The 72,089-nt window shown below is 38.6% G+C and overlaps 1 long non-coding RNA gene and 1 pseudogene across 3 annotated transcripts; both read right to left on the minus strand.

Annotated features, from left to right (window-relative positions):
• Positions 1-4,593: 4,593 nt before the first annotated feature.
• LOC115519406 lies at positions 4,594-53,227 on the minus strand. 3 transcript variants are annotated; one of them, XR_004343893.1, is made up of 4 exons: positions 53,078-53,227; positions 52,674-52,890; positions 15,421-15,525; positions 4,594-4,862 (listed from the first exon to the last, which is right to left on the minus strand). It is a non-coding gene; the product is annotated as an uncharacterized LOC115519406 (long non-coding RNA). The 3 variants fall into 3 exon arrangements; XR_004343894.1 differs by lacking the exons at positions 52,674-52,890; positions 53,078-53,227 and adding exons at positions 20,607-20,648; positions 21,166-21,210; XR_003970491.1 differs by lacking the exons at positions 52,674-52,890; positions 53,078-53,227 and adding an exon at positions 38,037-38,108.
• Positions 46,133-46,636, minus strand: LOC115519404 (annotated as a pseudogene).
• Positions 53,228-72,089: the final 18,862 nt, after the last annotated feature.

Raw genomic sequence — 72,089 nt, forward strand, 5'->3', positions numbered from 1 at the left:
TGAGAGAATGAAAGAACAATTGGCTCCAAGTATTCAAATTCATAATCCATTAACAAAAAGTTGCAAGTAAAAAGAAAAGTGTTTTATGTTCTATTATTTGCTTGCACCAAAATCTGAAGGCTTTATGAATACTGCCCTGAAAGAGCCAAATTTGTGTTGGGGGGGTGGGGGGGCAGGCAACATATGTCAACAATCACCAATAAGCATTTATTTCCTGGCACTCTGTACAACTCCTTGCCACTTAACAAATTCACAAGTCATGGCCCTCGTATCTAAGGCCCTCACAATCCAAGTTTGTTTTCCAATTGAAGAGGAAGAAAAAGTGCTTTATTTTTTGGCTACTTGAAGTTCCAACAGGAAATATCAAAGGAGAAATCTGTTCTTGCAAGATTCTCAGCCAGAAACAGAAACATTTCCATCAAAACTATAGCAAATAGGACTGTTCTCCTGAGATTTCTAACCTAATTAGTCAGATGAAAACACCTTTCAGATATTCCTTTGCTAATGTGTTTAGAGATGATAAAAAATCGTGCAGTGTATTTTCTCCTTTGCTATCTATGGAACACAGGCTGTGTCACTTGAGGTAAAAGGAGGCTGACGAAAATGAATTTGTGGGTCATTTGGAAAGAAAGCAGGACTGGAATGAAAATAAAGGAGCCCAGACTAATTCTCAGAGATTCCCAACCAATTCTCATCTAACTTCTACTAATGCTGGATGGTTTGTACCTCTAAACCAAATGGCAAGATTGAGTGGGTAGTTCTGAGTTAGTTGAGTGAGGTTAATCGAATCAAGCCGGATTTTACCACAGGATCTTTTGTGTGATAACAACCCCAACCTGAGCCACAGTCAGCCAATGAGAGCATGAGCAGGGGAGGGGCAGAGACAGAGGGAGACACAGAACTCAAAGCAGGCTCCAGGCTCTGCGCTGTCGGTACAACTCGTGTCTCGAACTCACAGACCACGAGACCATGGCCTGAGCTGAAGTCAGACCCTTAACCAACTGAGGCACCCTGGTGCCCCGACAATTACTTAAACAAGCAGTCCAGTCCAGGTTAAGAAATACGATATATCAGCTCCGGAGAAGCCCCTATGTGTACCTCTCCCCCAGAGATTACCACTATCTTTACTTGTGTTAATCATTTTCTTGTTTTTCTTATAGTCTATACTACTTTTTTAAGCATTTCTAAACAATATAGTTTGGTTTTGTCTGGCTTTGAATTTTATAGGAAGAGAATCATAATGGAGGTGTTTTCTATGCCATGGTTCCTTTGTTTAACCTTATAATTGTGACAAGTTCCATGATATTGCCTGTAACTATTGTTTGTTCATTTACATTACTGTTTAGCATTCCTTGTATTTATCCATTATCCTGGGGCCCATAGGCAAATTCTCTAGGGTATATTCTGGAATTGCTGGGCCATATGGTATGTATATCTTCAGCTTTCCTCTATAATTCTAAGCTTTCTTTCAGTGTGGATTTTACATCTTAATTTTAGCCCATCTGGTCAGTATATCATTACCATTTCAATTTTCATCTTTCTAATTGCTAATGAGGTTGAGCACCTTTTTCTAGGTCTACTGGCCTCCTTCATTTTTAATTTAATCGTCAACATCTCACATTCATACACAACCAGTAACGTGACTATTTTCCAATCATTTTGGAATGATTTCTTCACTATGATTTTAAAACTATCATATCAAATTTGCTTCAGTTTTAACCAGGCATTGAAACAGCCTGCAAAAGATAAAATATTTTTTCGTTACATCTGCAGCCTAATGTAATAAAGAAATGTTTTTAAGTCCCAGACTGTATCTAGTCCTTAAACTAATCATGGTGAAGTTGTACAAAGATAAATAATGAAACTTGAACTGTTCTGCCACAAAAAGAAGCCTGTTTAGCACAGAAACTGAGGACTGAAGATCCATCAATGCAGGGCATTATGAAAGTAGCTTATTGAATTGGTTTCTATTTTCTGAGTGCAACTGCAGACTTTGATATTTAGGGTAACACTAGTATTCTCTTCTTCTAACTGAAAGAGGCCTACAATTTCAGAGTAAGAAAGATGTAATGTGCTATTCTGTTTCTTATACAGGCAACCATTAACTATTTACCTCACATGCCCCAAATGGTCAAGGGCAAGCTACGCTCTCACTGATCAAGAGCATTTTCTGAAAGAGTCTCTATTTTGCAGGAATGTGGCCTGCTCTGTATCTGTATAACCTTGAGCACACAGAGCAGAGCCTCCCTGTGCCTGGCATTAATCTTTTAATCCTCTTAGATCATTTGGTTTATTGTCCTAATCTGCATGTTTTCATTGTCTTTCTATTACAAATCAAAAAGAATCTAGCAAGTACTAGAAAATATTTTTATAAAAGGAATTCGAGACTGCTAATTTGGTGGATATAAACTTAAACAAAACTGTTTCAGTTTCTTTCTCAAATTCCATGCATGTATATCCATCTTCTAGGGGGGTTTCTCTCTTTTATGAAAAAAACAAATTTTTCTAAGACCTATCCACAAAGTAAGTATGCTGTTAAAGTACATAACTATAGGGAATACGCTTGAAAGTCAGACGATTCAAACTGCGTAATTGCACACACAGCAAAGAACTTGTTCAAAGACCTGCGTCTTCCGGGGAATTTTGTTTATTTTGCTTTTTTCTGTCTTTTTCAGAGTGAATACCAGACTTACCAAGGAGCACTAAATTCAGTATATAAAGGAAAAATAACTTGTATGTGAGATGTGATGTAAACGCAACTAGCCAACTGTCACTTAGATGAAAATAAAACCGATTGCTGAGCCCGAATTGAATAATACATTTATTCAACAGTTGCTTCAGGAAGCCTGAACGTTTAACGTTCCGTTAAACGTCCAACTCTTGATTTCGGCTCAGGCCATGAGCTCATGGTTTCGTGAGTTCAAGCCCCACATGAGGCTCTGCGCTGACAGCACAGAGCCTGCTTGGGAATCTGTCTCCCTCTTTCTCTCCAACCCTCTCTCATTTGCTCTCTCAAAATAAATAAAAACAAACTTGAAAAGAACAGATAGGGGCGGTGGGGGCGAGAAAAAAAAGAACAGTTGCTTCATCTGGCCGTTGGCTTACTGTCTTCAAGAAGCACATCAGAGAAGTAGAATTGCCTCAAGTATGTTAACAATATACTCTTTATCAGTAGTGTGTACATGAGGCAATTTTCCTAAATGGGCAACTGCTTTTAGATTTCTAGCAAACGTTTCTGACAAGGAGAGTTTTACTTCATTTTATATCACAATATGTTGAACTATTCTTTTGAAACCCATTTCATGTTTGAGACATGATATCAAATACAATATTCCTAGTACCTAGCACAGTGATAAGTACTTAGTACACATTTAAATTTTTTAAAATAAATAAGTGAATTTTGTAGCCTACAACTTACTTCATTTTAAAGGTTTAACTTGAAAAGTACGGTATACTCATTGTTTTTAAATCACAGCATATACAATTTTTGGTTTAGTCCCGTTAAGGCTTTATAACCAGAGCAGAGCAAGAGAATCTTTCATGAACTTTCTCTCCAACAGCCAGCATAAGCTTCAATAATCCAGTCAGGAGATTTTAAATTATAAAAATAATGAGTGAAGCCTTGTCTGTCTCATTGGAGGGGAAAAAATCTCTAATAACATTACAGGAAGGATAATTTAGCCCCTTTATCCAAATGCCTCACGGTATATTGGAAAGAACATGGACACTAGCTCCACTCACATTTATTCAGCAAATATCTGTTGAAAACCTATGTCAGGTATTGTGTCAAAAGTGAGCAAAGTAGACAAAAAGTAAAGGAAAGACAAACAAGCAGGTCTGGCCAATCTTACCTTTGTTTGGCGTGTTCCATTCAGCCTTGTGTTCAAAATTCATTTTTACCACTTAAATGACTTTAGACAAACTGAGATCCCAAAGTCTCAACCCAACCTGTCATTTGCCTACTTTCGAAAGAGAAACTGATGTTTAAAATATTGTACTTATACCTTAACTTTACTGTATGACAAACAACCGTCCAACCTGGACCCGAAGTGGCAATTCAGTCCCAATGTCAAGGAGACATTGGAGAGTGGAGGGAGCTGTGTCAGATACAGCACATGGCCCTTGGAAGTGGCGTGGGAAGCTCATTCCTCAACTCCAGTCACAGATAATACAGGTCCAGCACGACCAATCCTCTCCATTTCTCAATTTCTCAGAAAGTTAGATTTATGCTTTAGCATTGGAGAAAAAAAAATTTTTTTTCCCAATTATAAGCACTCTGAAAAGTCCAACAAAACACATCTGATGGTCAGACATGCCTTGTGTACTCTTGCTTGGGCCTCCACTAAACATCTACCCTAAAATAATTTTGTGTGTCTGTATGTGTGTGTTGGTTGGAGGTGGTGGTGGTGAGGAAATCAAGGGCATCATGTCCTACAGAGTGGAGAAGTGGAAAAGAAAAGAATGTGAAAGTTTAGGTCTACTAGAAGTTGAGTTCACATGTTGCCTTGCTTCTTTTCATTAGTTGAAATAATTTATAACCTCTAATTATAAATTAATTGAGATCATTCAGAGCTCTTATAGTAACTTCCCCTCTTCATGAAATCGACCGTGATAGATTTTATTAATTTATGGCATCATATCTAACAAAGTTTTGGTGGCTTGAAACTTCTCAAAACCACCAGAAGAACTTGGCAAAATTACTTCCATGTGCTCCAATTCTGGTGTCCAGCTTAATTGCTTGACTTGATAGAAGATGATAGAAGGGGTCCTATGCCAGTTAGTTTTCTGTCAACTTGACTGGGCTAAGGGATGTCCAGATAGCTGGTAAAATGTTGCTTCCTGGCATGTCTGTGACGGTGTCTCTGGAAGAGATTACATTTGTATTAGTAGACTGAGTAAAGAAAGAACCTCACCAATATAAGTGGGAAAACCATGAGCCAATTTCTGAAATAAATAAATACATAAATCCATCCTAATTATATTTCTCTGGAGAACCCTGTCTAATACAGATATTTTGGTATTTTGGTGAGATTAGTATTTGAAATGATGGGATCAATGAAGTGGGTGACCCTCCCCCCCAATATGGGTGGGCATCATCCAATGCATTTAGCATCTGAATAGAACAAAAGACAAAGGAAGGAGGAGTCCATCCCCCTTTTTTTTCCTGTCTCACTGATGAAGCTGGGATGTCTCATCTCATCTTCTTCCTTTGAACATCCACTACCCAGGTTCTCAGGCCTTCAAACTGGGACTGAATTACATCACCAGTTTTCCTGGGTCTCCAGCTTCTAGAGGGCAGATCATGGAACTTGTCAGCCTCCATAATGACATGAACCAACTTCTCGTGAGAAACATATCCTATTAGCTTTGTTTCTCTGGAGGACCCTGACTAATACAGGTTCTTTTCTGAACCAGAGTAAAAATGTTGCAGACCAGACTGACTCTGGCCAACCCAGGGAGTTTGCTGATTTCCTGCGTCTCAGCTTTCATTGCCTCATACGGTGACTATCAAAATCTCATCTTCACCATATTTCACTCCCAACATTCTACATTTTTAAATCCTTAATTAATTTTTGGCTTAAATGGAGCATGTTCATAATTCTTCTTTATAAAAATATATTTTAGTAAAAGCTGGTACTTAACTGAACCTTTTTTCAATTTCAGTTGGTCCAAAACTTACCTACACTTAACTACCGAAAGAACAACTCTAGCAAGGACAGCCATTCCTAATCAGTGCCAACTGTTCTTTAAAAAAAAATGTCAAAGCATTTCATATCAATGACCTGAAATGACAATAACCTGGATTTCTGACAGCCTACAAGAATAAAAAGGTTTCTTTTCTTGATAATTACACCACATCTGGATAGTGGTGAAATGGGAAGAGTTTCAATGACTCAGTATTGTACAACACCAAAGGGGTAGGGGAAAGACAAGCAAGCACAAGGAAACTAAGAGCTACCAACTTCCTTATTTCAAAGAAACAGAAGTACTGAGAAATGGAAGCTAACTCTATATTATCCAGAAACGGCTTTCAGCTCTCTGATCTTCCCAATCAGTGTTAGTTTTCTGATACTGGTGAAATAATTTATTAATCTCCAGCAAACTCTCAGTTGCACACTCTGAAATGGAAAGATGGAGGTGATACAGAAACATCACATGGGAAAGAATCAGTGGAATATTTTTTTTCAAGTACCGTACATGTTTGGCTTTGGCAGGAACCTCATGCTTTCGTGTAGTAACATTATATTTCCTTTCCTAATCAAGTTTGGATTAGTTGAAATGAAAATTAGTTTCTGTTTCCTAAGCCACTGAAAACAAGGGAGGATGGCTTAGAGCATTCTTCTGGCTAAAGCGATTGCTGTTTAACCAAGGATGTGCCACAAAGCAGAATCCCACACTCCGATAATCTGGAGCTCAATTTAACACAATTCTGCATAAAAGAAATCCAACATTCATGACTAAGAGAACCCAACTCAAAAGCAATAGCATCACCTTCCTTCACTCCCACCAAGTGAAAATAAACTGGAGAATGGCTAGGCTCCAAAACAGTGAGTTGCTAATCATCATGGTTTTCGCCTCTTTCAGAGGAAATGAGATGTAATCCAACGCCTGCATGTGCCTTTTCAGGAAATTGCTCATCTGTCTAATTAAGCTCTTCTTTCTTCACAGGTCTGCAGATACACTGAACAGACATATGGTTTCCAGAAAACCTTCTTGCCCTCTTTCTGTTGGTCACTGGAAATTTCTGAGGTGATGGAATCTCCTTAAAATGGAGATTTTTTTTTTAATCTCCATTTTAAGGAGATTCCATCACCTTGTATTAATCACTGGCTACACTTCACTGACACTTCATTAGAAAGTGTCATTTCCTATCGGGAAGCACTTTTGAAAGAGCATAAATTAAAAGGCCTTAGAGACAATGCAGATGGCTTCATAAACCTTGTCACTAGAACTACCATAGAGCATCTAGCTGCTCATAGACTCCAAGTTTATATGTACTCAGGCAAGAATGTTCCAGCTTGTTTATTTGCTTTTCCAGTGGAATAAGTATTGTACTTTGCCCTCTCCTCCTTTCATAGCAGACCACAGAGAACCTGCCCTCTGTCCTACCTTCCACCAATTACCTTTGCTTTATTTCCTGTCCTTGCAAAGTTAGTATAACCTACTTCACTTCTACCACCATCATTTACCATTTCCTTCCTTCTGAGTCAGCTTCTCTATTTCTACTGCAATTAAAGAACAATGTAACAGACATTTTTGGAGTCCAATGTCAGATCCTGGGGACATGAAACAAAATAAGATGAATATTTTGTCCTCAAGAAACTTGCAGTCCACTGGGAAGAAAAATACCGAATTAACCCCAACCCCCTCATCCCATTACAACACGTGTTAAAAAAGAAAAAGCAAAAAAAGAAATGTCTTATAAAGAGCATGTTAAAGAAGCCAAGAGGAAGATGCAAGACGGACTTATCCTCTCTACTTATGGAAAAAAAACTATTATTACTTTGAAATGCTTTGATACGTTGCCAATAATACTGCTTAAATATATGGTCATTCGTACATAATTAGAGAAGGGTGGCTACCAAGCGTCCTCTGCCACTGGCCTATTGAATCTAAAATACTTACAAGAAAGAAAGCTGATTCTTATTTATGAAGTTACATGCACACAGAATATAATAAGTGAAGTTAAAAGAAACGAAGATCATAGCACTGAAGTCTGTTGAAGCCAATAACCTCCACCACCATCTCAAAAAGCATAATACAGGGATAATAGTACAGGCCTAGAACCTACGTCTCATTCAGCTTTACCCTCTGCGTAACCTACCTTGAATCAAAACTGCACAACTTCTTAGATCTGTTGAAAGGCATCACAATAGAGATAATTATGGGCCTTCAAGCAAATCTCTGAATTTGAGATTTAACATTCCAGTAGTTCTGGAATGCTTTCAGCTCTATTCATGCACACCAAAATGGTTGGGAAAGGATTTAGTTCATCTCAGTGCAACCCAAGCCTGTAGGCTCCTAACATCTGCTACATTTATAGGGTCAGAGCAGATCCAGGCCGAGTCAGTTCCATTTCATTCAACAATTATTTGAGCCGAGGGAGTCCTTATTATTTGAACCTACATTATGCCCCATCTCACAGTTACCTGGTCGCTTGGGGAAGCACAGAGGCACCATCCCACAAAAATATTCACAAAGGGGCAGACTGATCTCTTGTAATACTCAGTCGCCACTTACCCTTCACTTGGCCCTAGCTTATATCTCCACCCATCACATCAATACCAACTGTGACTTACAGTTTAGATGTTGTAGACATTTAATCAAACAATGCAAATGCAATGCACTAGATTGCCAAGGAAAATGACAAACATTGCAAAAGTAGTATTTCATAAGATTGGTGAAAGTGATTTTGGAAAACTCCTTGGATCACACACAGAAAAAATGAATTGGCAGAGGTGAATCTATTAAAAATTAATGAATAGGAGGGGCACCTGGGTGGCTCAGTCAAGTCAACATCTGATTCTTGATTTTGGCTGAGGTCATGATCTCACAGTTCATGAGATCCAGCCCCACGTGGGGCTCTACGCTGACAGAGCAGAGCCTGCTTGGGATTCTCTCTCTTCCTCTCTCTCTGCCCCTTTGCCACTCAAGTGCAGTCTCCTCTGAATCTGTCTGTCTCAAAATAAATAAACTTAAAAAAAATTATGAACAGGAAATCAAAAAAGATATGAGTGTGATAAGCATGGCAAAAAAAATAATTACTTGATAAAAGAGATTAACAGAGTCCATTAGGATAATTGAGAAAGCCCTCACTTAAGGCAAAAAAATAACCTTGATTGTAATACAAAATGTATACATCCATTAAGTGAAGATTTCAATATTGCTGTAGTATCATTTTGTTAGAAAATGAGGCTGAAAAAGAATGATCAGTATTTGACTCCTTTCTGTTTTCTTAAAATACTAAATATAGTTTTTTTTCAGTAACGGATACAATTTTCTCTTTCTTCAACTGGCCATGTTAAACTTAATGAAAATGATAAGCATTAACAAGGTTCTGGGGAAGATGGACAGTGTACTTAGGAGAATAGTTTGACAATATCTATCAAGATTTTTTTTTTTAATGTAGTTGACTCACAATGTTACATTAGTCTCAGGTGTACAACATAGTGATTCAACAAGTCTGTATATTACGTTCTGCTCACCACAAGGGTAACTACCATCAATCACCCTACAAGGCTCTTACAATACCATTGACTACCTTTCCTATGCTGTACCTTTTCTCCCTGTGACTTACTCGTGCCATAAAACTGGAAGCCTGTACCTCTGCTCCCCTTCATCCATTCTGCCCGTCTCTCCATCCCCCACTCCTTTGGCGATCATCAGTTTGTTCTCCGTACTTCTGGGTCTGATCCTGCTTTTTGTTTGTTTAGTCATTGTTCTGTTCTCAGAGTCCACGTATAAGTGAAATCATATGTCGTTTTCTTTCTCTGACTTATTTCTAAAGTGCTAAATACAATTTGACTTAAATTGATTTAAATATAAGCAAGAACAAACAAATGATCACCAGGAGATCTAGTTTCCCTTTGAAGGCGCAGAACCAATCATACTTCTTTTTCATTATTCTTATAAAAAAATATTTTAGGTCGATTCATTTTCAAAAGACTTAAAGATATATATTTAAATATGCATATGTATATATTTAGTAATTTTCCTCGGATAATGAAGACCCATTCGCTATTGCAGCCATGGTCCTTGTCCTGAAGAAGCCTCTGAAATCCTGCCAGGCTGCATCACCCATCAAGTCACAGGTGAGGGCTATGGCTGCAGCTAGTGCAGAGGAGTCGTCCGAATGTTGCTCCCACATATCCGTGGTCAATTAACTTGGTGCTGATGAGAGGGTTTTGCTACTTATTGTAACCTAGGCTTTTCCTCTGATTACAAGGAAGGACCTACACACTAACTTCATTTTCCCAGGACTCATGAAAGAACATCCATCAAAGAAAAAAGTCTCTATTGAATTCCAGGTGCCTCAGGTGGCTAAGGATGCTTAGTTGGAAAGGTCAGGTGCAATACTACAAGGCACACGTAAGCACAAGAGGATCCTGCCCTAAATCAGCCTTTGGGTAAAGCAAACAGCCTCCTCCACCCCAAACACCCTGGCCCTCTGGTCACGGAAAGTTTTCTGGAACTCTGTTGGGAAAACTCTGGTCTCTCTACCATAGGCTACAAAGCCCTCCATGGGAATCAATTTTATATCAGCCCTTTTCTTCTGAAGAGGTAACCTTGTACAACATAAAAGAGCCCAGATGTTTGGAGTCAGACAGGGGAGTGTCAAATTCCACCTCTGTGTTTACAAACTGTGTAACTGGGACACATTTCCTACCCTTTCAAAGCCTCAGTTTCCACCTCTGTGATATAAAAGTAATAAAAGCTACCTCACGGAGCGGCCAAAAGACTGCAAATGAAGCAATGGCTCTGAATGCCCAACAATGTGCAGGCTCCACAGTAGGCACACTTTTAAAAAGAAGTTAGTTCCCACCACTTCCCCCAGGGCTAGAGAGATTATGGGGAAGCAGAACCCCTCTGGCACCTGGTGGGAAAGGAGGAAGTGAAAGGCGAGTAAGGGAGTGAGGAGGAAATGGAGAGGGTGAGACCCACTAGCCTTGCCAGCCCCCCCTCTCCCCCACCCTGTCCCGTTTCACCCACGACTGCTTCTCATTTCACAGGGATGAGGGTGATGTGTCAGAAAGTACAAACTCAGTGCATCTGACTCAGAAACCGGGCCAAGTTGTCCAGTTTAATACATAATCATAAATAAATACAATCACCCTGATCTAATGCCGAGGCATGGCCACTCCCAGCCGAGCGGTTCTCCTATCACTGGAAGGAAACCCGCTCCGGCCGGCCGGCATGTGACGGTTGCTAATGGTTTTCTAATCTCAGTGTCAAACCTTTCATGAATGAGGCTCGATGTGTTTGTGTGTGTGTGTGTGTGTGTGTGTGTTTTAAAATGGTATATAAAAGAAGGTCTTTTTCAGAACTTGGAAAAACATAGATTCAACAAAAAACTGGCCAATGTTTATGTTAGTCTTTATCTTCAAGGTCTGAGTACTTTCATCTGTAATCAGTCAACAAATATTTATTAAACCCTAAGAATATTTGCTGTGCCAGGCACTGTGAGTAATACAGAAGAGGCAGAAGGTGTGGACTCCACTCTCAAGAAAACTGCAACCAGCTGGGGTGCACAAGACCAACCCCAGTATGAAATAACTGGCCAATGGGACAAGACAAAACCTCTATGCTCTAGTGATGGTGTGCAAGAACATCTCCTGCCTCAGAAAGTTGTCCTGAAGCTCACCTACCATGATACAGAGAAAGCTCCTAGCAGGAGCAAGTGTGTTTAACAAATTCATTTTCCCTTCCCCCTGGGAGAGAATCTAGGGCAGAGCAATGTCAAGGCCACAGCAGCAGGCAGTTACAAGGAGGAGGTTATCAACAACTAATGCTGCTGAGAGATTTTGACAAAAAGGAAGTTACAACTGACCATTTAGAGAACTCTTTCTGATGTGTGATGATCAAAGTCAGTTAATAGCAAAGAGTTAGGAAACGAAGGCATATCTAGAAAGTGAAGGCAAACAGGCATAAACTGTACCTTTGAGAGGCTCAGAAGGGAAAAGGAAGAGAGCCATAGGATCTACTGATGGTCATTCTGTTTCTTCTTTACAACATGGATCTCTGTTTAAAAGATTTTTCTACAAAGGGGGAAAGCATTAAAATATTCTAGAACCTTCTACAGCTCGAATCTGAAGCCGACAAGGCGACCACAAGGCATCATGTCTCCAAGGAACCCAAAAATAGATGGAACCAATTCCTTTTTTAATTTTTAATTTAAAACATTCTAAAATAAAAATAAAATCACTTCCCTGGGATTAAAAAAAAATGAACAGCCTTGTTTATTTTATCAGAATGTGATATAACAAGGCAGGCAAAAATAGTGGTTAATTAGTTTTGTCTACAGTATAAAGTTAAGGGACTTTTGCCTAGGATCTTGCTAATCTTTGTTCAAATTATTAAGAGTTAGTCTATCCTTTAAGCCAAGAAACATTGACTTATTTTATTGGCTTTTTATATCCTCCTATCACTGAGTAATATTATAGAAAATATAGGGATGTTCATGGTAAACCCTTTGCCCTCTTCAACTCAATATAGACGACAGAAAATGTATAAACAACTTGTGTATAAAGGACAGCGTGACCAATTTAATAAAAGGCTAAAGATATTAGGAGGAGAAAAGAGAAAGAAGTTAATTCTGGGCTGGGAGAATGGAGTTTTCCAAAAAAAAAAGGATTTAAGTTGTGTTTTGAAGAAAACAGGAGTTTCTACGGCAGATAGATACGGCAAAGCCAAAGAAAGGGTGAGGGGAGGTGCATTTCTGCTGGAATCCAGGCAGGAAGAAGGAACGAACAAAACCAAGGGTCAGGGCGCCTGGGTGGCTCAGTCAGGTAAGCATACAGCTTCAGCTCGGGTCATGATCTCGCGGTTTGTGAGTTTGAGCCCTGCATCAGGCTCTGTGCTGACAGCTCGGAGCCTGCTTCAAATTCTGTCTCGTCTCTCTCTGCACTTCCCCCACTCAGGCTCTCTCAGTCTCTCTCAGAAATAAATAAATGTTAAAAAATTAAAAAACAACAACAACAAGGGTAACGAGGGCAGTCGTCACCAAGACACCAGTGCGACAGCATAAGACATTTGAAACATCCACTGCACCAAAACAGACCTGACCAAATGCAAGTCCTCTAGATGGAATATCCACACCTCTGGGCCTTTCTGTCTCATTCATTATTGCATTATTACTCATGCCTCTGTTTCCTAACTTCACATTTCAGCTCTAGGATCTGTTTTTTTTTCCCCCCATTGTACTCATACAGCAGAAAGAGGAAATAACTCATCCAGCAGTGGGGATTTCTTCGTCGGGTGTTGAAGAGAGATGCTGGGGGTGGCTGACTCGGCCAAAATGTTTCCTTTTTCTCTTGCTGTTTGTCAGATATTGCTGTTGAGCAACCCTGGTCAGTGTCATCAACATGCAATCTCATCTGATTTATCTTCCTTTACTCACTCAAACTCAGCCCTTTGCCCCCTTTTCTTTTCTGGCTCATTTAGAGTTTCACAACCTCTTACCTTTAATTGCTGAGTAAGTGTAACATGTTGTGTGTCTGGCATCAGATATTATAATCACCAAGGAAAAGGACTCATGGTCACAGGAATCACTGTGGCTATCCGTTGCACCTTAATCTTTTCTTTGCTAGTATTTCGTTTTAAAATTACATTTCTATTTTTCTCACAGATTCAGACTCAAAACAATACATTTTTGTGGCTATCTTTTCCTCCAAGTCCCTCCCTTTTGAAATGTGGATGACTGCAATAAACATTCTCACGAGCTCCAGAGAGCCCCTAGCGTCAGGCTCTCTAGAGACCCATAAAAAAAATTCCACACCAATAACCCATTGATACAAGTACAGGCAATGGAATATTTGTGTCTAATGGAATCCTAAAACTGGCCTTCAGTGACACACATAGAAGAAATTAACCTCATTTGTAGGTCAAAAGCTTTTACAGTGTCCTAGAGGCAGGGCCACCACGGTTACCTCCTTCACCCTGCAAGCACAGATATGGGACCTTTATACTTTATCCCCAAGTGAACCCGACTTCCTATGGATCAGCCAAGAACACTCTCCCTGCTCCCCCAATTTCTCCTGTGTACATCCATCTCAATAGGAAGAAAAATGACTTGGGTTTTGATAGAGGCTTCTTGAGCACAATTCCAGATCTGATTGTTAAATACACATATGCAGTTTGAGCCTAGTGAGAGATATGGATGTACTAAAAATGGCTAAATAAAGCAGGAAAGAAAAAAAAAAAGGCCGCAAGTTGATATTTTCAACAGTCTGTAGCTTTTATAGACCCTGTCACTCCATCATGACGGTGTCTGGACTCACAGACTCAGGGGCGACAAGCATTTTTAAAGCATTCAAACCAGGAAGGACTGTAAATACATTACAACGTTTCCAGGATCTCCCTTCACGTCCCTGGATGCAAGCGGGCCACTCTACCTATTATCTTTTTATATAAATATCTTCTCTTGCCCATAAATCCTGAAAGGGTCAAATTCTGGGAAGTCACTTGTTGTCTCTGTCAACACACAGAGGAAGCACGTGCTGTAAGATGTTTCCTGCCTGAGGCCATCTTTGCTTCCAAGTTGCTGCTGTATCCACAAAGCCTTCAACGGCACCTGGAGCTTAGTAGGAGTTCAGCGAATATTTGTTGAATACTGAATAAATTAACAAAGAAAAGAGGCTTATTGTTGGTGAAGTGTCCTCTTAAGTGCCTACCTGGCCAAAAGTCAGCCTGACTGAATCAACCAATCTCGATGCTCTCTAAATCCTTGCCATTTTCTTTTTTATTAGGCTTCCAAGTGTTTCTAACCTTTTGAGTTTAGCCTGGGTATGGCCCACCAGCTCCAAGCAGACTAGCAACTTTTAAGGCTGTCTTGGAATGAGATGGCTTATTGAAATGGCTTCAGCACCACTACCTGGCTTATCTTGGTTCTCACAGTCCTCAGTCCTAAATTCCAGAGCTACGTGGATAGAAATCCATATGCATCATGCTAACATAAAAAAGTGAAAATGAGGGGGGAGGTGGTTATGAAATGTGATAAACAGGCTCTAAGATGTCTTCCAATGATCTCTGCCTCCTAGTCTCCGTGTCCTCATATGGTCCCCCCTTCTTGAGGATGGTCTGGACTTAGTGCTGGCTTCTAACAAATTCAATACTGTAGAAGTTATAGTGTATCAATTCCAAGACTTGACTATAAAAGAGTGCTGATTCCATTTCATCCTCTCTCTCTCTCTCTTTCATCACCTACTCCTGGGAAAGCCAGCTGTCATGTGGAGCAGCCCCATGGAGAACCTTCTGTGGCAAGGAACCGAGGTCTCCACGCCAACAGCCAGTGAGGAACTGAGGTCTGCTGACGACCTCCTGGTATGAGCTTGGAAGTGGATTCTTCACCCCCAGGAAAGGCTTCAGATGACTGCAGTCCTGGCCAACAGCTTGACTGCAACCTCAGGAGACACCCTGAGCAGGAATTCCCCACAAGGCAGCCCAGATCTCTGACCCACAGAAACATCAGAAAATAAATGTTTGTTGTTTTAAGCTGCCAGATTTGGGGGTTGTTACATATTTATAGAGAATGAATACATCAAACTGGAGGTCAACAGACACTTTTCTTAAAGGGCCAGTTAGTAAATATTTGGGGATTTGCCGTGTGTCTACTGCATTCGTCCGTTTCTGCCATTGTAGCCCAAAAGCAGTCAGAGACAATTTGTAAATGGTTACACATAGTTGTATTCCTACTTAACTTACAAAAACAGTCAGCCAGTTTGTGGGCTATAATGTGCCGATCCATGCATTAAACCGGTGTATTTTCAGTCTTTATGGTTTCTTCTGTATCCTTGTCCTGAAGCTACCCTATCAAGAAACAAACGTGGTCAATTCAGATGATAGTTTCTCCTATAATGTGAAGGGGATATCCTTCTCTATTAGTACTCTTAAAATTACTGTTAAAAAGGGAGGTTGGGCTACTCTGGGTAAGTCAAGTAAGATGCAGGGAAAGTACCTTCCAGAGTTGGAAAAGAAATAAAAATCCAGACCTTTTTAAACCCAGGAGAATTTAGAAGGAGAATAAAGACAGGCGGTCTGAGGAGATAAGGTGTCCAGCTTCTACAAATCCTTGGCAAACACTATGCACAGTATGAGGGAAATGCTTTAGATACATCTGGATAAGCACAAGAATCCTAAGAATGTCAGAACTGGTCCCCCGTTTGCCTGGATATAGTGGAACGCTCAAAGCTGTGAGAAGAAACGCTGAGCCATTTAGACCAAAGAAGCCCAAGACTGGTAGCACAGCTTCGGTGAAAGGAGACCTAAAATAAGGTTTATAGCCTCCCATGCGCTTGGCACAGAATAGAGAAGATGCAGAAGTGCTCACGTGGCCACCCAGAAGTTGCAGAAATGCTAAGACCACTTGGTCAGCAGAGTCCAGGGCTGGTTAGGGATGGAACCTCATTGACAGAGGCAATAGCAGTGTCTACTGTAGGTAGCAAGGGAAGAGACCAGATTTTTACTTCTTCCTCCTCTCTGGAAAGAATTCTTTCTGCATCTTACTTTTCTTTTCCCCAAAGGACCATTCTCCTAGTGCATACTCAAAGGTCAGAAGGACCAGCTATAACAGCAGCACATTTAGCAGACACCAACAAGGAAAGATTAGTGGAAACAGATCCACAACCAGAGACTTATGGATAAGCCCCCTCTCCCTCATTCCCAAGAAGATATACGGCCCCCTTCCACACCACTGGCCTATGTGTCCCCTTGGCAAAAAGAGAGAATGGGAAAATAACTCTGGGAGAGCAAACATTTACCCAAAAAGGAACAAGTGACCCCAACACACAACAGGTTAAAGCAGAAGGGGTTGAAATACTTTTACTTGATGAGTTCACATTGTTTTTCCTGCTAGCCAGTGGAATGGGGCCTCATGAGAAAGTTTATCTCAGCTATTATATTAGTTTTCTATTGCTGCCACAACAAATTGCCATAATCAAGGTGGCTTAAAAGAGCATGAATTTCTTGATCTTACAGTTCTGTGAGTCAGAAATCCCACATGAGTCTCACTGAGCTAAAATCAAGGTCTCAGAGGCTATTTCCTTTCTGGAGGATCTATCCTTTCATTTCTCAGCTCCTAGAAATGGCATGTATCCCTTGGTTCCTGGATCCCTTCTCCCATCTTCAAAGGCAGCAATATGGTATCTCCCTGACCATGTATCCATCATCACATCTCTTCCTCTCACCCAGCTTGTAAGAGATCTCCATTTTTAAGGCTTCGTGTGATTAAACTGGACCCACCTAGGTAAGGTGACAGATGCACAGGTTCCATCTGAACATCTTTGGGGAGGGAGGTGACATTCTGTCTACTGCAGCTTTGGGGAGGTACATTCCACTTCAATGTGTGCCATCAATAAATTTGGGAGCCTGAGGATAATAATACCCAATATTTCACTATAATTTTACTCAGCACATATTGTAATGTAAAAACTTCCCAAATATAACACATTCTACACAAGGAGCTAATTCCTTTACTCTTCAACTAACATTGAATTAAAAATTTAGGGGAAAAATCACAAACTATGCCTATTGGAGGTAGCCGTCTCACTCAAAAAAAAAAAAAAAATCCAACAGCTCTTACAAACATTCACCTAACCAAAAGCGCATTTCCTTGTAGAATTCTCCAAACAGAAATGTATGAGCTAGTAACCAGTAAGAAATAGACAAGACTCTTCAGGGAAAGGGTCTTAAAACCACCCCCTGAAGTCCTGTTTTGCTTCGATTAAAGCCTAACAAGCCAGTATGATCTGTCATTAAATTAGGCAGCCTAATTAATTATAGAATGGCACCAAACATGTAAATCATATAAGAGACTCCTACCAGAATAACACTTAATGTTTGAGGATAACACTATAAATTATGTGCACTCCAAATAAACTAATATTGCCATTATTATAAACATTGATACATGCATATTGCTTGAGAATTTTGTGTTAGTTTTAGTTGTTTGGAGTTCATGTCTTTGTTTTGGGGGCTCTTTTTAGTTTTCAGACTATTATCCAAGTTGAAGCTATATTATGAGAATTATTATTGTTATTCCTTTTAGCCATCTCTTATTACTAGAATTTTAATTTTTTTAATAGTTATTTATTTTTAAGAGAGAGACAGTGAGAGCCTGGGAGGAGCAGAGAGAGAGACAGAGGGAGACACAGAATCTGAAACAGGCTCCAGGCTCCAAGCTGTCAACACACAGCCCTACACAGGGCTCGAACCCACAAACCAGGAGATCATGACCTGAACCAAAGTCAGATGCCCAACCGACAACCACCCAGGTGCCCCTTATTGCTAGAATTTTTTTAAAAATGTTTAATAATCAATTATTGATTCAAATAAAACACATCCATGTTGTATATGATGGCCTTATCTCAAATGAGTTTTTAAGCATTGGGTTTGCCATAAGTTAGACCACTTCCACAAAAGGATGTTTCAAATATAGAGAAGGAAACAGTGAATGAAATTCCTTTGGAGAAATTAAATGTTTTGGGTTCATATTGGTTGCGGTCATCATTGGTGTCATATGCATTGATAGACTTGTACTTTTCTGAGGTCTTACAGCCACTAAAAAGAGCACATTTTTTAAATTATAAAATATTCAGCTTAATGAAATTGCATAAAGGCCAGTTTTCATTATTTTATTCTTGTTGTTGTTCTGTTTTCTTTAGTTTTTTAGAAGTAGCTGGATTACAGTAGCACCAAAAACCATAAAATACTTAGGAATAAATCTAACCAAAGAGGTGAAAAATCTATACACTGAAAACTATAGAAAACTTATGCAAGAAATTAAAGAAGACACAAAAAAATGGAAAAATATTCCATGCTCCTGAATAGGAAAAAAAATTGTTAAAATGTCAATACTACCCAAAGCAATCTACATATTCAATGCAATACCTATCAAAATAACACCAGCATTCTTCACAGAGCTAGAACAAACAATCCTAAAATTTGTATGGAACCAGAAAAGACCCCAAATAACCAAAGCAATCTTGAAAAAGAAAACCAAAGCTGTAGGCATCATAATCCGGACTTCAAGATGTATTACAAAGCTGTAATCATCAAGACAGTATGGTACTGGCACAAAAACATACACTCAGATCAATGGAACAGAAAAGAGAACCCAGAAATGGACTGACAAGTGTATGGCCAACTAATCTTTGACAAAGCAGGAAAGAATATCCAATGGGATAAAGACAGTCTCTTCAGCAAATGGCTCTGGGAAAACTGGACAGCAACATGCAGAAGAATGAACTTGCACCACTTTCTTACACCGTACACAAAAATAAACTCAAAATGGATGAAAACCTAAACATAAGACAGGAAGTCATCAAAATCCTAGAGGAGAAACAGGCAAAAACTTCTTTGACCTTGGCTGCAGCAACTTCTTATTCAACACATCTCCAGAGGCAAGGGAAATCAAAGCAAAAATGAACTATTAGGACCTCATCAAAATAAAAAGTTTCTGCATAGCAAAGGAAACAATCAACAAAACTAAAAGGCAACCAACAGAATGGGAGAAGATATTTGCAAATGACATATCAGATAAAGTGTTAGTATCTGAAATCTAGAAAGAACTTATCCAACTCAACACCCAAAAAACAAAATCCAGTGAAGAAATGGGCAAAAGACATGAATAGACACTTCTCCAAGTAGGACATCCAGATGGCCAACTGACACACGAGAAAATGCTCAACATCATTCATCATGCGGGAAATACAAATCCAAATCACATTGAGATATCACCTCACACCTGTCAGAATGGCTAACATGAACAACTCAGGCAACAACAGATGTTGGCGAGGATGTGGAGAAAGAGGATCTCTATTGCACTGCAGGTGGGAATGCAAACTGGTGCAGCCACTCTGGAAAACAGTATGGAGGTTCCTGAAAAAATAAAAAATACAACTACCCTACGATCCAGCAATTGCACTACTAGGTATTTATCCAAGGGATGATCAGGTATGCTGTTTCAAAGGGACACATGCATCCCAATGTTTATAGCGGCACTATCAACCATAGCCAAAGTATGGAAAAAGCCCAAATGTCCATCGATGGATGAATGGATAAAGAAGATACACACACACACACACACACACACACACACAGAGTGGAGTATTACTTGGCAATCAAAAAGAATGAAATCTTGCCATTTGCAACTACGTGGATGGAACTAGAGGATATTATGCTAAGCAAAATTAGTCAATCAGAGAAAGACAAATATCATATGACTTCATCCATATGAGGACTTTAAGATACAAAACAGATGAACACAAGGGAAGGGAAGCAAAAATAATATAAAAACAGGGAGGGGGACAAAACATAAAAGACTCTTAAATATAGAGAACAGACGGTTACTGGAGGGGTTGTGGAAGGGGGGATGGGCTAAATGGGTAAGGAGCACTAAGGAACCTACTCCTGAAATCATTGTTGCACCATGTGCTAACTAACTTGGATGTAAATTATAAAAAATAAATAAATTATAGGGAAAAAAATAAACAATTTTAAAAATAAAATAAAATAAGAACTAATTGCAATTATCTTCAGTCCTTTTCCAAAGCTTGCTTTTTAGGCAAGCTTTTATCCATTTTACAGAAACTTCCCTCAGGAGGAAGGAAAGGATCAAAACATACATATTTTATTATTTTATTTTATTTGTTATGATAAATAAATTTATTTATTATTTTTATTTATTTTGAGAGGAATAGAGCAGGGCAGAGAGAGAGAGAGAGAGAGAGAAAGGGAGAGAGAATCCCAAACAGGCACCACACTGTCAGCACAGAGCCAGATGCAGGGTTGGAACCCCCAAACTGTGAGACCATGACCTGAGTCAAAACTGAGAGTTGGACACCTGTCAGAGCCACCCAGGTGCCCCACAAAACATTCTTTTTAATAATTACCTACACTTCTGCAACTTTTCACCTTCTACTTTGTCCAGTCACCTGAAGACATACAAAGATCAGTGCAATTGGTCATTTGACAAAAACTAGTCGCTTAACAATGAATGAAGCAGCAGCATGTGGACATTTGTCGTATGTGAGACACCTTCAAGTAGCTAAACCAAACATGGACACAACAGAAGGGAAGGTTGCAAAGGAACGTAAGAAATGTAAGATTAAAAGTTGTGGAAATTTCAAGGATGGAGAGATGGTACAACTGGGTAGGTTAAAAAAAAAAAAGTGTATTACGAGGATGGGGCATTTGAACTGAGCCATGAACATCCAGGTAGCTGTAATGATTGAGGGGAAGGGTTTATCAATCATTAGGAACAGCAATAAAAGTTCTTAATTTTTCAGAGAATCAGAAAGCAACACACATATCCCTATATTTACAAAAATGTAGCAGATACAGATCTTGACCACACAGAGTAGTAGAAAAAGCACAAGGCGTGGATATAAAAAGACATAGAGAATGAGGAGTGTGGTCTAGTCACCATGTGGTCACTTACAATCCTGTTACCTTAGAGAAATTACTTCATCCTCCTGAGCCTCACTTTAACATTCTGTAAACATTGAGAGTAATAAAAAACAAGACGGCATTATTGTTTTTGTAAGCAAGAAGTGTAGCTCCTGGTACAACACGTTATGTTCGAAATAAATGTTAATTATTTTATTACTATATAGTTTCTCCATAGCAAAGATCTCACAGATCTTACTACTTCCTTACTTGTAGATAAATTTCCTCTTTTAAGATTACTCTGCGTCTAACTTCTAAATTCTCTTTCTAAAATTAACTCTGGGATCTTGAGACTAGAATAATAGAATTCTCACATAAAATTTTTCCAGGAGCCAGCTACTGCAAAACTGCTAAATATAGAATATGCAAAAAAGAGGGATATGGAAAAGTATGGACATATAGGAAAATGATGGCTATAAAATTTCAAAATCACATTGCAAAATGCCAAATGCTAGAATTTCCTATAAAACTTAATTGTGTTTATTTCAAGAAGAAATATTTTGGAAAGTTTGGTTTGAAAAGTTCCTCACATTTTGGCCTACCACTTCCAATAATGCTGGAAATTCACTATCAGTCCTCATACTGGAGATGTATCATTATCTAAACAATCATTTCCATTTCACAGAAATCCCAGGACTGTTTTTCTAACAATTGAGCCATAACAGTGCTGTTCCCATGGTTACCAAGAGTTCTAATTTCAGTTCCTCAATATGCATTTTATCATGTAAGATTGTACAATGCTTCAGAATAGGCCACTTTTAGTTCCACATGCTCTTTCTATTATTTTTCTCCAAGTTTCTCACACCCAATCCCCACTTAAGCTTCCTATTTTGCTCATTTTTTGACTAAAGTTTGTGTACCCGATATATATAGTGATCATGTTTCTGGCCAATAAATACAAAGCAGTGGAGAAGTTCAGGGACAGAAATTGGACAAAGATTATAAGAATTAGCTCCTCCTCACTGTCCGTGGCCCTAGATTTAGCCATAATCATGGTGGTAAAGGAAAGAACCACATGAATCCCAGATTATGGGGTCCTCAGTGATTCAATGATTCCAATTTTATCTCAGTTTGAATTTATTGACAACAAAGGAGTTTGATGTTCACAGCTCTGAAAGGTGCTTTCTCTAGAGATTATAGAGTCTTATACCAGAGTCCATAGAATGCACTTCAAAGGTGTTCCTCCAAATGTCTGAAATTATGTGTAGAGAGGTGTGTGTGTGTGTGTGTGTGTGTGTACATGCATATAACCCCATGTACCTGAGGGAATTCAGCTGTGGAGGTGGGAGACAATGTCCATAGTCTTAATCAGATTCACAGAAACATGCATACAGCAAAGATAGTTTAAAAGACACTTCTCTTGGGGGCGCCTGGGTGGCTCAGTCAGTTAAGCGACCGATTTCAGCTCAAGTCATGATCCCATGGTCTGTGGGTTTGAGCCCCACATTGGTCTCTGTCTGACAACTCAGAGCCTGGAGCCCATTTCAGATTCTGTGTGTGTGTCTCTCTCTCTCTCTGCCCCTTCCCTGCTCAGGCTCTGTCTATTTCTCATTCAAAAACAATAAAAAAAAATTTTTTTTAAAGACACTTCTCTTGGACAAGATCTGTGTTTTGGGAAAGCACTTGGAAGGGCCAAGTTGTTAATAAAAATTAGTATTATCTCCTCAGTCATTGAGGGGTATTTGGTAACATTAGTATTATCTCCTCAGTCATTGAGGGGTATTAAAATTGGGTATAAAATTTTTGGAAAATCAATATGGAAATGTTTGATAAGACTCATAAAGATGATCCTCCTCTTTGATCCAGTCACTGTATGATAAGGAATATATTTTTAGAGAAAAAAATTCAAGAAGGCAAAAAAGTAAAGAGATATTCATTTTGATATTATGAATGATAAGAAAAATTTAGAACCCAATATTAGAAACTTGTTGAGTAAAAAATGTGACATCAGCACAATGAAACATTATAAGGTCACACATAAGAATATTCTATAGGAAAATATAAAATGTTTATGATGAAATATTAAATGAAATCACCAATGCAAGTATGTATAGTATGAGCAAAATGATTATAAAATATGTAAGCTTTTGAACAATAAATTTTGAAGTAGTTATAATAAAGTAATGGAATTTGTAGATTTTGTTAGTTTAAAATCCTCCCAAAATTTGATATCCCATAAGGTAAATGTTGAATTAAAAACAGAGACCTCTTGGGAGTGCAAACTGGTGCAGCCACTCCGGAAAATAGTGTGAAGGTTCTTCAAAAAATTAAAATACAACTACCCTATGACCCAGGAATTGCACTACTAGGTATTTATCTAAGGGATGATCAGATATGCTGTTTCAAAGGGACACATGCACCCCAATGTTTATAGCGGCACTATCAACCATAGCCAAAGTATGGAAAGAGCCCAAATGTCCATCGATGGATGAATGGATAAAGAAGATACACACACACACGCAAACACACACACACACACACACACACACACACACAGTGGAGTATTACTTGGCAATCAAAAAGAATGAAATCTTGCCATTTGCAACTACGTGGATGGAACTAGAGGATATTATGCTAAGCAAAATTAGTCAATCAGAGAAAGACAAATATCATATGACTTCATCCATATGAGGACTTTAAGATACAAAACAGATGAACACAAGGGAATGGAAGCAAAAATAATATAAAAACAGGGAGGGGAACAAAACATAATAGACTCTTAAATATAGAGAACAGACGGTTGCTGGAGGGGTTGTGGGAAGGGGGAGGGGCTAAATGGGTAAAGGGCATCAGGGAATCTACCCTTGAAATCATTGTTGCACTATATGCTAACTTGGATGTAAATTTTTTTAATTAAATAAATAAATAAATAAAAGACTTCTGTTTGAACATGACAATTTGAAGGTATATTTTTAAAATTTTTTTAATCTTTATTTATTTTTGAGAGAAAGAGACAGAGTGTGAGCAGGGGAGAAACAGAAAGAGGGGGAGACACAGAATCCGAAGTAGGGTCCAGGCTCTGAGCTCTCAGCATAGAGCCCGTCGCAAGGCTCGAACTCACGAACCACAAGTTCATGACCTGATCCAAAATTGGATGATTAACCAACTGAGCCACCCAGGCGCCCCAAAGACACATTTTGAGCTTCATTCCTTTCCCACACTTCACTAGAATGATATCTTCACAGAAGATATGGAAGGGGAAAAAAGCAATAAATTTACAAGGAAAATGAGGACAGAGAAAAAAATGACAGCATCAAAATTTGGAATCTATGAAGCCAACAAACGAAGATGACTAACATTAAAAAGGGGAAAAGTTAAACATATGCCAGCAGTGGAATAAAGTCAGGAATAAGCTTGAACCCTGGAACATTTCAAAATCAAAGACATCTTTATCTAAAAGAGACATAGAGGTGTGGCTCAAACAGATTTGAAAGCAAATTCTGGATCATAGCCGAAAACAATTAGACCCATTCCCTGCCCAGGTTCACCTTGCCCAAACTGCTCAGCCAGAGAAGTTTCCCTTCCCCACCCAAGGAAAACTATTCTTTAGAGGGATTAAAGCAGGACAATCTTATACTGTGAACGGCTGAAGTCAAAGTGACATTCTGAAAATAAAGCATTTAAGGGACATATCAAAGAGTGGGGTCCCTCTCCCGTCCTCAGTCCCCAGAATGCACCAGCATCCAAATTAGATCCCTGGGAAGGAAATTTTCAGCTGACCAGACTGTGAGAAAAGATCTACAACTATTGATGGTTGTGGTTTGCCCAGTAAAATATCCAAATCATATCATGCTGGAATAAAGCCCATCAGAGATTCCAGACAGCTTCTTAGTGCATTAAACGTAAATATGAATGGACACCCAGAAGACACAAGACATTTGAGGAAAACTTTGAGCATAAGGGACAGCAACCAAAACAAACAGTAAAAGAGACTGGGAGGGATGAGACAGGGTAGAGACAGAAAAATTCTTCTCCAAACAAATATCTACAGAAAGATAAGAAAAGATATTACAGCCATGGAACAGTGAGAAAGATGCTGGTTTTAACAGAACACTAAGAATACAAGAAAGAGCTCTTGAAATGAAAAGTCTGATATTAGAAGTTTAAAATGCAGTAGTGGGATTGGAGGGTAAAGTGGAGACAGCCATCTAGAATGTAAGACAAAAGACAAACAGAAGACAAGAGAGACAGTCCAGAATGCCCAATATTTAACCAACGGAAGTTCTAGATAAAAAGAATGGAGAAAAGAAGAGGCAAGAATGTGATGTGTCCATCACATTCTCAATACAATAAAGAAAACTCCACATTAAGGTTTAAAATCATGAATCTTCAAAATACCAAGAGTGAAGAGATCTCAGATCTTTCCAGAAAGAAAAGCAGATCAGAAGCCAAGAATCAAAATGACATCAGACCTGATTTTCTGAAGACAATCCGGGTGAGAAAGTAATGCTTTGAAAATTCTAAGAGGAAATGACATCTAATATTGAAGTCTATACCGAGATAAATTATTCATCAAGAGCGGTAATAGGCTTGAAAGGTTTCAAAACTGTAGTTCCCATGTTCCTTTTCTCTGGAACTAGTGGAAAGGATAAACCAAGAAAGAGGAACCAAGAGATGGGAACCAGGAAACAGTCTCCAACACAGGAGAGAGCTGAAGGGAATTTCCATGATGGTGATGATGAAGGGGGATCCCAAAGACAAAGCAGTGCAGCTAGACTAGGGAACATCAAATCTACCCATCCAGGAGGGATAGCTTCAATGCTCTTAACTGAAACCGAGAAATTATTTGATAAATTTGAATGCACTGAGAGAGGATTTATAATCTGGAAAAAATTTGGAGTTGAATTGAGATAGGTACTCGGAAAATGAAACAAAAAGAAAAAAGCTGGACAGTGATGACTCCAGGAAAAATAAAATTTATATGGGAAAAGAAACGAAATGAGAGTCCATTGCCCAGTTCATCTGTGAATGAAGTCTACGTGGTTATAAAAATATAAACACTGAATATTGATTTCATGTGAAAGAATGAGAAGATTTTATCTGGAAAATGGGGGAGAAAAAGTGTTTCTATTGAGGGGGAGAGGCATGTATCACAAAGTTAAATCCTTGGCTTCAGGGTAAAAAAAAATAATCAGTAGCATCATTTTAGGGAAAAAAAGTCACTGTAAGCATGTTATTAGAATGGTGGAAGCAAATACTAGAAGTAATAAGTATGAGAACTTAGAAATGAAAATTGAGGCTAGAGAGGAGTTGAGGAGATGACTGATATTTTTAAAAGTAAGTCTTACTGACTTTCTAAACATGTACATAATGAAGAAAATAAAGTCAAGAGAAGAAAACAGACAATTATAAAACAGGTAACATAGAATGGGAAAGTAAAACCGAGTCCCTTCCTAGATTCAGTTTCATAAAGGTTCACTATTCCAGAAGACATTCAAACTGCAGCTTCCATTAATATTATAAAGTGAAATCAGAAAGAAAAAAAAAGAAAAGGACTAAAATTATTAAGAAAAAAAAGACTCATAACAGGAATTTTCCAGGACTAAGAACATGAACATTTCAGTAAAAAGCTTCTACTAAGTGCCTCAAACAAGAAAGGAAAAACACTCCAGCTTAGATGCATCATGATAAATTTTTTTAGAACATGAAGGATAAAGGAAAATCCTAAAAGTTTCTATATAAAGAAAAATGCAAATGGGACTAAGACTGTTATCAGATTTCACAAAAGCAATACTGGATTTATTTTCTTTATTCTGTTTTCCTTAGATTTGCTTTTCTTCTCCTAACATTAATATAAATGATTATATTTTCTTATTCTCTTTAAATAATGAAAACATTGCAAAGTTATACATGTTAATATGTTTGAAAGCCAGTAGTTAATAAAACACTTTAAAAAACAGCAGTCACAATGAAAGAAAAATGGTTTTAAAATTAGGGAAAATAATTTTAAACCTACAGCTCCATATCTAGCCAAACTAGCAGTCAAATATAATGTAGAATAAAAACATTTCAGGCATACAAAGACTCAAAATGTTTACTTCCTACACATCCTCTCTTAGGCACTTACTTAAGGATGTTTTCCATGAAAACAAGGGAGGAATCTAAGAAAGAAAAACTTCAAGCCAAAAAATGGGAGAACTATGCCAACACAAAAGACAAACCAAACCAAAACTAAACCAAGAATTAGTACCTGGATGAAAACTGCAAAAAGCTAAAAGATCAGTCTAGATGGAACAGAGACACCCAGAGAAAATAAGGACTTAAAGTTGGTACTTTCCTTAGTAAGCTGAAAGACCTTAAGTATTTAATGAAAAGGAGACAATATAAATTAGAATCTAAGAAAAGCAAGGGTAAAAAAATCTATTTAAGAATGGAAATTAGGGACGCCTGAGTGGCTCAGTCAGTTGAGTGTCCAACTTTGGCTCAGGTTGTGATCTTGCAGCTCACAAGCTTGATCCCTGAGTAGGGCTCTGCTGACAGCTCGGAGCCTGGAGCCTGCTTCGGATTCAATCTCCTTCTCTCTCTACCCTTCCCCCATTCATTCTCTCTCTCTCTCTCTCTCTCTCTCTCTCAAAAATAAATAAAACATAAAAAAAAATTAAAAAGAATGGAAATTAGCATTTGATACGCTATGAATGATTTTTGAAAACTATAAAAATATGAATAACATTTACTTATTTATAAACTTTAGACACAATTTATACACCGGAAGTCACAAATTGGTAGCCCAATGGGCTCCATCCAGCAGAAGTGTTTTATTTGACTTAGTGTGTGTGTGTATTTTAATTTAATGAGGTTCAGCATTTTCAAATCAGAAGATTTCACATAAAAATCTGGATTATCAGGCTTCTCTTAAAATACCGGGATATTTTGCATCACTGGGTTCACTTTCATCCAAACAACACTCAGCATACACTCACCAGCTCGCCAAAGTCTACCAGTTTTTAACGCATGCCTGCCTGGTCTCCACAGCTTTTGAAGTTTCAATACATCCCATATACAGTGTACTAACAGTTCAACTATGGTCTCAAAATAATAAAGAGGTATTATCAATATTTCTTGACAATGTTGTCAATTACCTTGACAATGTAAAAATTACCCATGACTGACTGAAGTGAGGAGGCGAAAAATGAGATGAAATGAAAGCAAGAATGGAGAGGCTAAAACCTTCATCGTTCAAAGTCAAAACTCAGGAATCAATAGAATAAGGTATAAATGTTAAGATACATTATTCAAACTTACAAACTCACAAATAGAGGAATTAAAAAAAATAATATAACTATACTGGGATGGGAAAAGCAAAGAGTGAGAGGTTGATTTAGCTGCCATAGCAGATTGTGCATAGATGTCTAAAATTGATACATCAAGGACTAGTCATATAAACATTTTAATCACTGATATGCTACTAACCCCCCCAAAATTAAAAACAGTAGTTTCAGAGTTCACAATTATCCCTCTAGGACTGAGACTGTGTGTGTAAGGTAGGGTATGGCAGGGGATTGCTGCTTTAAACTAGGAGACATCTATCTTCTCTCCCACCAGCCATTTGGAGTCAGAAGTGAAAATGCCTTAAGATTGAGATAATCAAATGAGTAATGTGTTTATTTAATTCTTTCATTTGTAAGTTTTTATTTAAATTTTTAACGTGTGCATAGAAAATTTCAATAATGGATGAAACACACATAATTTACACATGGAGAAATACACAAAGCAGAAATCTTATAAAACCCATGGTTTCAACAATCAAAATAATGCAATTGTGCAATATTGATGCAAACGCCAACCTACAAAATGAAACACAAAACACCCGCATATATATGAAATAGGGTTTTTAAATGCAACTTTCCACATTATCCCAGTTTCATATAAGGAATACAACAATACAATTCATCCAAAACAATTCCAAAACTACCATGGCTATGGGTGCTAAGTGATTTCCAAAAACTGTGGGTTGAAACCTGTTTTCCCATCATTACTATGTGAGAGGTGACTAAGTAACCAGTTGAGAAGACCAGAGAGTGGAAACTGGGGGACAGGCGATAAAGTTGCCCTTGTACCTTAGCATTAAGCTGGTGACCATGAATGTGAGGGTCTTTTTCCTATTAGATGATAATGCTTTATTTTGTTAAATAAGTGTATTCTTGCATATGAAGCCTGAGCCTGCTTGCAGTAGGAACTGAAATGAATTTTTAAGATCCAACTCAGGGGCCTCCTGGGTGGCGCAGTCGGTTAAGCGTCCGACTTCAGCCAGGTCACGATCTCGCGGTCCGGGAGTTCGAGGCCCGCGTCAGGCTCTGGGCTGATGGCTCAGAGCCTGGAGACTGTTTCCGATTCTGTGTCTCCCTCTCTCTCTGCCCCTCCCCCGTTCATGCTCTGTCTCTCTCTGTCCCAAAAATAAATAAACTTTGAAAAAAAAAAAAAAGATCCAACTCAGTATGACATCAAAGATCCAAACTTTTATCCCAGATGAAGCTTGTTTCCTCTTCCCACTGTAGGCCTAACTTGGGCTGTGAAACCTGTGTCGGAGACCTGGGACCTGGCTGGTTTCTTCTCTTTCCCCCACTCAACATCCCACACCTTCTTTACGTGGTATTTTTGACCTGCTCTAGGATCAGCCTTAGCAGAAAGATTTAAGAGAAAAAGTCAGTCTCAGGTGGCTTTGCTAGAAAAGCTAAAGAAAAATAGGCTAGCTAGAATGGACTGCTTAACAATAGAACAAAGACACAAAGCTTTGTTTCCAAAGCTTTGTTTCTCAGAGTACTGTGCCATGGCACAAATTTGGACCCTCTGAGTGCACACTGTGAGTGCCACAGCATCTTGGAATGTACTCCACACAAAAGGATGTCTGAATGAGTGGAGCCACCCAGCAGGGTGGTGACCTGGGAGAAGCCGAGGCCCTGAAGGGACGTCAAAAGCAGACAGTTGAAGGATCTGGTCTAAATCAACAGAAATAGAGTTGAGTTTCCAAGCAATGAGATCTCTGAGGAAACCAATAAAAGTGATATACGAGAGAAGTATTTTACAGGTAATATTTTCCTTAGCATTTTTATGTGAACATATTACATCCATTGTTCTGAACATATTACGTATGTTCATTAATTGAATTTTCACAACAACCCACCATGGTACAATTTGGTATTATGCCCAGATAACAAATTATGAAACAAAAGCACAGAGGGGTTAAATAACTTGGCCCAGGACACACAGTGCCTAGTAGAGCCATGATTTGAATCCACAGACTTTGACTCCGGAGTCTAGAATTATATTAAAGGATCCCCTTGAAAAACAGACAATTGTTTATCAATCACACAGAGGCCTCAAAGTCAGGTTACACCTCTCCCAACCACCCAAATTCTTATGAAGCTCCTCTACTTCTTGTACATTTGCCATGCAAGGAAAACACCTATGATAGTCTGCTAGAGAAGGAAAGCAGCCCAGCTGCTCAGTCATGCCCAGCTAACGGCCAGCCATCTGCCATATGTGACCAAGTTTAACAGAGACCAGAGTACTCATCCATATTAACTTGTTGGCCCATGAACTCATGAATTAAATAAATGCTTATTGTTTGTTGCAAGCCACTGATTTTCTGGGTAATTCGTAGCAATAGACAATTGATACTCTCTTAGTGAAGATTTCCTTCTGCAGTCACACAGGAAGTAATCAAGGATTTAACCAATGCGTGGGAGTGGTAGTAGGAGTTTTCCAGAGAGTGGCTGCCAGTGTTACCTAGAAGCTAAGGATCTGTTTACAGGGAAGATACAGGATCCACAGGCTGGTCGAATAGCCACATACACAGGGAGGGCTGCCCCAGGGAAGGAAGCTACATGCTCTATTGTGGGTTTTAGACTGGATCATCCATGAAGGTGTTCAGCATGTGCCTTTAGACAGACTCAGCAGATGGCCAGTTAAATAATCAGTCTCCAATACAGTGCTTACAGGCAAGAATTTATATTGTATTTTAAACGTCTGTCTGGCAAGGGGTGCCTGGATGGCTCAGTCAATTGAGTGTCTGACTTCGGCTCAGGTCATGATGTCACAGTTCATGAGTTTGAGCCCCTCGTTGGGCTCACTGCTGTCAACACAGAACCCGCTTCAGATTCTCTGTCCTCTCGCTCTGCGTCTCCCTCGCTCATTCTCTCTCTCTCTCTCTCTCTCTCAAAAATAAATAAACGTTAAAAAAAAATTGTTAATATCAGGCTGGCAAGATAAACCTTAAATGATGCTCATGGAAGGCTAAGTATATTGGACAGGATAGCCTTTGTGAAAACAGTGTAGTCATATATTAAGAACCACAAACATACTCAATACCAATTGACCTAGAAATTTCAATTCTCATCATTTATTCTAAGAAACAAAATTTAAAGGCATTTTAATTTTTTTTAACCATGTGTTTGTCCGAATTCTCACACCTCTATCTGGACAGTCATGCAAGTATAGTCCATTACCAGATAGAGAACGTTCTCATTCTGTTCACTGAGCATAAACACGCTTGTAGAAAAAGGATAGAGCAACTTCTAATGTCAACTTTTTATTTTGCGTCATCTTTCAGTCAATAGCCTCACATGAATGAGTGGGGAGCCTCATTTCCCACAATCTGCCTGCCTCATTTTTCTTTGATCTTTAAATCACCCTCCAAACTCTCCCCATACATCCATACTCCTTAACTCCATTCTGGTGACATTCCAGAAGGTCAAGGCTGTGAAACTCTTTGCCTCAGGCTCTATCCTGGGAGATAAAACCTGTGGTAGTTCTCCAAAGGAACAGGCTTAGGTCTTCACCTTTTGTGAAGCACGTGCAAGAAAACCAACTTAATTATATCATCATTCCAGGGGGCTTGATGATAATTTCTTAAAAGATATCTTTCCCATTATAGGTAAGAACAAAGAGGATAAAAAAACACATAGAATTGGATTTTTTGCAATATGGCTTTTATTAAAATTTTTACTTTATTTCCTAACCATAAGGAATTTCAAATAAATTCTAAATAATTGCTCCCCCCTGCTAGGTTTCCACTTGCTGCCTTCTTCTTACTGTTCTTTACAGAGACCTTGAGAGATTACCACCCACCACCATTCTTCAACAGTTTTTCATTATCTCATTTCTGTGTTTTATTTTTATAATAGCTGTAATCACCAATTAATTACATCTTTTTAAGAATCTGTCTCGGGGCGCCTGGGTGGCGCAGTCGGTTAAGCGTCCGACTTCAGCCAGGTCACGATCTCGCGGTCCGTGAGTTCGAGCCCCGCGTCAGGCTCTGGGCTGATGGCTCAGAGCCTGGAGCCTGCTTCCGGTTCTGTGTCTCCCTCTCTCTCTGCCCCTCGCCCGTTCATGCTCTGTCTCTCTCTGTCCCAAAAATAAATAAACGTTGAAAAAAAAATTAAAAAAAAAAAAAAAAAAAAAAAAAAGAATCTGTCTCTAGGTTTATCATCTGTCTTCTCCCATGAAGAGGTAGCCTTTTTGAAGCCAAGAAACTTATATACTGAGCACATAATAGGTGTTCAGTAAATATTTGGTGAGGAAATAAATTTTAGATACTAAAATTATAAATGTAAAACTGTATGGTTTAGAAAAAAATCTGATGTTTAGTTGCTTAAACACAAACAACATAAACTATAATTTTAACAGTGTTGAAATATTTTGCGTATGAATTAAATAAATAGCTTAACTCACTGAGAAGAATAATTTTTTGAGACAGAATAATTATAAATAATATTTTTCTTGTATGGTGAGTTGCTTTAATGTCATTAAAATAGTGTTTATGAATTTTTAAGCATCCAGCCTATCCTTGCTTGTGAGTCTCAAATAACACGAAGGGATATCTTGGCTTTCCTGGTGAAAAAAGCTGGTGGACTGAAATGTCAACTCAAACCCTTGAAATGCTCAGGGATTAATTTAGATATAAGGAACTAATGTCTTTAACAAGCACTTAATAAAACTTGGTTGAAATTAATGTTTTTCTAAAGTATAAATCATAAGTTCTGAATTAATTGTAGAAGAGTGTTTTGAGCTTGTTAAGGCAGGAAATCAAAACATCAAGCATCATCTTACTTATATGCCTTTAAGCTTTTCTATAAGAAATAATGACTATTCACAAAAGGTTTGTTTTGGCATAGTTGGTCTCATCGCGCCAAGGAGGAAGATGTTGCAACAGCATCATTCCCTAAAACTCGAGCTCCAGGCTGCATGGTACATGTACCTCCGTTAGGACAATTATCTTGTAGCTTTGTCACTATTTGTTCATATGTATGTCTCCCCCAACCAGCTATAAACTTCTTGAGAGCAGAAGAATATATATGCATAAGTTATTTGTTGGATTAAAATAATTCAATAGTATATACTTGTGTACCTTAGATACTAAAAGTTTACAGGAAATTGACTTTCAGATATGAGCATGGATCGGGTACCTACTCTGTATGTTTACTCTCGAACATGATCCAGAAGAATTTGAGCCTGTTCACAACAAAGAAGCATGCAAGAGAATAGCAGATTACAATTCAAAATTTCTAAAGTTAGGGAAAATTCAATTTAAATATATAGTCAGATCAAGGCTAATTATAAGAAAGAAGGGAATTTCACCTCTACAGAACATAAATGTCAACATAGTGGCTGTAGCTGACGCATGGATTTGGTATTGATATTCCTGGTAACAAAAGCAAAAAAAGGGAGACAGCCAGAGTTTTATTATCATAAAAACCATTTAGGCAAGAGAAGAAACAAATCGTTACCTAGATATTAGCTAGGGATTATTCTAGGGATTAGCTAGATATTAGGTGGAATGCTGGCTAATCATATGAATAATATTTTTGTGTAACATCCCCAGAGCAAATGTAATAAAGAATTTTTTATGGTTGTTTCTCAACTCCTCCCCCCGGGAAAGCTAACCACCACAAGGTAATTCTGCAAAGGCAATTCATACCGAAAGAACATGGTCCAAGGATGTGAGCAAACTATGATTCCAGGCCAAATTCAGCCCAGTGCCTGTTTTTATAAATAAAGTTTTATCGGAACACAGCCACAGCCATTCATTTGCTCTGTGTCTATGGCTGCTTTCATGCTACAACAATAGAATTGAGTAGTTGCTATAGACTGACCCACAAAGCCTAAAATATTTCCTAACTGGCCCTCTCAGAAAAAGTTTGTCGACCTCTGCTTTAAACCAAACCTCTATTATTATCACTTTTATCCATAGAGTTTTTGATAAGAGCTGGATAGCAAACAACTTGATTTCAGTTGAAGTCATACACTTGGTGGAACCACGTGAAACTGCTAATTTTCAATTATTTTTTATCTACAAAACATCAAGTTTTTGAGTTCAATCTAACATTTTAGAAAAAAAATAAGATTGAAATCTTGCTATGAACATTAAGGAGCTAAACAGGTCTTCTACTTGGATGGGTAATAACCCTCCCATGAGGAGTGAGATAGGAAATAATGTGAAACAAAGCCAGGATGTTTCCGAAGAAGGAATTTTAATCTTCCCACAACATAAAACCAGACCTGACGATATTTCAGTTTTTGAATGCTACCATTCCAAGTAAAAGAAGGAGAAAATACCAATCATCCTAATTAAAAACCCACTTTAGTGTCAAACTCAACAATGATAGCTGCTAATTTGGCATGATGGTTTCCACTGAACACCTGTTTGTATTTATGATATGTGAAATAGTTGCACAAAAGACTTACCGTTGTGTCCATGGAATTATACCAATTGCTGGGGACATAGTGGTTATTCAGTATATCCCCCTTTAATTCACTAACAGTACATAAAAATGTTACATGAAATTTTAAACAAAACTGTGGACAGATTCATCTATGCACTGAAAATGGTACAGCTTGAAACATCAACAGAACACTTCACCATCAACTAAATTATCAATAATAGATGTGTATATGAGAATAAGTTCATATCGTTCTTGAATGCATAATCAATAGGTCACTAATATCCTACTCTACACGCACGACACTGGTGGCTATAAAAAAATATGTGGCTTAGTTCCTTTGGACAAGGGACTTTCAATCTAGCCGGTGAAACACCTATTAAAAAGATGGAATGGGAGCCCATAAGGCATATCCTCATGAATAAAACTAAAGTGCTAAGTGAATAAAACTGACAATAAGTGAACCATTACTATATTGTGTTCAATTCATTCTCCACAAACATGAAACAGGAAGGAAGTCAAGAGGCTCAGGGTCTAGTTTCGACTGTGACATTTCCTCACTAGAACATGAATTATTTTATTTAACAGTGTTAAGCTTGTTTATTTTGCTGGATTGCACACACTTCAGTTCAGGAAAGCCTGAAATAATTACCACACCACCACTAACAACTTTTGAGCCCTGGGTTTCTGTGGAAGAACTTCTGTGGAAAGGGCTCAACAGATATTGGACTCAATTTGCATTTTAAGGAGTGTGGAAACATTTTAAATATCACAATATTTAGAACACTCCAAGGAGTTATATGCCAGATGTCAGCACATTGGAAACCACTAATGCATTAACTTGTGTTTCCAGTTTGACTCATTTTTGAGTGGACCTCAGGATAAAAGATTCTCCTCCAAGAATATCCTGAGATTACAAAGGGATCTGCTGAAACCTCCCATTTGCAGCTAGCTGTCTGCGGAAATCGGGACTTTTTTAATCATGTGCAAACACACAAAAATCCTAAAATAAATGAGAAGCTAAGGATTTCATGAAATCACAAGTGCCCCACAGTAGCTCTGATTCCAAGCCTTTGTATTAATCAAAACAACTCCATTAGGTCCATTTGGTCACTATATAAAGAATAAATATGTTCAATTTAAACTTCTAAGGTCATTTTTACTAATAAAATACCATGTTTTCATTTTTTAATTTTTTTAAATGTTTATTTGGAGAGGCAGGGGGCACAGAGCAAGTGGGAGAGGGGTAGAGAGAGAGGAGAGAGAGAAACCCAGACAGGCTCCATGCTGTCAGCACAGAGTCAGATGTGGGGCTCGAACTCACGAAACCGTGAGATCATGACCTGCGCCGAGATCAGAGTCTGATGCTTAAGCAACTAAGCCGCCAGGTGCCCCCATCTGTTTTTATATAGCAGAGTTCAATTTACTTTTTTTAATTATTTTTAAGCTTTTTTAATGTTTATTTATTTTTTAGAGAGAGAGAGAGACACAGAGTGCGAGCAGGGGCGGGTAGAGAAAGAGGGAAACAGAATCTGAAGCAGGCTCCAGGCTCTGAGCTGTCAGCACAGAACTTGATGTGGGGCTCAAACTCAAGAACCTGGAGATCATGACTACGAATTGGACGCTTAAAACTGAGCCACACTGGAGCCCTTAGCAGAGCTCAGTTTAAAATTTTATTTGAAAAGAGTTATTTCTGCTAAAAAATAAAAAGCCCATTAGAAGAGATGATCTGAAAAGTCTTTTCCAAATCAAATAGTGTATGAGTCTCTGAGCAAAACTCTCTTTTACAACAGAAATATAAAACAATTACCTTGTGCCTTAAGATTTTATAATCTCACACACTATATATAAGGCAACTGCCAAAATCTGCTTACTAGTTATAAAATATTTGCTCTTCCCACTTGCTTTTGCACAACACCTGCAATTTAATCAGGATGTTTTTGGGTGTGCCCACACTTCCCTGTCAACATTACAGTTTTGGGCAAATGCCAACCTGTAAGAGATTTTCATCTTGAGACTATTTCCCTTCTTGCAACATCAGTTGTAATGTTGCCAAAAACATCAACCTACTGAGGGAACATCCCCTTTTACCCACTCCCATCCATTTCTGGACTCAAATAATAAACACTTAGTACCTACATCTGAATCAAGTTTTTTCTGTCCTTTCCTTAGTAACTGACCCAAAACAATCCTCACCAACCTCATGGTCAATCTTCTTTTTCATGTGTTCTTAATACCCTAAGTGTTAGGCTACCCTCCGTTTTGAATTTTTGCTTTTGTTTCTGTCAAGGAGGATTCTTGTAAGATTTGGTACTTCCAAAATATCTACTCCATCATCCTAAAAGAACTCAGCTCTCTAATTCTACACAGAAGAATAAAAGTCATTTCTGTTTCTACCTATCGTGGTATTTTAGAATGTTAACCTCGGTACCAACAAAGAGCTTTGTCCTTGCTTACATGGTGGACATTGCTTGTGAAGTGTGATCAAACCCAGAAGCCAATTTCCCAGTGAGATGAAATGCTAGACAGACAGCTCTGATCACCGAACAGAGACTCAGTGTGTTAAAAGGACAAGCCTAACCTGAAACAATGCCATTGAAGATGTGCACGGTTTCCTGAAAAGTTTATAGACAAGAATGCTGCATTTATTTAGATCTGGATTTGTATTCTGTTAGAAAGACTTTTCATTGCTATTGCATTTTTAATATCAGAGCAAACTATGATTGCTCAAATTGCTCAAAGATGTTAAATATTTATACTTTCTTGAATGCCTTAGGAGGAAATTGCACCTAATAGCAACAATCTGCTGGAGTGGTCAATAGACCTGGTTTGGACTATGGGAAATGATATTATTCAATGTGGTGAATTATTTACACTTGGATATTTTAAGGAGTAGAAATATTTGTTACCTAAAGAGTCTCACACTCAATAATTATCTGTATAATACTGAGCATAAAATACTATGATTTAAAAAAAAAAAAAACTCTCCTGTCTATTGTCCTGGTATGCTCAGGATTATTGCATAGAGTACAAATTAGAAGCAAATTGACTTTCAAATTATTAAAATAGTGATTGAGATAATGAGTCCAAAGACTAAAGTATAAAATCAAAATTCTTTACTCTGGTTTCCAACACACTTTCCCATATATAATATTTTTTGTCCCCTAGCTTATTCCATACAAGCCACTCTAGACTTCTTCCCATTCTTCAACATACCTGACTTCATACCAGCTTAGAGACTTTCCCCCTGCCACTGCTTTTTCTGAAATGGTTTTCTCCAGTTCTTCATGGAACTTAACTACAAGAGCAGAGACTTTTTAAAGCAGAATTTGGAGCACGAGTCCCAGGACGCGTGAATTCATGTATGTAAATGACTAGAATATAATTAAATGCGCAATGATTAAAGACCATTTGTCATTGTTACCCTTCTGTTCTCAGCTCAAATATTACTTCCCCTAAACATTGAATGTAGGGTTTCTCCTGTCTCTCTTCTCCAAACGGTCACTCTCTGTCATATAATTCTTTCATTTCCTTCCCTGCAAATGAGGATTGCCTAACGAGTACCATTTTAGAGAAAAGCTCAGTTCTGGATGGATGACTTTATTCTTAATGGTCAGAAATGCTCTCTTTAGTTTCTGCAGGTAAGAAAATATGTTAAACCTGTCACAGTGATAGTAATGAAAAGTCAGTACTTTTTTTTTTTTAATGAATGGAATGACAGTGTAAGTGGCACTGTGGTTTGTTACTTATGGAAAAAGGGGGCTAGCTTAATGAACTAATGATTATATATAACATGCTCTCTTGACTTCTGAGCATCTCAAGGCAGTAATATCTCAGGCAGACAGTGACTGGGAAGTCTGTATTCTTATTTTTAAATCTAAGATTTGAAATTACATTGAGCAATTTAAATTTGTGTGGGGAAGATGGATTGAGAAGAGGACAGTCTTGGGAGTGATATTCTAGCTTCATCTCAGAGATAATAATTCTCTATCCCTTATAAAAATTAAAAAATTGCTGCTTTATGAAAATAAGCACCCAAAAGTATAATATTGGCTGAAAATACACATTTATCCCAGAAAGCGATGGATAAACCCTTGTCCAATAGATCTAGTGAACTATTAAATATAGTGCTTATCCTTTAACTTTGGAAAATTATCTTTCTTGGGGACGAACAAGGAAGACAATATCCTTTGGTGCCTATATGAGCAAAGTCCTGGGGTTGAATTGACAGTAACTCTGACCATCCCATCCCCAGCACCAACACCCTGGATCTCTGATATTTCTTCCCATTCCTTTCTCAGCATTCTTTTACTCCTTTCCATGTTTAAACTAAGTAAGAAGCACCAAAACATTTCCAGTATAAGATGGATTAGTGTCAGAATATTTTAGAAAAGTCAGGTCTTTCCTTTTCTTCCCATACTTTAATTTCCAGTCTAAAATCAAGAATCTCGATCTCTTGATTTCTCTGACAGTGATCTTTTCGCCCAACACTTTCCCTGTGCTGCTCACCATAACACATCTCCAGTCACCAGAGGCAACCCAACCTTCCCATTTCACAATCATCTGTTTTACAAACAAGAAAGCTGAAGCCAGGAAACAGCGAACAACTTATCAAGTTTATTTCAGATCGGTGAAGATGATATTGATACTCATGCCCATAAATTTCTTGACTCATGGGTAAAGTGCGAGACAAGATGCCTCATTTCATTCTTTGAAATAACCAAGTATTTATTCTGAATTTTGCTCTTATAAGTATATATTGTCAAGAGCAACCTGACTCTTGCATAATCATTTGGAGTGGGAGAAAGGGAAAGTCCTGTGAGGGCGGGTGGGAAGCAATTAGGAGGGAGAAGGAAGGGTGGAGTGGGCGGAAGGCTAAACCATGGAAGGGTGCTGCATGGGCTGTGAAGAAACAGTGGGTCCTTGGGCCAACTGGTCTGACTCAGCCCTAAGAAATAGATCATTATCATCAACTTTGTCTTTGCAAAAGAAAGATCAGAACTACAAATGAATATGAAAGCACTTGTTAGACAAGTGGAATAGACCTTCATGTTTGCATATATATGATTTATTAAGCACTCAACATGTACAATACATACACTAGAAGCTTTGACTGTATTATTTTATTTAATTTCTACAACAACCCTAGAATGAAGGTGTTACTATCTTCATTTCGGGACTAATGCAAATAAGGCTTAGAGAGGGGCACCTGGGTGGCTTAGTGGGTTGAGCGTATGACTTTGGCTCAGGTAATGATCTCGTGGTTTGTGGGTTTGAGCCCTGCATCGGGCTCTGTGTTGACAGCTCAGAGCCTGGAGCCTACCTCAGATCCTGTCTCCCTCAATCTCTGCCCCTCCCCCAATCATGCTCTGTCTCTGTCTCTGTCTCTGTCTCTCTCTCCAAAATAAATAAACATTAAATAAGGCTCAGAAAAATTAAGTATCTTGCCCAGATCACATAGCTAACACATGGAGAAATAAAGCTGCTAATCCTGATTTCTAAAGCCTTAAATACCAATAGATAAGCTTTCTATAGAAAAAAAAAAATCTCTACTACCATAGTGAAAAGTTGTATGTCTATGTACACACTGGACTTTGCTACTGTATGCTCTTTGAGATCATAAATTTTGGGGTTTTTTTCACATCTATGTCTTCAAAGCTGCCTACCCCAAATCCTACCATACATGAGCTATTCAATTAATGCCTTTTATTTCCATGTAAGTGCTCACATTAGTAAAGAGCAAACTATGATTAATAATAACAGCAGGAGCTTATAGATAAGTGGCAGCAGTGATCATCTGTCCCCACCCTCACTTACAAAACTCCAAAGGATGATGGACAAAGGAAGTTGTAAGAGGCTGCTTTACAAGCAGTCTGAGACAAACGAGGAGTTGGAGAAGCCCATCAAAGAGCCACAGGGTCAGCATGCCCTGTCCCACATTCACCACTAACTATGAGGCATAGAAGGTAGTGGGTGTGACTTGTACCACTATAGGCATCATTTTAGAGCACTCTTTGGGCCTCATTGCAACATTTTTCACGGATTACACAGACCCACGTTTTGTGTGTATTTTAGTAAGTCTTCTCTCACCTCCCTTCCTCCCCTCATTCATCCCCTCCTCCCTCCACCCCACCATCACCTTTTTTTTCCAAATGCACCCATCACCTCTAACAGGAACAATGAATACAGAGACTTAAAAACAAATACGCAGGATTCCCTCAGTCTCTCTTTACTAAACTTATAGATTACAATAAACTATAGCTGCTATAAATAATTCTCTAGTTCTTTTTTTTTTTTAAGTTTATTTTTTTATTGGGGGGGAGAGAATCCTAAGCAGCTCCATGCTGTCAGAACAGAGCCCAAAGCAGGGCTCGATCTAACAAACTGTGAAGTCATGACCTGCACAGAGATCAAGAATTGTACACTCAGGGCACCTGGGTGGCTCAGTCAGCTAAGTGACTTCAACTCAGGTCATGATCTCACGGCTCGTGGGTTCGAGCCCCGTGTCAGGTTCTGTGCTGACAGCTCAGAGCCTGGACCCTGCTTCAGACTCCCTGTATCCTCCCTCTCTCTCTGCCTTTCCCCCACTCATGTCCTATCTCTTTCTCTCTCTCAAAAATAAACATAAAAAAAATTAAAAAAAAAAGAGTTGGACACTCAACCGATTGAGCCACCCAGGCCCCCAATTCTATAGTTCTTTATATTGCATCCTCACAAAGATATTGAGAGAAGATCACTAACAAAGATACGAGAGAAGATATGAGATATGAGAGAAGAATCACTAACAATAACACGTCCTTTTCAAAATTTCTCTCAAAGTGATAATATTTCCAATTATTAAATAGTCAAAAAATCTTTATTGAGACCCCACTATGTACAAATGCTAATAAATGATTTTGAGTATTCAAAGGAGTATAAGAACAGGTCCCCTGCCACTGAGTTTACAATCTAGATGTAAAAAGAAGAGCGTCATGTACCAAGGTCAGCAGAATAAAGGACAGCATGTGCAAGGGGCAGCATATTACTTCAGGTGAGTCGCAAGTACTCCAGAAGATGTGAGGTGATGGCCAACTGATTCGTGCCTCAGGTGGTCAGAGAAGTTTTAATGAAGTCAAGACATAATCCAGAACTGGAAGGATTGGTTAACAGGAAAAAACTAATTACAGATGTTCCTTGATTCACAATGGGTGACATCCCAACAAACCCATCATAAGTTGAAAATATCAAAAGTCAAAAATGCATTCAATACACTTAACCTACCAAACGTCATAGCTTAGCCTCACCTACCTTAAACACGTTCAGAACACTTACATGAGTCTACAGTTGGGCACAGTCGTCTAATACAAAGCCTAATTTATTATAAAGTGTTGACTATCTTATGTAATTTATTGAATACTGTACTGAAAATGAGAATGGGTGCGCAGAATGGTTGCAAGCATATCTGTTGTTCATCTTCGAGGTCACGTGGCCAACTGGAAGCTGTGGCTCCTTGTTGCTGCCTAGCGTCACCAGAGAGTATCCTGCACATATCACTGCCCTGAGAAAAGATCGAAATTCAAAACTCAAGGTAGAGTTTCTACTGAATGTATATTGTTTTCACACCATGATAAAGTCAAAAAGCCATAAGCCAAATTGTCCTAAATCAGCTACCATCTGTATTTATTAACTGCTCTTAACTATGCCATGCTATGTTTCTTCCCTGACTCTTGATACTTTTCTCAAGCCTCTTCTTCCTCACAGCTTCCCTCTGAAATCCAAAAGCCATCTATGACATCTCCCTCTCCCTCATTTCCCCACATCCAGTCAAGGGAACCCAGCTGATTTCCCCAAAAGTGAGTATCGAATGCAACCCCTTTTCTCTATTTCCACTGCTAGCACCCTAGTTTGCAATACCACTACATTAGCTCCCTACCTGTTCTCAATAGGCTCCTCTTGCCTTCTTCTAAACACTTCTCCTCATAGTTGCCAATGTAATCTTTTACTAAACCTGAATGGAATTGTTCCTTGGCTAAGGTAATTCAATGGCTCCTAGTAGCCCTGAGAATAACATAGAATGTCCTTTCATATGCTTCTCAAGGCAGTGCTTATTTTTGGTCTTCATTGGCTTCTGCGGCCACCGACTCTTCTACCCTCTCCTAATAACAAACATCACCCTGACAGGACTCTGTAGTGGCCAAACCCACCAAATATTTCCTTCCTATCGTGTTCTGAAATTGTCTTTCCTTCAGTGTTACCAATCCCCCATCCCTGATAATAGCTCTCAAATGCCCTATAATTTACAATTACATATTTAGGGTTTTCCTTAAAGACTATTTTTCCATTAGTCTTGAGGCTCAGTCATAGTAGGAACTATGTGTATTTTACTCGCCATCATAGTTTCAGTTTCTACTCCCTCACCAAAAAATGAATAAATAAGTTACCCAATTTCAACACTTAAGTTAGTTTCCATTCTTTTCGACCAATACTGGTTTACTTTAAGTGTCAAAGCAATTAACACGCTTAAAAATCCTGCAAATTTTCAACATCCAGGGATTACGTATATTTTCTTATTAGTCAGTGCCACAAGTTCTGCCCCTCCTTCACTCTAAACTCTGAAGAGTTTAGAAAAACAAAAATCCCATGCTTCATGTAGCTTGAAAAACCTTGATTCCACACATTAACTTACTCAATGTCTTTTTTTTTTTAATGATTATTATTTCTGACTTTCCTTCTAATTTTTTTTTTCAACTGAACTAAACTTGAATTACACAAATCAGGAAATATCTGTCCTTTTAAAACTACTCTCCATAGGAAAGAAAACTGAAACTTTCCAGTGTCCTCAGATGGAAAGAAAGGGAGAACTCATCTCCCTAGAGTTTTGGAAAGAATGGAACAAGAGTAGCTCACTCTAGAGGCCAGACCCAACCCCCAACCATATCTTTTCTTCCCAGGGCTTCAAATATAGGCTCTTTTCTCACCTGGCCTAGTTCTTAATATTGTATCAAAAACATTCATTGGTGGGGCACCTGGATGGCTCAGTCGGTTGAGCACCCAACTCTTGATTTCAGTTCAGGTCATGATCTCATGGTTCATGAGCTCAAGCCCCATGTCAGGCTCCGGGCTGACAGTGCAAAGCCTGCTTGAGATTCTCTCTCTCCTTCTCTCTGCCTCTGCCCTGCACTCTCTCTCTCTCTCAAAATAAATAAACATTAAAAAAAATATTTAAAAAAATTCTTTGGTTATGGCAATTCCATGGGGGGGGGGAGGGGAAGCAAGAAAAACCCTATAACATCTCTAAGAACATACCCCAAAATTATTATTTAAATTAAAATAATAATAGTTAATTGAGTGCTTATAATGAGCCAGACGCTTGGCTAAGTGTTTTACATACATTAATTAGTCCCCCTACCCCAATAAACCCTCTGTAGTGGCCATTACTACTGTCACAATTCCGAGGAAATGAGGCCGAAAGAGGGTAATTAGCTTAGTTTCACAGAGCTATTTAATAGGAAAACCACTTTTCTGTGATAAAATTTTACTTATCCACTCTTGTACTTTTGTACATGCTGCCCTTATAGTCCACACTACGTATCTGCAAAAAGGCTAATGGGGTAAATTCTGCAGATATCCATTCATTCAACACTGTACTGGGCTTTGGAGCTCTGAAGATAAATAAATCATTGTCTTTGCCTCCTAGGGCTTATAGTCCTGGAAAAAGACAAAGCAATGGATAACATAAGAGACTTACCATGAGTAGTGTCAGAGCTCCCAGGGGGAACTTGGCTCTCTCAGTCTAGGAGTGTCTTCTCTGGGAAGGTCACATGTGAATGATGAATAATATAATGAATGAGTAGTAAGTGATGTCACAGGTCAATATGGGGCATTGAATATACATGCTTACCTCTGAGTAACCTCTTTAAAATTACATAATGTAAATATTTAACCCCAAAATTTAAAATCAATAGAACAAAGAGAATTGGTGAGGAAGTGAGAGACAGACAGGAGCTATTGAGGTGATAAGTGACTGAGCTGAGGGAAGAAGGCTGAAATCTATTGCCTACAGAGGCGGCATCCCAGTACGAGTTGAGTGGATTTGCTCCATAAGATACCAAAAAGACTCAGACAATGGAACCACCAGGTAGCCTCTAAGAGCCAATATTCAGAATGAAACAAGAAAAGGACTGGTTACAAATCTGGAGCTTTTCGAAGTCTCCTATCCCTTCTACCAGTCTGCACAGCCAGTGAACTATACCTTTGAACTCTGCACAGAAGACAAGAGCCTTCCTTCCAGAAAAAGCTGAACCTGAGAGACTCTTAAACACCAAACACAGCTAAGGTCAAGAGCAAGGTGTCATATAAGAAATAGAAGATTAAGTGAAAATCTCTGTACCAGTGAGGTTTCTTGAACTCCTTTCTCAAGTCTGCAGTTACCTCTCTAAGCAGAAAGTTGCAAGATCCTCCTCTGGAAAAACAGAATGGTCCTGGGGGAAGACCTATAGACATTGATAATAGAGGTCTACAAGGAAAGAGCTGGTTCCCATCTCTATTGAAAGCTGGCAGCCAGCCAGTGCTGCCCTGGCACACAGAGCTGTTAATTAGTTTTTCAGGACCCACTCTACACATGGACAGTCAAGGATCTCCAAATATTTGAGGAAGCCCTCTAACATGCAATATAGACCAAAGCAAACAGAAAAAGTAGAAGACTGGTGAGCAGGAAAGGCTTTAAGGGGGAAAAAAAACTTTAATAAGTAACTTTAGGAAGATGGGATGAGACTAAACTTATAAAACAAAACTAAGAAACTGAAAAAAGTCATATTTTAAGCATAAGGATTTTGTATATTATACTTATATCATTTATATCATATTTATAAATCTTAAATCTCCTTTATTTGTTTTTGTAAAAAACCCAATTACACCAAAATTGAAAGCTTTATTACTTACAAAAATATATATTATATTATTTATGTATATAAATATATATTATATTATATTACTTTTCATATCTTCAATAGAACTTTTGATAAATGAAGAACAAGAACAGAGCTCACAATTCGTGTGAATAATGAACACCCAAAAATAAAGAACAGCTCTTGAAATTAAAATGACAATAGAAAAAAAGTCAACAGAGGGTTTTAAGACAAAAATCAAAGACTCTCCTGGCGGAGAACAGGAAGATAAATAATTGGAAAATATAAAATAGAAGAAGGAAAATAAGAGAATCAATCTAGGATATTCAACATCTGAATAATCTTTGTTCCCAAAATACAGAGGTAAAGCTCCAGCTACCATCTTATTCTTTTCTTTTTGTTTCTTTTCTTCTTTGGGAGGGTGGGTGGTTAAAAAATTTATATTTATATTTAGCCAGCTGGACTCAGTTTAGATGATCCCAATTTTGTTGACAACATCCAAAGCATCATAGTCAAGAGCAGTCGAATATATGCCTTCTCTCCATCCAACCTGATCAGGGTGTTGACCTTGGCCACATCCAGTGTCATCAGTCTTCTTCCCAGGACTGTTTGATCTGGTGCTTGTTGGCCTTGACAACACAAGTGTGTTGTCTCTATTTTCTTTATGACTGACTCAGTAGTCAGGGGAATTTGACGATGGCATAGTGGTCAAACTTGTTTCTCCTAGGGATGCTCTTTGGAGGATATTTGGGCTGCCTTCAAAGACATAGTGTCTTGGACCATCAGAAGATAGGTGACATATGGATATTTTTTGTGACTGTGGACACTTTTAAGTACCACTTTTTTAGCTTTCAAAGCCTTGGCTTTGGTTTTGGCTTCGGCTTTGGCTTTGGGAGGGGCAGAGTTTTCCTTCTTCACCTTGGGTACCATCTTCATAAGAAGATACCATCTTATTTCTCTTATTGCCTTTTTTAGCAAATCTTCTGAAGAAATGTATTTTCACCCACTAATTGAAATTCTTTCCCTCCTCTCTCTCTGAATCTACTCCAGTCCAATTTTCACCTCACCACTTCCCTACACCTACCTATTCTCATCAAGATCACCAAAAAAAATTTCACTGGTTCGTCCTCATCTCACTTTGTTTATCAGTAACACCTGACAGAGTTGATGATTCCCACCTTCTTGGAAAACTTTCTTTTCCTTGTGGAACTACACACATACCTGCTTTCCTCCTACACCTGGCCACTTCCTCTCTGTCTTTCCTGTTCTTACTCATCAACCTGATCTCTAAATGTGGGCAAGGCCTCCAGACTCACCTTTAGATTTCCACCCTCTCATCAGTGTAAAATCTACACCCACTCCCTGGCTATCTAGTCCTGTCTCATGGTCATATGGACCACCTGAATGCTGAAGGCTTCTACATCTATATCTCTCTAACCCACATATGTCACCTCAACATGCAGAGCTAAATATCAAACTCACAATTTACATCTTTATTTGGGTATGTAACAGACATCTCATACTTCCAGTGCCTAATTCCAAACTTCTAACTTATATTTTCCTCCCTCTTCCCAGAAATAAAGATAAAAACAATCTTCACCTCCTGTACTTTTCTCCTTTTCAGTTTTTGGCAACTTCTTTTTTAGGCTCATGCCAAATCCTGAGTCATCTTCCTTCCTTTTATCTCACACCTCAGATATGGTCTGTCAGCAAAACATGACACTTCTACCTTCAAAACATATAAAGAATTCAACCACATCTCATAATCCTCACTGCCATTACTCTGGTACAAGCCACTATCACTTCTCTCTTGATTTGTTGCAACAGCCTCCGAAATAGTACATTTGCTTCTGTCTTTGCCCTCTTTCAGACTCCCAACATACCAGCCAAAGTGATTCCATTAAGACATGTGTTAGATAATGTTATTCCTCTGCTCAAAACCCTCTAATGGTCTCCTTTCTACCTACAAGGCATAATTTGGGCCCCAATTGCTTTTAACCTCATTCCCTCCCACTCTCCTATTTGCTTCTTTTAGTTTGGTCACTCTGGCTTCCTTACTATTCCTAAATACATCTGTACTTCAAACTTTATATTTTTTCTACCTAAATGGCTTTTCCCCCAGAGATCTACCTAGGTAACTTTTTGATTCCTCTGGTCTTAACTTAACCTCACTCTCTCAGTGAAGCTTTTTCTGACCCCATATCTAAAATTGCAAATTTCACACACACCCCAAATAATAACTCCCTTCTTGGCCTTTTATTCCTCAGCATTTATCACTATCTAACATACTTTTTAGTTACTTATTTAACTTATCTATATCTACCATTAGAAGGTACGCTCCATGAGAATAGGGTTTTTAGTCTTTGCCAGTTATACCCCAAGAACCTAAAAGAATTCACAAACCTCACAAAGACACTTATTAATAAATGAAATAGCTAAGAAATAAGAGCCATAAATATTTCAAAGAAAGAATTCAAGAAATAATTTGTTAAAACTTAAGAACCTGTTTATAGGGACACCTGGGTGGCTCAGTCAGTTAAGTGTCTGACTTCAGCTCAGGTAATGATCTCATAGTTCGTGGGTTTGAGTCCCGTGTCAGGCTCTATGCTGACATCTCAAAACCTGGAGCCCGCTTCAGATTTCTGTGTTCCTTTTCTCTCTGCCCCTCCCCCACTCACTCTGTCTCTCTCTCTCAAAAATAAATAAATAGTTTTAAAAAAATTTTTAAAAAGAACTTCAGTTTACAAAATGACACCTGGTACCTTATAACAAAATAAGACCCACAATAAGACACAACGTTATGAAATCCAAAATGTTAGATATTTAGAAAAAGATACTAAAACTTCCCGTAAGAAAATAACTGATTATATACAAGGAACTGAGAATTAGATTAGCATTAAACTTTTCAGAAGTGGTGCAATATACTAGAAAAAAAATGGAGTGTTTTTAAAATTCTGATAAAATTTTATTTTCTAATCAAAAATTCCTTATCCAAATAATTTATTATGTAAATATGAAGGTTTAAAAAAGACCATCTCAGGCATTTAAGATTTTAAATCAATTACCTCCCATGTACTTTTTTAGGAAGCTACTGGAGGATGTGCTTCACCAACATGCGGTTGTAAACCAAAACAAAGTAAGGCATTAGATCCAGGAAATAAGAATAAAAAAAAAAAAAAAAAAAAAACACGCAAAGAGAATTTGGAGAATAGTGTGGAACAGCAAGCCTAAAGGTCAACGAGTTCAAATTGGAACAAGACAACACAAGGTTACAGTAGGAATCTCAAAGACAAAAGAACTGTTAGGTTACCTAACATTTTTATTCGTATTAAAGGAACTTTAATGTTTGGGAAGATTTCTATATTGGCATAGGAAATTAAGTGAACAACAACAACAAACGTCTATGTTATTTTAAACTCCAGGAAAATAGAAAGCTTTAGGGGGAGAAAAGTAAAATCATTCTTGCTGGTTTTGCTGGGATATGTAGCACGTATAGAGTCATGATAATTTAAATTCTGATTATTGCATTAACTAAAAGTTGTCTACACACACACACACACACCAAACACATAAACACACACTGGGGAAGGAAAGTATCTTAGCCTGAATGCTCTGGAAAAATGGGGTCTGGGTCTGACAAAAGAATTTAAATAGTGAGGCTTGGGATGCCTGGGTGCCTCAGCTGGTTAAATGTATAACTTCAGCTCTGGTCATGATCTCACAGCTCATGAGTTCAAGCTTTGCATCGGGCTCTGTGCAGACAGCTCAGAGCCTGGAGCCTACTTCAGATTCTGTCTGTGTCTCTCTCTGCCCTTCCCTCATTCTCTCTCTCTCTCTCTTTCTCAAATATAAATAAAATATTTAAAGAAATTTTAATACTGAGATTTTATTGGAGAGGGACAAATCCAGGTCAATGAGTGACAGGAGTATATAAAGCAATGCAACATGATGGTAAGCAATAAAGGCCATTTGTTACATGTTGGCCTCTCATTGGTCAAAATTTACCCACAGATATAATTCTCCTTCATTTCTGAGTTGGGTTATCTGGTCCCTCCAACAGCCATTGGGAAGATGAATTTCACATTCCGAGCACTGGAATTTCATCTAAATCCAGATGTGGTAACAAGAGCCAGAAGTGTTAAACCTTGTGTTAGTTGGCCCAGCTGTGCTTCTGGCAGCAAGAGGAAGGGCCCCAAGATTCAGGACAAATGACTGATTATCTCCTGGAGCAGTATCACAGTCTGGGAGCTGGACATCACCCGGGAAACTGAGGAGGCAAATAAGACTTTACCCCAGTACAGAAAGTAAACAAATATTGCAGAAAAGACTTCAAGAGAGCTAAATTCTAACCTTCTATAGTAGTTATTTGAGATCATGTCTAAATTTTTTTTTTATTTTTTTTTGAAGTTTACTTATATTTTGAGAGACAGAGAGAGAGAGAACATGAGCAGGAGTAGGGCAGAGAGAGAGAGAGAATCCCAAGCACGCTCCACACTGTCAGTGCAGAGCCTGATGCAGGATTCAATCTCACAAACCATGAGATCATGACCTGAGCTGAAACCAAGAGTCAGACACTTAAATGACTGAGCCACCCAAGCACCCTTAATGTCTAATTTTAAAATCAGAAAAGTGACAACTAGCTAGCTAGACAAATGGATAAAGAAAGAATGAGAAGCACCAGAAATACTAATTATCAATCTGGTTGACTCTGGAAATCACACATTTGTCCCTGCTCATGGGGCAAAGCAGGGACAGAACTGTAATATGGTTTGCATGATTAATCTATGTTCATGTATTAAAATTACATTTCAGTTTAAAGTAGAATGAGTGAAATTTTATATGGAAAGAAAAAGAGCAATGGCCTCTCAACAGACATGGCAGCTCTGGAACTGCCACGTATACAGAGGTTGAACATGTGGGTGGCAATGACTGGAGATAAGCCTGGGGACATAGGATTGAGGATGATTGTAAGTCATGCTAAGGACTCTTAACTTTATTCTGCAGACTTGAGGAATCAGTGAAGAGTTTTTAAAGCAGGGAAGAGATGTGACCCTCTTTGTATTTCAGAAAGAATACTCTAGCTGTACTTCAGAAAACACATTATATGGAGAAGGCTTGGAGGCAGAGAGTTGCTTTTAGAAGCTAATGGAATATCCAATGGAAAGATAAAAGTTCTGAATTAAGTATAGTAGAAACAAAGAGAAGAGAGACCTATCAGTTCTTTAGGATCTGTAGACCAATTGGTACCAATCTGCCTTATGAGCCATAAGGAAGAGGTTAAGGATGAGAGAAACAGAAAGAAGCCAATCATCCCACATAGAAATCAAACATGCGGCATTACTCTTGGGAACATCATCCTAACTCGTCTCTCTACGTAATCTAGTGCGAAATTCTCCAAAAGAGGTTTCTATTCCCTCAGCAAATCTATCATGCAGTCTACCAACTGTAGTCATAGTTATTTCTTGAATATTTTAAGTGAACATTTATGATGATTGCAATCACGCATTTCTAAATTACTAAGTGGGAGTAAGTTCCTGTGAAAGTGACCTCTCTTAAAGGAAGAAATATTTTAAATGCATAACTCATCCTCATATGACATTTCTTCCCTTTAAAAAAGTCTTGCTCTTACCCATGCTGAGAGTGGTTGTTTATGGCCACTCATCTCATTTCTGTACGTCAGTATTTCTCCCCTCCTCCATACCCAGCAATTAAAGTTTCTTTTCCTTTCACTCCATTGTGAAAACTGCCAATGAGTTTCTCTTCTAAAATCCCATTTTAACCATCTTATTTGTTAATTAAAAATCTTTTAGGCTTTTTATCTTCCGTGCAATAAATATATAGACACTGTATAGTATATTCTCTATATCACTATTACTGTTAATCATCTCAAATCTAAAAGGTATGATGATCATCCTTGTTTCTATAGATAAAAAGATCAAAGGGGAAAAGGCAATTTTGAATTAAAATGGAGTATCTTTCCACTTCTATTTTTCCCCTACTTCTATTTAGTCTGTTATCAAGGACCCTTCAAAACCACACACTCCAAAGCTCTCTTCCCATTAGTCTCTTCTGAATGTAGTTCTTAGGTGGAGGGATTTATTGAGCCCCTGGAACCCTATCTTGTGTCCATGAGTAGACTATACATGTACATAAGCACTTAAAAAAGTATATAAATTTTTGCATTTATTTTTGTATGGTCATTTGTTGGAAGGTAATTCAAAGTATTTATCAATTATTTCACACTCCTTACCTTCAAGTACTTCAAATTAGTTGGTGAAACAGACGCATAAACATTGACCAACAGGATAGTCAATGTCAAAATGCTAGCCGAAAAATATACAAAAACATTAATTAACCTGAGTGCATTTGCTATTTCTCAATTATTAAAATTCTGTTTTCTCAATGATGTCATAAAAATTTTGTCATGAAGCCAAACTCCAAAATATTTGATGATACTATAACACTTTCTCTTCTAGATTATATCTGAGAAGCATTTTTACTACTGACTAATACACCATGCATCAAAATGGCTCTAAGATGAAAAACAATGTCAAATCAATGTACCATCTCAACATGCAATATCTCGTGCAGAGGACTAAAGCAGCCAACACTGCTTTGATCTGCATTGGCCTGGATTACCTAGAAAACAAAGTTGCGGCACAGACTAAGCTCTAATACTTTTAATGAATGTACAACACCAGGAAGCATGAGGAAAGGAAAGGGAAAATGAGATAGTGAAGGACCAGAAGGAATACAAGATAATGTGTTACCTTGCTGGCCGCTGATATAAACTGTATTTCAAGAAGGCACATGCAGATGGTAGCAGGTGACTCCTTTAGGCCACAGGGTATGTATGATACGACATAATACAACTTTAGGCTATACAGAGAAACCATGCCTTAGAGTAGTCCACTGGAAAGAAGAAGGGGGCTAAAACTTCTTTTTCCAGTTCCTTCCTGTCTCTTACCTCCCAGTGGACTTTCTGGGTTTCATCACCCATCTCCATAACGTTTTATCATATTTATCAAGTCTTGACTTCTTATCGAGACATGTGGCTGGTTGCTTCAAGCAGAAGAATGATGTATCCCAAGAGAGGGAAGAAATGACAAGAGACTCTGAGGTGGCATGTGAGATGTGTCCCATGCAATATCAGATTCATCAGGCTCTCAGATTCATCAGTCAGGCTGGGAGATGAAAATCAGAATAAGAAGGAGTGAAGTTTACAAGGAAACTGGTTGGCCGTTTGTCACTAACTTGCAAGGTTTTGAGAGAGTGGTACAAAGCAAACATCACAAGCCATGCTAAAGAAGTTGGGTTTAGTGGACAGTGAAGATAATGAGAAACCCTTAGCATCGCAGGTACAGTACCTACACCAAGGAACTCATTCAATTCCATGCTCCATCACTGGTTGTTGACGGGGGAAACAGGAAGAGAGCCATGAACACTCTCAGTGCCAAAACTTTAAAAGAACAAAAATAAATAAAATAATAAATTAAATTAAATGCCCTTGCAAATGAATGTGGCCAGGACAAGTGTTAAAAGCATCATCTTCCAAAATGCAGTTATAAATAGTAACGCAGGGTGTCCATATCAATATGTCCATTTTAAGTTTTTTGTTTTCGTCCCATTGCTTCAGCTAAGGCTTCAGATGGTGGTTTATAGTCATCTGCTGCTGGAGTCTCGAACATCAAGAAAGACAGTCTCTGTCCACCAGTTTCTTGGACCTGGACATAGATAAACCTCAAGCATTTCCTGTCCCACTCACTCCCCTACCAGCACAGTGCCCCTTCCCCTTCACCGACAGCAAACAGCAATAGTGACCACCCTTCTATTTTTTCCTCTCCTTTCACCTCAGCAACCTCTTCAATCTCAGCAACTTTTCAATCAATAACTGTTTTCAATGGACTTATTTTATTTTGCTACTTGTTATTTGAATTCCTGGTGTAATTCTAACATCACATCATGGTTTCTCTACACTACTAGTGCTTGCCATTGCAGGAGGAAATTATAATTCGTATCTGATACTGCACATTGTATTGCATTCTGCATTCAAACATTTGCACTAATGACTGATTAATTATTAAATAATTAGATCAGCGGTTTTGTAAAATGCTTTATATTATGTAAGAAATCCCTTAGAGATTGTAAGTACTTAAAATGCAATAGTGTTATTTGGAGAAACACGATGCACTCTAGTAATGCATTATTTTTTCCATTGAAACAATGAAATGTGGGCTGTATTTACCAAAACCTTATGTAACACATAAAAATGCACTTGATTATCAAATAATCCAGCAACCGCGCTCCTGATATTTTCCCAAAGGAGTTGAAAACCTACGTCCACACAAAAACCTACCCATGAATCTTTATAACAGCTTTATTTCATAATTTCCCAAACCTGGAAGCAGCCAAAATGTTCTTCAGTAGGTGAATGGCATAAATAAACTGTGATACATCCAGACAAGAAATATTATTTGGTGCTAAAAAGAAATGAACTGTTAAAGCCAGGAAACACATGGAGGAAACTTAAATGCATGTTACTAAATGAAAAAAAGCCAATCTGGAAAAACGACATACTATATTATTCCAACTATATGATGTTTTGGAAAGGGCAAAACAGTAAAAAGACAGTAAAAAAGACAGTAAAAAGTTCACTGGTTGCCAGGGGTTGGGGAGGGGGTAATAAGTAGTTGGAGCACAGGGGATTTTTAGAGCAGTGAAAATACTCTGTATGATTCTGTAACAATGGTATACATGCCATTATTCATTTGTCCAAACCCGTAGAATGCACAACATGAACAGTGAACCCTAGTTAATGTAAACCATGGACTTTGGGTGATTATGATGTGTAACGTAGGTTTATCAATTGTAACAAATGTACCAAACATACTAAATGTTGATAATGGGGAGGTTATGCATGTGTGGGAGCAGGAGGTATATAAGAAATCTCTGTACCTTCTCCTTGATTTTGCTTTGTATCTAAAACTGCTCTAGGGGCGCCTGGATGGCTTAATCGGTTGAGTGGCCCGACTGGGCTCAGGTCATGATCTCACTGTCCTTGTGAGTTGAGCCCACGCATCGGGCTCGGATCCTGGAGCCTGCTTTGGATTCTGGGTCCCTCCTTGCCTCTCTGTCCCCGGCTCATGCTTGGTCTCTATCTCAAAAATAAATAAACATTAAACAAATTTTTTTAATAAATAAATAAAACTGCCTCTAAAAAAAATCTTTGTTTAAAAAAATATAAATATAAAATAGTATGTGATTTAGATAACAAAGGAGGCCCTTGTATGTCTATGTATGGCTCCTATAGAAATGTGGGCTTATATATATTTGTGTTTATGTACATGTGTATATAAATATACACTCACTTATCTATATCTGTATAAATATATGTATTGTTTGTATATATGTATACATATTTCTCTTTTCAGCATCCCAGGGTGGAAAGAATTAGTCCTTGGCAGCAGATAGACCTAACGCTGAATTCTCGCTCCCCTACTCACTGGGTGACCTCAAGCTCTTCAGTAATAAAATGGCTAGTCCATATAATATCGATCCTTATAATTTTTCCATAAGGATATTAAAAGCACTAAAGTATGTAACTGCCCCTAAAAAGGTCTACCAGATAGCTCAGTGGTCAACAAATTTTAGCTTCCTCCGTGTATATTCTCATGACTCACTACAGAAGTTCCTTGAATCTAGAATCAGGGCACATTGTCCTTTGTGTTCTCGGCATCTACCCCATAATAAGCACTCTGTGAATGTTAGTTGAATACAATGGAATTACAATGCAGGCTACTAAGAAATCAAATACTCATCACTAAAGGATTTTGAAGTTAGTGGAGGAATCTTATTTAAAGGCTGTCTGGGATCTTATCAAGAACATATCACACACAAAAAATTTTCCTTTTCTTGGACTTTTCAAATGTATTTTCTAGCTTACAGTCTTCTAGTGTAAAAGTTACTGTTATTTGTGTCAGTCTTATTTGAAAGTGGCAATTCTATATCCCTTGAGAGAGAATGATTGGTTTTCTCTTTCTATAGGAATAAAATAAAATAAAATTTAAGTGCAGGCTAGATCTTAGAACTAAATATTTTTTTTTCCATTTCAGTCTTTCACCTTTCCAATTTAATTATAGGAAAATTTCTTTCTTATTTTTCATTCAAGCCCTGTGTTACCAATTTCATCATTATTATTTGTTTTTAACAAGTTAGACTTTTACATTTTTTTTTTCCTATTCACACACTCTGTGGTGCAATCTGGCTTCCCATTTGTTAAGAAAATAGGCAGAAGATGCTATTGAAAACTATTGTAATGCTTCCCAAACGGAGGCCTTGATTTCAATGATACCCATGCAAGGACAAATATGACCCTAGTAAATGCGAAACAGGTGATCATCATAGCCTTGAGATTGGCCAGATCGCAATCAACTGGAACTTCCTCCTACCTATTTTAAATTCCATTTGAGAATTACCCATGATAATTTGACCCAGGTCTCTCCACAAAGTAACATTATCTTAGAGTTTACAATTTCGTTAACCTCTTGTGATTAGAAAAGGGAGTATTTCAAAACTTCCACTTGATTACTCTGACTGTGACGGTTTTCCTTTGCATGGTTAAGCTTGTGTTACTTGCATTTAACATGGCAAATTCAGTGTGACCATGCAAGCTGATGCAATGCCTTCACAGAAATAATACTGTGAAGGAGGATCTCATTGAAATCATATCCAGCATCAGACTGGCTAAACGGTGATTTTTGAATCAAAACTACTAAGTAGCAGAGACTATTTTGAACAAATTCAAACTAAAGATGAATTAATTTAGAATAATTTAAAAACCTACATGACACTGACTTACCTGATTGAATGGACCTTTAATAGCTTACTCTCTTCATCAGAGAATGGAAAATCTTAAATAAAATCTGGTAATCATTTTTTAAAATCTAAGCTAGAAGCCAGCATAATGAAATGAGAAGTTTGAAATATATATTCTAATCACCAAGCGATTAACAAAATTGCAAACTCTAAGATAATATTGCTTTGTGAAGAGACACTATATCAAGTTATCATGAAGTGAAATATGAAATTAAAATTAGTGTAGAAGGCTGAGTAACATTTTAGTAAGTCACGTGCATTGCAGTGGATCTAAAAGTTATCATACGTGCTTTTAAATGTAATGCTGATCTGATCATAAGGATGAGAACAAATATTTAAAAAATTTTTTTTCCCAACGTTTATTTTGGGACAGAGAGAGACAGAGCATGAACGTGGGAGGGGCAGAGAGAGAGGGAGACACAGAATTGGAAACAGGCTCCAGGCTCTGAGCCAGTCAGCCCAGAGCCCGATGCGGGGGCTCGAACTCCCGGACCGCGAGATCGTGACCTGGCTGAAGTCGGACGCTTAACCGACTGCGCCACCCAGGCGCCCCGAGAACAAATATTTAAGACTTAAAGCCAATCGCCAGGGGGATGTCCCAGAACTCTTTTCTTTCACAGTCCTAAAAACAAAGTTAGAAGATGTTGATTATACTTGAATAAAAAAAAAAGTTAGAATGTAATCTTCTAATTCTACCTTAAACTCCTTTTGAAAATAACAATGATAAACAAAATAAGTTTTTGAAGTTTCAAACGTAATGTTTAAAGATACTGAAAAACTTCAAATAAAGTTCATACTTAAGTAGTATGAAAAAAAAAATCTTTCACCTTCTCACAATTAGAAGTATCTACTCAGTGCAATTCTTGCAGCACTAAAACCATAAGCTCCAAGAGGGCAGGAGCCATGTGTCTTTTTTTTCTGGCTCTATTTCCAACAACTAATGTAATGCTGGCTTATATTATGTGCTTCACCAATGTTTGTTGAATGGGTGAATAATCATGTACATGCACTAATTACTAAGAGATCCACTAATTCACTAATAATGGCTCCCATTGTTCAGTCTTTCAAAACTAACTGAACAAATATGTGTTGAGAAGTTCTACGTACCAAGCTCTGTTCTGGGCACTAGGGATAGAGCTGTGAACGAAGCAGACAAAATGAAATCCTCATCCCATGAATCTTCTCTTGTAACAGGGAAAGACAACCAATCAATGCTATAAAGCAAGTAAATATATAGAAGGTTAGTTGGTGATAAGTGATTTGTAGAAAATAAAACAGTGGACACAGGTAAAGAGTATTAGGTGGTGGGGAGAACTTTCTGGAATATTGAAGGCACAGTAAGGAGGGGCTAGTGTGTTTGCAAACAGACAGTCAAAAGGGAGAGAAGAAGGTGAAATTAAAAACATACCAGGGTGCCTGGCTGGCTCAGTTGGTAAAAGCATGCAACTCTTTGTTTTTTGTCTTTTAAGGACTAACTCAATTTATTTTATCTTATTTTATTCATTTATTTATTACTTTAATGTTATTTATTTTTGAGAGAGAGACACAGAGCATGAGCAGGGGAGGGGAGGAGAGAGAGAAGGAGACACAGAATCCGAAGCAGGCTCCAGGCTCTGAGCTGTTAGCACAGAGCCCGATGCAGGGGTGAACCTATGAGCTGTGGAGATCATGACCTGAGACGCTTAGTCGACTGAGCCACTCAGGTGCTCCAATCATGCAACTCTTGATCTCGGGCTTGTGAGTTCAGGCCCAATGTTGGGTGTAGGGATTACTTTAAAAAATTATATCTTAAAAAAAAAAAAATACCAGGCATTTATAACGCTTTTCCTCTGAGTGACTCAGAAACCATCAGAAGGTTTTGAGCAAAAGAAATGACACCATCCAACTTAATTGTAACAGGCTCATTCTGGCTGCCATGTTGAGAATAGAATGAGGCAAAGTCGGAGCAGAAGCAGGGACACGAGTAAGGAGGTACTTCAACCATCTAGGGAGGAAATGATGACTTAAATTTATTGTTCACCATGTTCCAGACAGGTTTAAATATGTGAGAACTAGTTTATATATTTCATATTACATAACCTATTACCTAATTCTTACAAACTTCTGAGGTTAATATTTTACTGCCATTTTCTGGATCAGGAAATGTTAATAATGTTTAACGTGCCCAAAGTCACTTGGCTAGCAGCTGGCAGATGTGGGATTCAAACACAAGTCTGTGTCACTGTTAACTTCCCCACTGCAATGAGACTCTAAGTTTTTATACATATTTTTCAAATGTTTTTTGTAATAACTATCATCAGTATATCCAGAGATTACAATGGTAGTCACTCTAGGAATAATGTGAAATTAATAAGAAACCAAAACATTCTTCCATCTCTGTCCTTAACTTCTCTGTGCCATGAAGCTCTGTACTAGCCAACCACTGACTATTATCTCCTAAATATTTCTTGAACTTTCCTGATGATCTCACAAATTTAGAATTTAAGAACCAACTTCACACTCAAAGCAAGAGCCCTGTCTACATAAAGCCTGATATTAGATCATTTGTTCTCTGAATATTTCCAATAGTTCTAGGACAAAGAGTTCATTAGTGGCTGTACCTGTTCATGGCACTCATGTGAAACGCCATCTGAGAATCCAGAAATTCCGGCAATAGATCTTGCAAGAGCTACCCACATTAAAAGCAGGCTGGTGGGTGATAGCTTTCACATTATTGACATTCCCCATCTCCCAGGGCTTCTTATGATACAGAATTATGACACTAATGAAAACTAGGACTTAGGGTAAAAAAAAACAAAATCTTGCTCTATTGCTATTAGCATACTAAGATTTCTTGGCTTTAGGTCCAAAATTTCATATTTTTAAAATTGTAGTTAATTTTCACTTTCATCTATAACTCATAAAGGAAGCCACTGAATGAGGGGCAGAAAATAGAACCATGAGTTATAATATTAGAATCTCAGTCCTGCATTTACTCCCACCAGATGTGGGTTTCAGGAAGTGAATATACCATGTGAACGATCTGTCTATTCTGTGGCCTGACACTTTAATTCAACCCCAGATAATGCACTAGGATGGAGAGAAGAGGAGAAAATCACAAGAGATTGGGACACTTTGGTAGCTTCGCCTGTTGACCTGGCTCTGTGGGATTCTGCTGAGGTGCCTGGATGGGAATAAACTTTCAATTAGCAATACTATTCTCCCAGAGTTTGGTAAAGTACAACACAAAAGGCAAGGGACAGGGGATGTGTGGGGCTTGTTTTCAGTTCTTCCACATTTTATAGAGCTTCAGACAATAACAATGGAATAAAGATTGTAAAAGCCATTCATTTCTTTAAAGTTCCTTCTTGCTCCATTCCCTAGCGCTAATGACTGGATGCCGGAAGCTTAGTAAGAACAGGATTCAAGCATCATTAACAGGTGAGATTTAACACAAAAACTTGGAACAATTATCTCCATTGGAACCATTCAAGTGAACTTAGGAAAGGGAAAGGCAAGTCAACTATCCATTGCTTGCATCCTTTACATCTAAGGCTAAATTAAGGCATATCTGCTTTTATCTAACGATTTTTAAACGTCATTTTTGTACTTCTCCTGTGTATTAGCATGGAAAGTTGTAGGCATGCTAAACAGAATTGAGGGTCCCGGACCAGAAGTCTAAGTTACTAAATAAAGAGCTTTGTATGATGGCTTCTCACATTGTTATTACAATTCATGTAACAAACTCTCTCCTTAAAACATCATCCCAGGCTATTGCCTGAGTCGTAAGTAAAAACACCGGTATGGTCCTCGGGCCGGCTCTGAAGCAACTTCTTTAGAACAGGATGTGCTTCTTCCTTGAGGTGACAGGTTACATACTGTGAGTTTTTTTCCTCCCTATGAAAACATCTCATTTGCTGCCAAACTATATGTAAGGCAAAGAAGCACGGTCTGCCCTCAAAGGCTCCTTGGAGACTGAAACCAGAGAATAGCCGACATACACGCAGTATGAAAAGTCTAAATTAAACAATGGCTTACAAGAGCTCCTTCCCATGTGACTTTGAATCAGAGTAAAGGGAAGTTCACCAAAATCAAAGCAGTAAAAGGGATCTTTATTTGGAAAGTACTCATTAACTCGGCAAAGCCAAGCTTTAAGAATTAGATCTGTGAGGAAAATCCTCCTGGCAATGAACCAGGGCTTTGATTTCTACTGGCTCATAAAATAAATAATAATATCCACTTACAGTTTCTATATTACCTTTCAGTGTACAAAGTGCTTTCCCATACATTATTTTATCTCCACAACATTCTTGTGAGGTATTGAGGCATGATTGCTCCCTTTCATGGGTTAAGAAATTGAGGCTGGGTAAGCAGACAGGATTTCCTCAAGGTCACATAGTAATAACTTATTAAGAAGTAGAGCCCAACCTGCAGTTCTGGTCTCCAGACTCCATTAGGATCTCCTCCTCTGTTGCATCTCTAAAGTCAGTAAACCCTAATTCCAGATTATCATATCTAGTTAAACGCTAATTGGGGAAATTCTAAAAGGCCCCTGGTTACCCAAGAGCTTGACAAAAGATAGGCCAGACTTGGAAGAAAGCACACTTCCAAGCTGCTTTATATGTGCTCCCTGTGACAATGGCAAGAACCCAAGGTATATTTTGAGGAAAAACAAATTTAAATGAACCCTATTTTTGAATTTCATAACAGTAATGTCAAAGGCTGAAGCTATGGCATACAATAGAAGCTCTGCCAGTGAAAAAATACAAAAGAAAAAGTTCCGTGACTAATTTATAAACTCGAAACAAGTCTTCTAAGGTTCTCTGTCAACTGAACTAAACACTATAATTTGACGTGCTGAAAATATTCAAGGGGGCGCCTGGTTGGCTCAAAGGCAGTAGAGCATGTACTCTTGATCTCGGGGTTTGAGTTTGAGCCCCACGTTGGGGTAGAGATTACTTAAAAATAAAATCTTTAAGAGAGAGAATATTTGAAACTTACTTTTGGTTGGCTGAAATTAGAGGTGTTTTTGTTTGTTTGTTTTACAAATGTGGGGTGAAAGGCAGAGAGACACAGAGCAGAGAACAATGCTGGAAGGGCATTGTTTTGGTGTCCAGAGAGGTTGGGCTTTGAATCCTGTCTCCTGGAGACCTGAGCACTCTGGGATTTAACTACTGACAGGGGCTATATCTATGAATGGAAGCAAAACTATAAATGCTTGGTGGTTTAGTTAGCTCAAGCTGTGCTTTGACAAAATACCAGAGACTGGATGGCCTGAACATGATATTTCTCACTGTTCTAGAGGCTGGGAAGTCCAAGATCAAGGTACCGGCAGGGTTGATTCTTGGTGAGAACCCTCTTCCTAATGTGTCGATGGGCACCTTCTTTCTGTGTTCTCACATGAACCTTTACTGTGTGTGGCAGGGGGGCAGAGGGAGAAAGGAAGCAAACTCTCTGGTGTCCTTTCTTATAAGGGTGTTAATCTTATGTTGGGGGACCTCTACCCTCATGACTTCATCTGAACCTAATTACTTTCCAAAGGCCCCACCTCCTAATACCATCACATTGGGAGTTTGGAGAAACAATCATTTAGTCCATAGAACTTGGTTCCTACCCTAGCATGAAAGCAAACTGGAAAAATAAGGCAGTTAGAAATAAATAGCAATATTTTTAATTAAGTAGGTACCCAAAATAGTGAAGACCACTGGAGCCCAAAAGTTCTGAGTCACTAACATTGGTCACAATCTGTCAGGTAGCCTTAAAACAATCGAGAACACTGACCAGTATGCCAAGAGAGGATGCTGGACTTGAGATATCAATCATTGTCTGCTGCCCATGACCTATTTTCAGAGAATCCATCTGTTTGTACCAAATGATACCTACCATTAACCGTGATGTGTAAACAGCTGCCCTGAGGAGAAACCAACTATAATTCAGCTGAGCAAATCAGATTCCCTGACATAGGATGTAGCATTAGATTTAATAGCTGAGATAGTAAGGTGACAGTTGCCTGGGGTAGGGGTGGAGAGACATACTGACAGCTATAGAATGAAAGTCATGTCTGGACCCATAAGCAAAAGCTACATACAAGCGGAGGTTAAGGGAGAATAGGGCAGCCATGGAGAAGGTGGCAAATATGGGGGTGCCTGGGTGGTTCAGTCGACTGAGCGTCCACCTTCGATTCAGGTCATGATCTCATGGTTCGTGGGTTTCAAACCTCATATCAGGGTCTCTGCTGTCAGCACATAGCCCACTTTGGATCCTCTGTTTCCCTCTCGCGCTCTCCTCTCTCTCTGCCCCTCCCCCACTGGCACTCTCTATCTCAAAAGTAAACATTAAAAAAAACCCAAAAAGTTAAAACAACAACAACAACAACAAGGTGGCAAACAGGAAAGCAAAATTGAACAAATAGGCAGAGAAAGTAGACCCAGGAGGCCAGTCATCCAATGAGAGAAGGGAATACACTCAGGTACTGATCTGCAATCCAGGGCCTCCTGTGGCTTGACTGTCCTTTTTTCCCTGCCTCCAGATATTTCAGAGATGCCTGGTCTCCTTTCCATAAACTCTCTTTTTACTAGAAATAGTCCTGAATGGCCTTCTGCCTCTTGCAACTAAAAAGCCTTGAACATAAGACCATGAAAGACGGAGATTAATTTGATTAATACAGATCCGTGTGATAATGGCAAAGAACACTCTAAAAACAACACGGGTGGGGGCTGGGAGAAACCCAGTGAGCCTGCACTCAGAGCTGGGTCATGCAATCAGAGCTGGGTCAGGTTAACCGAAGAACCCTCCCGAAGAACATGAACCAAGTGAAGTTTGGAAAAAGAGAGGCACTGCCCGCAATGAGAAGGCATTTATCTAGGAAAATATCTGCAAAGAGATGTAAAAAGAAAACCGCTGAAAGTGAGTTCCAAAGCAAGCCAATAAAACAGCCTGATGTTTCACAGAATAAATCATTCTTAAAATTAATTTCATTTTAAATGCAGTATCTTCTAACCTAATAAAGATTTTCTAATTATTAGATTGCTTTGAAACTCACCTTCCCTTCAATTCAACAAAAGTGATTTTTTTATTAGTTTTGCCGTTTTAATTCCAAATCAATTGACGCTTTAGTTTCTGGTCAGTTGCTAACTATCAATTTTCAGTGAATCAAGCCTTCACATGCTCAAGTTCTACTTATGGGACTTACACAGATTTCCTAGTTTGTGGTCTAATTATGAGAGCAAAGAAGCTTTCTGAGGATCCACATCATGGTTTAATGCTGTGACTTAACGATTTAACTTGATATTAGCCATTAATTCTAACATGCATACACGTTAAAACATCTTGACATAGAAAGATATTCCTATTATTTGCTTGACCCTCCCGTGTATGCTTTAGCCTCAAAAAATATTATAAGCTCCTCTTATTAGGGGTATGTCACAATGGATTACTATCTGAAGGAGCAGTTTGAGAGTTTTTGAGCCCTGACCATGCTTGACACAACCAGAGAGTTGTCAGATCAATCAGTAATTGCTGGCAAAGTAACAACAGGTGACTCTAATGGGAATAAATGGACGGGAACAGCTGTTATACGGCAGAGTGTTTCCCTTTGGGGATACTACCAAAAAATCATAAAAGCATAATAAAGGCTAGCTACAACTGCTAGTACGTGCTACTATATATATATAGTATATATATATATATATTAGGGATTTCTAATAGATATATATTTATATATATATTTATATATATATATTTATATATATATAGTAGCACGATACTAGCAGTTGTAGCTAGCCTTTATTATGCTTTTATGATTTTTTTGTAGTATATATATATATACACACATATTTATATATATATATATAGATATTTGCAAACAAGTTCGGACTTACTTAGTACTCAAGGCTGTTCGTTTGTTCCACAAATATTTATTGAGCTCCTATTAATTGCCAGCCAAGCTCTGGGAGTACATCACTGAATGAAAGAGTCCCTCTTTGTGGCACTTAGGATATAGGGAGATTTGGGATCTCTTACCTAGACTTGCTCTGGGATATCTTCCTCACTCATGATTCTGTGCCTTCTAACATGCTGTCACCCCTCTACTGAGGATGTTCCCACAGACGCAAACACACCACACACACACACACACACACACACACACGTGCAAGGACACACCCATGAGGAAGACATTCTTTGGGCAGCTATTTCTTATTCCTCAAATTTCAACCCAAATGTCACCTCCCCTGCAAAGTTTGTTTCTAATTTCCTTTCTTCCGATTTAAATGTGTCACCCTCTGTGCTCCCATATATCCCATCTATGAAAGTATTTACCACAACGTACAATCTGCTATCATCGCTGATTTGTTGTGGGTTTCCCCTGTAAAGATAAGGGCCTACCTCTAGCACAATACTGGACACACAATAGGAGCCCCGGAAGTGTTTCTTAAATGAATAAATAAATGAACTACTAAGAATCAGTGTTGGCAGATGGGCTAAGAAAGGAAACAATTTTAGACATTGTAAACAGTGGTTTGGGTCCAAACCAAAAAGATTTTGATATGTGAACAGGAAGAAAAGACTATTCATCTCACAATGTCTTAAGAGCTTGAAACAGATTCTATTTAATACCCGAGTCTCTTAAGAATGTTATAGCCTGGGAGCACCTGGTGGCAGCTGGGGGGCCCAGTCGATTAAGCGTCTGACTCGGTTTCAGCTCAGTTCATGATCTCATGGTGCGTGGGTTCGCGCCCCACGTCAGGCTCTATGCTGACCGCTGGAGCCCTGGAGCCTGCTTCAGATTCTGTGTCCCACTCTCTCTGCCCCCTCCCCTGCTCGTGCTCTGTCTCTCTCTTTCTCAAAAATAAATAATTGTAATAAATTTTTAAAAAAAGAATGTTGTACCCTGCCCTGCCCTTCACCAATTCAGTTCTTCAATTTAACAAAAGTCTGGAACTGCAGCCGCTATTCTTAATACTGATCTATCTACCACACATGACAAGCACATACACCCATGCAACACACAATGTAAGTCTCTTCTTAAAGTAAATTCATTGGATGCATTAGCTTACTCTTTGGAACACAGCACACACAAGGTATTACATAAAAGATATTCCACTGGGGAATTTAAAAAAATAAATTCCCTAATTTCAGAAAAAAAATTATTTTAACAGTCCCATAAGTGAAATTGTAGCAGATGGCGCTAAATAACTTATCACATCTCTGAGACCTGGCTTATGCCACATTATATGGGGCCACAACTGAACAGCCTGGCCTCCTAATTTAATTGCAACCTAGAGATAGATTTGGCATTTCTATGACAGTGAGAAGCTTCAATTCATGCTCATGTTGCTTTAACACCACCTGAACTCGACATGAGCTAGAGAAGACATGAACTATTCTGTCACTATCATTAGAAGAAGTCTTGGTGGAGCACCTGGGAGAGAAAGCCCTGTTTCTCCATCTTAATGGGTCTTTCTCAGACTCCGAGTATTTGGGATTCAGATCAAGGGCCATTTCTGGGACAAGGACAAAAGAGATTGGGAAAGTGTCTCTGTACAATTGAGAGCAAGCAGGGCAGGGCCCACTGAGCATACACTTGGAACTCAGGGCAATGTCAGATTGCCATAAAAGTTTCTGAATGCTTGTTCTCAATTTCCATACTTGTTTTATTGCAGACAAATAGTCCAAAGCCACTCCAATGCCAGTCTGGAGGCTGCACTTTGAGTAGCACTGGTCCAAAACTCTTGGACTTTTTCTGTTTTTTAGGTTCACGACAAGGACCAAACAAGGTGGATGAAGGTGATCGGGGATAATTCGTTGACAGTTTGCTGGTGATGGGCAGCTTATGGTATTCAGTCTAATGGATGCTGACACCAAAAGCTGGTTCAGCAAGGGACTGACTACAAAGATATTGCTTAGAGCCTGCCTGTTTGCAAGAGAGTTGCCTTTTAAAGGATGCCATCTAGAGAGTTATGAAGAAGGACAAAACAAAAAACTACAAGGTCCAGTTGAAAAAAGCATGCTTAACGGGATGTGTGAAAACTGCAGAGACCACGTCAGAGGTAGCAGGAAGTTTACCCCTCTCTCTGTTGTTTATCCTCCTTTTCTGAGCCTTCAGTTTCCTGAATTCTGATAATTCAGATAATAATTGCTAATTTACAGGACTTGAAGGAGTATTTATAAAGAAAATAGATTTAAAATTTATTTTTCAGCCCACCCTAACTCCCTGTTAAAATACTTACGGGGTCACAGAAAATGATCAAAGACAAAGTTATTACATCTCCAAAAACAAAATTTGTAGCCTTTTGCAAGAATCTATTAGGGATTTCTAATAAGTCTAAGAATAAAGCTGCATTTTAAGAAATTCAGAAGCTAGGGGTGCCTGGGTGGCGCAGTCGGTTAAGCGTCCGACTTCAGCCAGGTCACGATCTCGCGGTCCGTGAGTTCGAGGCCCCGCGTCAGGCTCTGGGCTGATGGCTCAGAGCCTGGAGCCTGTTTCCGATTCTGTGTCTCCCTCTCTCTCTGCCCCTCCCCCGTTCATGCTCTGTCTCTCTCTGTCCCAAAATAAATAAAAAACGTTGAAAAAAAATTTTTTTAAAAAAGAAATTCAGAAGCTGAAGGGCACCAGGGTGGCTCAGTCAATTAAGCATCTGACTCTTGGTTTTGGCTCAGCTCATGATCTCACAGTTCATGAGATCAAGCCCCTATTCAGGCTCTGTGCTGACAGCATGGAGCCAGCTTGAGATTCTCATTCTGCCTCTCTATCTGCCCCTCCCCCACTCATGTTTTTCTCTCTCTCTCTCTCTCAATAAATAAACTTAAAAAAAAAATGGACTTCAAGATGTATTACAAAGCTGTAATCATCAGGACAGTATGGTACTGGCACAAAAACAGACACTCAGATCCATGGAACAGAAAAGAGAACCCAGAAATGGACCCACAAACATATGGCCAACTAACCTTTGACAAAGCAGAGAAAGAATATCCAATGGAATACAGACAGTCTCTTCAGCAAATGGTGCTGGGAAAACTGGACAGCAACATGCAGAAGAATGAACCTGCACCACTTTCATACACAAAAATAAACTCAAAATGGATGAAAGACCTAAACATAAGACAGGAAGCCATCAAATCCTCAAGGAAGAAAGCAGGCAAAAAGCTCTTTGACCTCGGCTGCAGCAACTTCTTATTCAACACGCCTCCAGAGGCAAGGGAAACCAAAGCAAAATGAACTATTGGGACCTCATCAAAATAAAAAGCTTCTGCACAGCAAAGTAAACAATCAACAAAACTAAAAGGGAACCAATGGAATGGGAGAAGATATTTGCAAACAACATATCAGAAAAAGGTTAGTATCTAAAACCTGTAGAGACCTTATCAAACTCAACACCCCCAAAACAAATAATCCAGTGAAGAAATGGGCAAAAGACATGAATAGACACTTCTCCAAAGAAAACATCCAGATGGCCAACCGACACATGAAAAAATGCTCCACATCACTCATCATCTGGGAAATACAATCAAAACCACATTGAGATACCACCTCACACCTGTCAAAATGGCTAACATCAACAACTCAGGCAACAATAGATTTTGGTGAAGATGCAGAGAAAGAGGATCTGTTTTGCACTCCTGGTGGGAATGCAAACTGGCACAGCCACTCTGGAAAACAGTATGGAGGTTCCTCAAAAAATTAAAATACAACTACCCTATGACCCAGCAATCACACTACTAGGTATTTATCCAAGGGATACAGATGTGCTGTTTCGAAGGGGCACATGCACCCCAATGTTTATAGCAGCACTATCAACCATAGCCAAACTATGGAAAGAGCCCCAATGTCCATTGATGGATGAATGGATAAAGAAGATGTGGTGTGTATATATATATATATATATATATATATATATATATATATATATACAATGGAGTATTATTCAGCAATCAAAAAGAAGAAAATCTTGCCATTTGCAACTATGTGGATGGAACTAGAGGGTATTCTGCTAAGCAAAATTAGTCAGTCAGGGAAAGACAAATATCATATGACTTCACTCATATGAGGACTTTGATGTTCATCCAAAACAGATGAACATAAGGGAAGGGAAGCAAAAAATATATAAAAATGGAGGGGGACCAAAGCATAAGAGACTCAAATATAGAGAACAAACAGAAGGTTGCTGGAGGGGTTGTGGAGGGGAGATGGGCTAAATGGGTAAGGGGCTTAAGGAATCTACTCCTGAAATCATTGTTGCATCATGTGTTAACTAACTTGGATATAAATTATAAAAAATAAATTATTCGATAAAAAAATTAATTAATTTTAAAAATATTTTTAAAAAAGAAATTCAGAAACCTTTCATGCTTCATTTGTTGAAAGAGAATATCTCAGCCACTGAAAATATAAATAAAAAAAATAATAGGAGTCCCTAGCAATCCTCTTTGTTCCTCCTCTAATCTCTTCACTCTAGAGATGCATAGACCGTAGTCCCACTACTGCATGGCATCTGAGGCAGCTAAAATTAGCTCTTAACCCGGCATCATTCTACAACCAGTCGGAGATTAATTCTAAGAGAAAAATAGGTGAACACTCTTAAACTGAAGAGGTACAGAAAACATTCCAGCCATTTGTTCTTGGCATTGCTAATCTCCAAGTACACTGCTCTATTACAAAGGAATTCCCTACATGAGGTCCACAGAAGAGTAGCACTATGAAATGGCCTTCCAGGAAGCTTTGTGAACAAAGAATTGAGGAAGGATGCATAACCCTTTCTTGGATGTTCACAGTGCATGTACCATTTGAGATTCCCTACAGGAAACCATCATGTTTAAATTTGTATCCATCATTGCCTAAATTCTTTGGCCTGGATTAAAAATTGACTGACATAACTCTTAATATCCTACATAACAAGTATTTTCAGAAAACACATCGAGGAAAGCTTTATTCAAAGATTAGGAAAAGCAGAAAAGTAGTAGTCACTTTTCTGTACATGACGCTACCCTAGATGAATGTCTGACTGATTGTGAGGGATGGATAAGAAGGCTTGCCCACCAATTACCTAATATAATCAAATTATTCTCCAATTTTGACCTGAAGGGAGAATTCATCTAGGACCAGGTGTCAGTGAGGAAAGCCAAAGACAATCTACAAACCCTAACTGGTCATACACACTAAGTTAAAAAAGAGACTTCTCTCTGTCCCAGGATGAATAAAGAAAAAACCAAGTTTAAGTCTATAACTTAGGGCAGAAATAGGAAAAAAGAACCTGATCTGAAAGATTTCAAAGGAGATCACTCTCTAGAAATAATTTTACGTGCCACTTAATGTTTTAAATTTTCTTTTATTTTTTTTAAATTTTAGAATATCAGCGAAATACACAACTTCAATCAATTGCTAATGGAAAAACTTACAAACAAATCTAAATAGACTTAATAGAGTTGAAATAAATTGAAATATTTATTTTTTCAAAAACTAGTTCTAAAAAAAAAACAAACCTCCAGAGTTAACCTACTTTTCTTTTAAGAAATACCACATTGGGGGGCGCCTGGGGGGCGCAGTCGGTTAAGCGTCCGACTTCAGCCAGGTCACGATCTCCCGGTCCGGGAGTTCGAGCCCCGCGTCAGGCTCTGGCTGATGGCTCGGAGCCTGGAGCCTGTTTCCGATTCTGTGTCTCCCTCTCTCTCTGCCCCTCCCCCGTTCATGCTCTGTCGCTCTCTGTCCCAAAAATAAATAAACGTTGAAAAAAAATAAATAAATAAATAAGAAATACCACATTGGGGCGCCTGGGTGGCTCAGCTGGTTGAGTGGCTGACTTGGTTCAGGTCATGATCTCGAGGTTCGTGGGTTTGAGCCTCATGTCGGGCTCTGTGCTGACAGCTTAAAGCCTGGAGCCTGCTTTGGATTCTGTGTCTCCCTCTCTCTGTGTTCCTCCCCTGCTTGCACTCTGTCTCTCTCTCAAAAATAAATAAAGATTAAGAAAAAAATTAAGAAATACCGTGCTACATAGACAATTTCAGGATATATAAAAGATAACCCTCCTCATTTACCTTATAAAGGTGACATAATCCCCACACTAAAACTACATAAACCATACACACACACTCACACACACACAAGTTGCTGCTGCTACTGACACAGTTGAGGACAAATAGTAATAAGCATAATGCAAAACTCTTAAATAAAATTCAAATATGTATGAAAAGCATAATCCACCATGAAAAGGAGGATTTACACCAGGCACACAAGGATTGTTGTAGTGCTAATACCCAGTAATTGGCAAAGAACAGTAAATTAAAACTCTAGCCCTGTGTGTGAAAAGTGTATCATTAAGGCTTCTCTTGACCTGTTTCAAACACATACTTTGGGTCTCAGGGACTCATTTCCAAGTTTTCTTCAGAGGAAAAGACACAAGCAGCTTAAAGACACAAGCGGCTTTCCTTGTTGGAAAGAACTGCGTTCACCAAAGTGAAGATGAAGACTTTTGGAGAGGAGAAGTGTCCTTGAAGACAGAGAAAGGAGAGCACATTGGAAAGGGGCAGATGTCAACAGGTGAGTGGTGGCGGAGATCAGGGACCCCTTGGTGTGCTTCCCCAGGAAGACAGCCAGATTTCAGGGTGTAGGAAGCACATGGGGAGGCTGGGCCCTCAGCAAGAGGCTGTACCACACCAGGACTCCTGTGTCTGAAACATGAAACAAAAGCAGCAGAGTCATGAAGAAATCATGCCAATTGGGACCCATCAAAGGTTCTAGAGTGGCTTGACGACAAATGAGAATTGCCCTCCATTGCCCTTCACCACTGAATGAAGACTTGCAATCCTTCCCCCAGGGCTGGAGTGGGGAAGCAAAAGCCACACAAGATAGGTTCATTCCATAAGAATCGAATTTATTAATTTACTTACAAATATTTATTACATGCCAGGGGCTACAGATTCAGCAGGGATAAAAAGACAAATAGCCCTCTGGAACTTACATTCTAAATTGAGGAGGTAGCCATAAACAATTATACAATAAAAAAAAAAAGTAAATATATTGTAGTTAGAAGTTGCAAAAGGCTATGGAGTAAAGAATAAGACAATGTTTTAAAGGCTATTGTAATCTAGTCAAGAAAACACGGTGGTAGCAGTAGATGTAATAAGAAATGGTCAGATTCTGGATACATTTTGAAGGTAAAGCCAACATTATTTCCTGATAGACTGGATGTGTGTGAGACAAAAAGGGTAGTCAAGAATACTCCAGACTTTTCACTGGAGCAATCAGAAGGAATTACCACCAACTGATATCTGGAAAAGACTGAAGGAAAAGCAGACTGGGAGGAAGGGTTGGGGAGATCTAGACATCCTTGTTTAACATACTGACTTTATTTTCCTATTAAACACTCAAATGGAGGTATTGGGTAGGCCCTGAATATAAAGCCAAGAGATTGTCATTTATGTTAACTTTCAAAAGGAGGGAAGGAAGGAAGGAGGGAGGGAAGAAAGGAGGGAGGGAGGGAGAAAGGAAGGAAGAGATAAAGGAGAAAAAGAGACAAAAGGAAGCGAGCAGGAG

Source organism: Lynx canadensis, chromosome B4 (assembly GCF_007474595.2).
Source record: "Lynx canadensis isolate LIC74 chromosome B4, mLynCan4.pri.v2, whole genome shotgun sequence".
Taxonomy (NCBI): domain Eukaryota; kingdom Metazoa; phylum Chordata; class Mammalia; order Carnivora; family Felidae; genus Lynx; species Lynx canadensis.